The 72,089-nt window shown below is 41.2% G+C and overlaps 1 protein-coding gene and 2 pseudogenes across 2 annotated transcripts; 2 read left to right on the top strand and 1 right to left on the bottom strand.

Moving 5' to 3' along the window:
* The first annotated feature begins 18,523 nt into the window (after positions 1–18,523).
* Positions 18,524–27,610, top strand: LOC146565084 (forkhead box protein N5-like; annotated as a pseudogene).
* A 4,130-nt stretch (positions 27,611–31,740) lies between these two features.
* Positions 31,741–56,865, top strand: LOC146565083 (secretory phospholipase A2 receptor-like; annotated as a pseudogene).
* A 7,754-nt stretch (positions 56,866–64,619) lies between these two features.
* On the bottom strand, positions 64,620–67,521 carry LOC146565082 (uncharacterized). 2 transcript variants are annotated; one of them, XM_085292997.1, is made up of 4 exons: positions 67,120–67,521; positions 66,590–66,640; positions 66,236–66,331; positions 64,620–65,669 (listed from the first exon to the last, which is right to left on the bottom strand). In XM_085292997.1, exons 1-4 carry the CDS (start codon positions 67,246–67,248, stop codon positions 65,352–65,354), a joined length of 594 nt encoding a protein of 197 aa, XP_085149123.1. In that variant the 5' UTR covers positions 67,249–67,521; the 3' UTR covers positions 64,620–65,351. The 2 variants fall into 2 exon arrangements, 1 of the variants encoding a protein (XP_085149123.1); XR_014894502.1 differs by lacking the exon at positions 64,620–65,669 and having other exon boundaries at positions 66,251–66,331; positions 66,586–66,640.
* Positions 67,522–72,089: the final 4,568 nt, after the last annotated feature.

Raw genomic sequence — 72,089 nt, 5'->3', positions numbered from 1 at the left:
GTCTCCGTGGCTGGGGTAGTCGCAGGCGGCCTTCGGGCACTGCCTTCGTCCCCCCAAGTGCAGACATGCAATCAATCGGAGACCTCCACGTCTCCGCGGCTGGGGCATTCGCAGGCGACCTTTGGACACTGCCTTCGTCCCCCCAAGCGCAGACCGCCCGGGGTGGCTCTTGAGTGAAATTCTCAAAGTCACGGACATACGTTAGATTGCCATGAACCCAAATAGGGCCTAATTAACTCTCTAAAAGGCGATTGAACCTGACAGGGCCCGATTGGCCTCTTGGAAACTTTAAAAATTAAAGCCCAGAAAGGCATTACTTAATTACTATTAGGAAACTTTAAAAATTAAAGCCCAGAAAGGCATTAATTAATGACTATTGTCTTATTTAATTGATGACACACTCCAAGGCGTGATCAACCTTGGCAGGGCCTTCCTTGGAGGAGGATGTCTAGTGATAATGGCCGAAACATCCAATGATTCCAGGGTCCACTACTGATGATGTGTCCTAAATATTACTTTAAAATCAAATTAATGAGACTATAAAAAGATAATACAATAAAAAGCCGTGGGGGACCTTGCCGCCTGGGACGGGAGCAGGCATGGCCAGTGCATTGGAGCCCGGCCCCCTTCGGGGACCGGACTCCCAACTTATTTCTCCCCTATCCAGCCCGTGCCGCCTGTCCACCCACCTGGGTAGCGTGAGGTTCCCTGGGGGCTTTCTTCACTGGGCTGGGGGTGTCCCGACCCCCTCCCAATCCTAAACCTAACCACTTACAAAGAAAACCAAAAAAGGAATGTGAGATGGGGGTGCCATTAAAACAAAACAAAAAACAATAAAAACAAAGAAAGCTAGAGTGCTAAGCCAGTGCTAACAAGAAAGCCAAGGTGCTTAGCTGATGCTGGAAAGGAAATATGATGAGGGGGTGCCATTGAAACAATAAAAACAAAGAAAGCTAGAGTGCTAAGCCAGTGCTAACAAGAAAGCCAAGGTGCTTAGCTGATGCTGGAAAGGAAATATGATGAGGGGGTGCCATTAAAACAATAAAAACAAAGAAAACCAAAAAAGGAATGTGAGAAGGGGGTGCCATTAAAACAATAAAAACAAAGAAAACTAAAATGCTAAACTAATGCTAACAAGAAAGCCAAGGTGCTAAGCTAATGCTAACAATTGTATGACAGTGACACATGATAAAGTACAATTTGTACATGGGACTAGTCATCTTTATATTGAGTTTCATGGATGCTAATATGGAAGCTAACATTATGCTATGGCTAAAGCTAATGATGACAGTTCAAGGACACAACAGTGGTTGCCCTGGAGATCGATCAGGTGCATGATGGGAACCAGGAAGTCAGACCAGGCAGAGCACATGGAGCACAGGGAGCAGGTGGCAGACAGACCAGGGAGGAAACCTCATTCGAAGGACAAGGTGCAGGTATGTGAGAATACATGATAACAAATATAGGAAACGACTGAAGGAGAAGCATTTATGAAATGATATTAATACTCTAAACTTGCAGAAGCTAAAAGTCAATAATTATTAGTACTTTAAACCTGCAGAAGCTAAAAGCTAATAATTGTGAGTTGAGCAGGACATATGGATCATGCAATCAATCGGAGACCTCCGCGTCTCCGTGGCTGGGGTAGTCGCAGGCGGCCTTCGGGCACTGCCTTCGTCCCCCCAAGTGCAGACATGCAATCAATCGGAGACCTCCACGTCTCCGCGGCTGGGGCATTCGCAGGCGACCTTTGGACACTGCCTTCGTCCCCCCAAGCGCAGACCGCCCGGGGTGGCTCTTGAGTGAAATTCTCAAAGTCACGGACATACGTTAGATTGCCATGAACCCAAATAGGGCCTAATTAACTCTCTAAAAGGCGATTGAACCTGACAGGGCCCGATTGGCCTCTTGGAAACTTTAAAAATTAAAGCCCAGAAAGGCATTACTTAATTACTATTAGGAAACTTTAAAAATTAAAGCCCAGAAAGGCATTAATTAATGACTATTGTCTTATTTAATTGATGACACACTCCAAGGCGTGATCAACCTTGGCAGGGCCTTCCTTGGAGGAGGATGTCTAGTGATAATGGCCGAAACATCCAATGATTCCAGGGTCCACTACTGATGATGTGTCCTAAATATTACTTTAAAATCAAATTAATGAGACTATAAAAAGATAATACAATAAAAAGCCGTGGGGGACCTTGCCGCCTGGGACGGGAGCAGGCATGGCCAGTGCATTGGAGCCCGGCCCCCTTCGGGGACCGGACTCCCAACTTATTTCTCCCCTATCCAGCCCGTGCCGCCTGTCCACCCACCTGGGTAGCGTGAGGTTCCCTGGGGGCTTTCTTCACTGGGCTGGGGGTGTCCCGACCCCCTCCCAATCCTAAACCTAACCACTTACAAAGAAAACCAAAAAAGGAATGTGAGATGGGGGTGCCATTAAAACAAAACAAAAAACAATAAAAACAAAGAAAGCTAGAGTGCTAAGCCAGTGCTAACAAGAAAGCCAAGGTGCTTAGCTGATGCTGGAAAGGAAATATGATGAGGGGGTGCCATTGAAACAATAAAAACAAAGAAAGCTAGAGTGCTAAGCCAGTGCTAACAAGAAAGCCAAGGTGCTTAGCTGATGCTGGAAAGGAAATATGATGAGGGGGTGCCATTAAAACAATAAAAACAAAGAAAACCAAAAAAGGAATGTGAGAAGGGGGTGCCATTAAAACAATAAAAACAAAGAAAACTAAAATGCTAAACTAATGCTAACAAGAAAGCCAAGGTGCTAAGCTAATGCTAACAATTGTATGACAGTGACACATGATAAAGTACAATTTGTACATGGGACTAGTCATCTTTATATTGAGTTTCATGGATGCTAATATGGAAGCTAACATTATGCTATGGCTAAAGCTAATGATGACAGTTCAAGGACACAACAGTGGTTGCCCTGGAGATCGATCAGGTGCATGATGGGAACCAGGAAGTCAGACCAGGCAGAGCACATGGAGCACAGGGAGCAGGTGGCAGACAGACCAGGGAGGAAACCTCATTCGAAGGACAAGGTGCAGGTATGTGAGAATACATGATAACAAATATAGGAAACGACTGAAGGAGAAGCATTTATGAAATGATATTAATACTCTAAACTTGCAGAAGCTAAAAGTCAATAATTATTAGTACTTTAAACCTGCAGAAGCTAAAAGCTAATAATTGTGAGTTGAGCAGGACATATGGATCATGCAATCAATCGGAGACCTCCGCGTCTCCGTGGCTGGGGTAGTCGCAGGCGGCCTTCGGGCACTGCCTTCGTCCCCCCAAGTGCAGACATGCAATCAATCGGAGACCTCCACGTCTCCGCGGCTGGGGCATTCGCAGGCGACCTTTGGACACTGCCTTCGTCCCCCCAAGCGCAGACCGCCCGGGGTGGCTCTTGAGTGAAATTCTCAAAGTCACGGACATACGTTAGATTGCCATGAACCCAAATAGGGCCTAATTAACTCTCTAAAAGGCGATTGAACCTGACAGGGCCCGATTGGCCTCTTGGAAACTTTAAAAATTAAAGCCCAGAAAGGCATTACTTAATTACTATTAGGAAACTTTAAAAATTAAAGCCCAGAAAGGCATTAATTAATGACTATTGTCTTATTTAATTGATGACACACTCCAAGGCGTGATCAACCTTGGCAGGGCCTTCCTTGGAGGAGGATGTCTAGTGATAATGGCCGAAACATCCAATGATTCCAGGGTCCACTACTGATGATGTGTCCTAAATATTACTTTAAAATCAAATTAATGAGACTATAAAAAGATAATACAATAAAAAGCCGTGGGGGACCTTGCCGCCTGGGACGGGAGCAGGCATGGCCAGTGCATTGGAGCCCGGCCCCCTTCGGGGACCGGACTCCCAACTTATTTCTCCCCTATCCAGCCCGTGCCGCCTGTCCACCCACCTGGGTAGCGTGAGGTTCCCTGGGGGCTTTCTTCACTGGGCTGGGGGTGTCCCGACCCCCTCCCAATCCTAAACCTAACCACTTACAAAGAAAACCAAAAAAGGAATGTGAGATGGGGGTGCCATTAAAACAAAACAAAAAACAATAAAAACAAAGAAAGCTAGAGTGCTAAGCCAGTGCTAACAAGAAAGCCAAGGTGCTTAGCTGATGCTGGAAAGGAAATATGATGAGGGGGTGCCATTGAAACAATAAAAACAAAGAAAGCTAGAGTGCTAAGCCAGTGCTAACAAGAAAGCCAAGGTGCTTAGCTGATGCTGGAAAGGAAATATGATGAGGGGGTGCCATTAAAACAATAAAAACAAAGAAAACCAAAAAAGGAATGTGAGAAGGGGGTGCCATTAAAACAATAAAAACAAAGAAAACTAAAATGCTAAACTAATGCTAACAAGAAAGCCAAGGTGCTAAGCTAATGCTAACAATTGTATGACAGTGACACATGATAAAGTACAATTTGTACATGGGACTAGTCATCTTTATATTGAGTTTCATGGATGCTAATATGGAAGCTAACATTATGCTATGGCTAAAGCTAATGATGACAGTTCAAGGACACAACAGTGGTTGCCCTGGAGATCGATCAGGTGCATGATGGGAACCAGGAAGTCAGACCAGGCAGAGCACATGGAGCACAGGGAGCAGGTGGCAGACAGACCAGGGAGGAAACCTCATTCGAAGGACAAGGTGCAGGTATGTGAGAATACATGATAACAAATATAGGAAACGACTGAAGGAGAAGCATTTATGAAATGATATTAATACTCTAAACTTGCAGAAGCTAAAAGTCAATAATTATTAGTACTTTAAACCTGCAGAAGCTAAAAGCTAATAATTGTGAGTTGAGCAGGACATATGGATCATGCAATCAATCGGAGACCTCCGCGTCTCCGTGGCTGGGGTAGTCGCAGGCGGCCTTCGGGCACTGCCTTCGTCCCCCCAAGTGCAGACATGCAATCAATCGGAGACCTCCACGTCTCCGCGGCTGGGGCATTCGCAGGCGACCTTTGGACACTGCCTTCGTCCCCCCAAGCGCAGACCGCCCGGGGTGGCTCTTGAGTGAAATTCTCAAAGTCACGGACATACGTTAGATTGCCATGAACCCAAATAGGGCCTAATTAACTCTCTAAAAGGCGATTGAACCTGACAGGGCCCGATTGGCCTCTTGGAAACTTTAAAAATTAAAGCCCAGAAAGGCATTACTTAATTACTATTAGGAAACTTTAAAAATTAAAGCCCAGAAAGGCATTAATTAATGACTATTGTCTTATTTAATTGATGACACACTCCAAGGCGTGATCAACCTTGGCAGGGCCTTCCTTGGAGGAGGATGTCTAGTGATAATGGCCGAAACATCCAATGATTCCAGGGTCCACTACTGATGATGTGTCCTAAATATTACTTTAAAATCAAATTAATGAGACTATAAAAAGATAATACAATAAAAAGCCGTGGGGGACCTTGCCGCCTGGGACGGGAGCAGGCATGGCCAGTGCATTGGAGCCCGGCCCCCTTCGGGGACCGGACTCCCAACTTATTTCTCCCCTATCCAGCCCGTGCCGCCTGTCCACCCACCTGGGTAGCGTGAGGTTCCCTGGGGGCTTTCTTCACTGGGCTGGGGGTGTCCCGACCCCCTCCCAATCCTAAACCTAACCACTTACAAAGAAAACCAAAAAAGGAATGTGAGATGGGGGTGCCATTAAAACAAAACAAAAAACAATAAAAACAAAGAAAGCTAGAGTGCTAAGCCAGTGCTAACAAGAAAGCCAAGGTGCTTAGCTGATGCTGGAAAGGAAATATGATGAGGGGGTGCCATTGAAACAATAAAAACAAAGAAAGCTAGAGTGCTAAGCCAGTGCTAACAAGAAAGCCAAGGTGCTTAGCTGATGCTGGAAAGGAAATATGATGAGGGGGTGCCATTAAAACAATAAAAACAAAGAAAACCAAAAAAGGAATGTGAGAAGGGGGTGCCATTAAAACAATAAAAACAAAGAAAACTAAAATGCTAAACTAATGCTAACAAGAAAGCCAAGGTGCTAAGCTAATGCTAACAATTGTATGACAGTGACACATGATAAAGTACAATTTGTACATGGGACTAGTCATCTTTATATTGAGTTTCATGGATGCTAATATGGAAGCTAACATTATGCTATGGCTAAAGCTAATGATGACAGTTCAAGGACACAACAGTGGTTGCCCTGGAGATCGATCAGGTGCATGATGGGAACCAGGAAGTCAGACCAGGCAGAGCACATGGAGCACAGGGAGCAGGTGGCAGACAGACCAGGGAGGAAACCTCATTCGAAGGACAAGGTGCAGGTATGTGAGAATACATGATAACAAATATAGGAAACGACTGAAGGAGAAGCATTTATGAAATGATATTAATACTCTAAACTTGCAGAAGCTAAAAGTCAATAATTATTAGTACTTTAAACCTGCAGAAGCTAAAAGCTAATAATTGTGAGTTGAGCAGGACATATGGATCATGCAATCAATCGGAGACCTCCGCGTCTCCGTGGCTGGGGTAGTCGCAGGCGGCCTTCGGGCACTGCCTTCGTCCCCCCAAGTGCAGACATGCAATCAATCGGAGACCTCCACGTCTCCGCGGCTGGGGCATTCGCAGGCGACCTTTGGACACTGCCTTCGTCCCCCCAAGCGCAGACCGCCCGGGGTGGCTCTTGAGTGAAATTCTCAAAGTCACGGACATACGTTAGATTGCCATGAACCCAAATAGGGCCTAATTAACTCTCTAAAAGGCGATTGAACCTGACAGGGCCCGATTGGCCTCTTGGAAACTTTAAAAATTAAAGCCCAGAAAGGCATTACTTAATTACTATTAGGAAACTTTAAAAATTAAAGCCCAGAAAGGCATTAATTAATGACTATTGTCTTATTTAATTGATGACACACTCCAAGGCGTGATCAACCTTGGCAGGGCCTTCCTTGGAGGAGGATGTCTAGTGATAATGGCCGAAACATCCAATGATTCCAGGGTCCACTACTGATGATGTGTCCTAAATATTACTTTAAAATCAAATTAATGAGACTATAAAAAGATAATACAATAAAAAGCCGTGGGGGACCTTGCCGCCTGGGACGGGAGCAGGCATGGCCAGTGCATTGGAGCCCGGCCCCCTTCGGGGACCGGACTCCCAACTTATTTCTCCCCTATCCAGCCCGTGCCGCCTGTCCACCCACCTGGGTAGCGTGAGGTTCCCTGGGGGCTTTCTTCACTGGGCTGGGGGTGTCCCGACCCCCTCCCAATCCTAAACCTAACCACTTACAAAGAAAACCAAAAAAGGAATGTGAGATGGGGGTGCCATTAAAACAAAACAAAAAACAATAAAAACAAAGAAAGCTAGAGTGCTAAGCCAGTGCTAACAAGAAAGCCAAGGTGCTTAGCTGATGCTGGAAAGGAAATATGATGAGGGGGTGCCATTGAAACAATAAAAACAAAGAAAGCTAGAGTGCTAAGCCAGTGCTAACAAGAAAGCCAAGGTGCTTAGCTGATGCTGGAAAGGAAATATGATGAGGGGGTGCCATTAAAACAATAAAAACAAAGAAAACCAAAAAAGGAATGTGAGAAGGGGGTGCCATTAAAACAATAAAAACAAAGAAAACTAAAATGCTAAACTAATGCTAACAAGAAAGCCAAGGTGCTAAGCTAATGCTAACAATTGTATGACAGTGACACATGATAAAGTACAATTTGTACATGGGACTAGTCATCTTTATATTGAGTTTCATGGATGCTAATATGGAAGCTAACATTATGCTATGGCTAAAGCTAATGATGACAGTTCAAGGACACAACAGTGGTTGCCCTGGAGATCGATCAGGTGCATGATGGGAACCAGGAAGTCAGACCAGGCAGAGCACATGGAGCACAGGGAGCAGGTGGCAGACAGACCAGGGAGGAAACCTCATTCGAAGGACAAGGTGCAGGTATGTGAGAATACATGATAACAAATATAGGAAACGACTGAAGGAGAAGCATTTATGAAATGATATTAATACTCTAAACTTGCAGAAGCTAAAAGTCAATAATTATTAGTACTTTAAACCTGCAGAAGCTAAAAGCTAATAATTGTGAGTTGAGCAGGACATATGGATCATGCAATCAATCGGAGACCTCCGCGTCTCCGTGGCTGGGGTAGTCGCAGGCGGCCTTCGGGCACTGCCTTCGTCCCCCCAAGTGCAGACATGCAATCAATCGGAGACCTCCACGTCTCCGCGGCTGGGGCATTCGCAGGCGACCTTTGGACACTGCCTTCGTCCCCCCAAGCGCAGACCGCCCGGGGTGGCTCTTGAGTGAAATTCTCAAAGTCACGGACATACGTTAGATTGCCATGAACCCAAATAGGGCCTAATTAACTCTCTAAAAGGCGATTGAACCTGACAGGGCCCGATTGGCCTCTTGGAAACTTTAAAAATTAAAGCCCAGAAAGGCATTACTTAATTACTATTAGGAAACTTTAAAAATTAAAGCCCAGAAAGGCATTAATTAATGACTATTGTCTTATTTAATTGATGACACACTCCAAGGCGTGATCAACCTTGGCAGGGCCTTCCTTGGAGGAGGATGTCTAGTGATAATGGCCGAAACATCCAATGATTCCAGGGTCCACTACTGATGATGTGTCCTAAATATTACTTTAAAATCAAATTAATGAGACTATAAAAAGATAATACAATAAAAAGCCGTGGGGGACCTTGCCGCCTGGGACGGGAGCAGGCATGGCCAGTGCATTGGAGCCCGGCCCCCTTCGGGGACCGGACTCCCAACTTATTTCTCCCCTATCCAGCCCGTGCCGCCTGTCCACCCACCTGGGTAGCGTGAGGTTCCCTGGGGGCTTTCTTCACTGGGCTGGGGGTGTCCCGACCCCCTCCCAATCCTAAACCTAACCACTTACAAAGAAAACCAAAAAAGGAATGTGAGATGGGGGTGCCATTAAAACAAAACAAAAAACAATAAAAACAAAGAAAGCTAGAGTGCTAAGCCAGTGCTAACAAGAAAGCCAAGGTGCTTAGCTGATGCTGGAAAGGAAATATGATGAGGGGGTGCCATTGAAACAATAAAAACAAAGAAAGCTAGAGTGCTAAGCCAGTGCTAACAAGAAAGCCAAGGTGCTTAGCTGATGCTGGAAAGGAAATATGATGAGGGGGTGCCATTAAAACAATAAAAACAAAGAAAACCAAAAAAGGAATGTGAGAAGGGGGTGCCATTAAAACAATAAAAACAAAGAAAACTAAAATGCTAAACTAATGCTAACAAGAAAGCCAAGGTGCTAAGCTAATGCTAACAATTGTATGACAGTGACACATGATAAAGTACAATTTGTACATGGGACTAGTCATCTTTATATTGAGTTTCATGGATGCTAATATGGAAGCTAACATTATGCTATGGCTAAAGCTAATGATGACAGTTCAAGGACACAACAGTGGTTGCCCTGGAGATCGATCAGGTGCATGATGGGAACCAGGAAGTCAGACCAGGCAGAGCACATGGAGCACAGGGAGCAGGTGGCAGACAGACCAGGGAGGAAACCTCATTCGAAGGACAAGGTGCAGGTATGTGAGAATACATGATAACAAATATAGGAAACGACTGAAGGAGAAGCATTTATGAAATGATATTAATACTCTAAACTTGCAGAAGCTAAAAGTCAATAATTATTAGTACTTTAAACCTGCAGAAGCTAAAAGCTAATAATTGTGAGTTGAGCAGGACATATGGATCATGCAATCAATCGGAGACCTCCGCGTCTCCGTGGCTGGGGTAGTCGCAGGCGGCCTTCGGGCACTGCCTTCGTCCCCCCAAGTGCAGACATGCAATCAATCGGAGACCTCCACGTCTCCGCGGCTGGGGCATTCGCAGGCGACCTTTGGACACTGCCTTCGTCCCCCCAAGCGCAGACCGCCCGGGGTGGCTCTTGAGTGAAATTCTCAAAGTCACGGACATACGTTAGATTGCCATGAACCCAAATAGGGCCTAATTAACTCTCTAAAAGGCGATTGAACCTGACAGGGCCCGATTGGCCTCTTGGAAACTTTAAAAATTAAAGCCCAGAAAGGCATTACTTAATTACTATTAGGAAACTTTAAAAATTAAAGCCCAGAAAGGCATTAATTAATGACTATTGTCTTATTTAATTGATGACACACTCCAAGGCGTGATCAACCTTGGCAGGGCCTTCCTTGGAGGAGGATGTCTAGTGATAATGGCCGAAACATCCAATGATTCCAGGGTCCACTACTGATGATGTGTCCTAAATATTACTTTAAAATCAAATTAATGAGACTATAAAAAGATAATACAATAAAAAGCCGTGGGGGACCTTGCCGCCTGGGACGGGAGCAGGCATGGCCAGTGCATTGGAGCCCGGCCCCCTTCGGGGACCGGACTCCCAACTTATTTCTCCCCTATCCAGCCCGTGCCGCCTGTCCACCCACCTGGGTAGCGTGAGGTTCCCTGGGGGCTTTCTTCACTGGGCTGGGGGTGTCCCGACCCCCTCCCAATCCTAAACCTAACCACTTACAAAGAAAACCAAAAAAGGAATGTGAGATGGGGGTGCCATTAAAACAAAACAAAAAACAATAAAAACAAAGAAAGCTAGAGTGCTAAGCCAGTGCTAACAAGAAAGCCAAGGTGCTTAGCTGATGCTGGAAAGGAAATATGATGAGGGGGTGCCATTGAAACAATAAAAACAAAGAAAGCTAGAGTGCTAAGCCAGTGCTAACAAGAAAGCCAAGGTGCTTAGCTGATGCTGGAAAGGAAATATGATGAGGGGGTGCCATTAAAACAATAAAAACAAAGAAAACCAAAAAAGGAATGTGAGAAGGGGGTGCCATTAAAACAATAAAAACAAAGAAAACTAAAATGCTAAACTAATGCTAACAAGAAAGCCAAGGTGCTAAGCTAATGCTAACAATTGTATGACAGTGACACATGATAAAGTACAATTTGTACATGGGACTAGTCATCTTTATATTGAGTTTCATGGATGCTAATATGGAAGCTAACATTATGCTATGGCTAAAGCTAATGATGACAGTTCAAGGACACAACAGTGGTTGCCCTGGAGATCGATCAGGTGCATGATGGGAACCAGGAAGTCAGACCAGGCAGAGCACATGGAGCACAGGGAGCAGGTGGCAGACAGACCAGGGAGGAAACCTCATTCGAAGGACAAGGTGCAGGTATGTGAGAATACATGATAACAAATATAGGAAACGACTGAAGGAGAAGCATTTATGAAATGATATTAATACTCTAAACTTGCAGAAGCTAAAAGTCAATAATTATTAGTACTTTAAACCTGCAGAAGCTAAAAGCTAATAATTGTGAGTTGAGCAGGACATATGGATCATGCAATCAATCGGAGACCTCCGCGTCTCCGTGGCTGGGGTAGTCGCAGGCGGCCTTCGGGCACTGCCTTCGTCCCCCCAAGTGCAGACATGCAATCAATCGGAGACCTCCACGTCTCCGCGGCTGGGGCATTCGCAGGCGACCTTTGGACACTGCCTTCGTCCCCCCAAGCGCAGACCGCCCGGGGTGGCTCTTGAGTGAAATTCTCAAAGTCACGGACATACGTTAGATTGCCATGAACCCAAATAGGGCCTAATTAACTCTCTAAAAGGCGATTGAACCTGACAGGGCCCGATTGGCCTCTTGGAAACTTTAAAAATTAAAGCCCAGAAAGGCATTACTTAATTACTATTAGGAAACTTTAAAAATTAAAGCCCAGAAAGGCATTAATTAATGACTATTGTCTTATTTAATTGATGACACACTCCAAGGCGTGATCAACCTTGGCAGGGCCTTCCTTGGAGGAGGATGTCTAGTGATAATGGCCGAAACATCCAATGATTCCAGGGTCCACTACTGATGATGTGTCCTAAATATTACTTTAAAATCAAATTAATGAGACTATAAAAAGATAATACAATAAAAAGCCGTGGGGGACCTTGCCGCCTGGGACGGGAGCAGGCATGGCCAGTGCATTGGAGCCCGGCCCCCTTCGGGGACCGGACTCCCAACTTATTTCTCCCCTATCCAGCCCGTGCCGCCTGTCCACCCACCTGGGTAGCGTGAGGTTCCCTGGGGGCTTTCTTCACTGGGCTGGGGGTGTCCCGACCCCCTCCCAATCCTAAACCTAACCACTTACAAAGAAAACCAAAAAAGGAATGTGAGATGGGGGTGCCATTAAAACAAAACAAAAAACAATAAAAACAAAGAAAGCTAGAGTGCTAAGCCAGTGCTAACAAGAAAGCCAAGGTGCTTAGCTGATGCTGGAAAGGAAATATGATGAGGGGGTGCCATTGAAACAATAAAAACAAAGAAAGCTAGAGTGCTAAGCCAGTGCTAACAAGAAAGCCAAGGTGCTTAGCTGATGCTGGAAAGGAAATATGATGAGGGGGTGCCATTAAAACAATAAAAACAAAGAAAACCAAAAAAGGAATGTGAGAAGGGGGTGCCATTAAAACAATAAAAACAAAGAAAACTAAAATGCTAAACTAATGCTAACAAGAAAGCCAAGGTGCTAAGCTAATGCTAACAATTGTATGACAGTGACACATGATAAAGTACAATTTGTACATGGGACTAGTCATCTTTATATTGAGTTTCATGGATGCTAATATGGAAGCTAACATTATGCTATGGCTAAAGCTAATGATGACAGTTCAAGGACACAACAGTGGTTGCCCTGGAGATCGATCAGGTGCATGATGGGAACCAGGAAGTCAGACCAGGCAGAGCACATGGAGCACAGGGAGCAGGTGGCAGACAGACCAGGGAGGAAACCTCATTCGAAGGACAAGGTGCAGGTATGTGAGAATACATGATAACAAATATAGGAAACGACTGAAGGAGAAGCATTTATGAAATGATATTAATACTCTAAACTTGCAGAAGCTAAAAGTCAATAATTATTAGTACTTTAAACCTGCAGAAGCTAAAAGCTAATAATTGTGAGTTGAGCAGGACATATGGATCATGCAATCAATCGGAGACCTCCGCGTCTCCGTGGCTGGGGTAGTCGCAGGCGGCCTTCGGGCACTGCCTTCGTCCCCCCAAGTGCAGACATGCAATCAATCGGAGACCTCCACGTCTCCGCGGCTGGGGCATTCGCAGGCGACCTTTGGACACTGCCTTCGTCCCCCCAAGCGCAGACCGCCCGGGGTGGCTCTTGAGTGAAATTCTCAAAGTCACGGACATACGTTAGATTGCCATGAACCCAAATAGGGCCTAATTAACTCTCTAAAAGGCGATTGAACCTGACAGGGCCCGATTGGCCTCTTGGAAACTTTAAAAATTAAAGCCCAGAAAGGCATTACTTAATTACTATTAGGAAACTTTAAAAATTAAAGCCCAGAAAGGCATTAATTAATGACTATTGTCTTATTTAATTGATGACACACTCCAAGGCGTGATCAACCTTGGCAGGGCCTTCCTTGGAGGAGGATGTCTAGTGATAATGGCCGAAACATCCAATGATTCCAGGGTCCACTACTGATGATGTGTCCTAAATATTACTTTAAAATCAAATTAATGAGACTATAAAAAGATAATACAATAAAAAGCCGTGGGGGACCTTGCCGCCTGGGACGGGAGCAGGCATGGCCAGTGCATTGGAGCCCGGCCCCCTTCGGGGACCGGACTCCCAACTTATTTCTCCCCTATCCAGCCCGTGCCGCCTGTCCACCCACCTGGGTAGCGTGAGGTTCCCTGGGGGCTTTCTTCACTGGGCTGGGGGTGTCCCGACCCCCTCCCAATCCTAAACCTAACCACTTACAAAGAAAACCAAAAAAGGAATGTGAGATGGGGGTGCCATTAAAACAAAACAAAAAACAATAAAAACAAAGAAAGCTAGAGTGCTAAGCCAGTGCTAACAAGAAAGCCAAGGTGCTTAGCTGATGCTGGAAAGGAAATATGATGAGGGGGTGCCATTGAAACAATAAAAACAAAGAAAGCTAGAGTGCTAAGCCAGTGCTAACAAGAAAGCCAAGGTGCTTAGCTGATGCTGGAAAGGAAATATGATGAGGGGGTGCCATTAAAACAATAAAAACAAAGAAAACCAAAAAAGGAATGTGAGAAGGGGGTGCCATTAAAACAATAAAAACAAAGAAAACTAAAATGCTAAACTAATGCTAACAAGAAAGCCAAGGTGCTAAGCTAATGCTAACAATTGTATGACAGTGACACATGATAAAGTACAATTTGTACATGGGACTAGTCATCTTTATATTGAGTTTCATGGATGCTAATATGGAAGCTAACATTATGCTATGGCTAAAGCTAATGATGACAGTTCAAGGACACAACAGTGGTTGCCCTGGAGATCGATCAGGTGCATGATGGGAACCAGGAAGTCAGACCAGGCAGAGCACATGGAGCACAGGGAGCAGGTGGCAGACAGACCAGGGAGGAAACCTCATTCGAAGGACAAGGTGCAGGTATGTGAGAATACATGATAACAAATATAGGAAACGACTGAAGGAGAAGCATTTATGAAATGATATTAATACTCTAAACTTGCAGAAGCTAAAAGTCAATAATTATTAGTACTTTAAACCTGCAGAAGCTAAAAGCTAATAATTGTGAGTTGAGCAGGACATATGGATCATGCAATCAATCGGAGACCTCCGCGTCTCCGTGGCTGGGGTAGTCGCAGGCGGCCTTCGGGCACTGCCTTCGTCCCCCCAAGTGCAGACATGCAATCAATCGGAGACCTCCACGTCTCCGCGGCTGGGGCATTCGCAGGCGACCTTTGGACACTGCCTTCGTCCCCCCAAGCGCAGACCGCCCGGGGTGGCTCTTGAGTGAAATTCTCAAAGTCACGGACATACGTTAGATTGCCATGAACCCAAATAGGGCCTAATTAACTCTCTAAAAGGCGATTGAACCTGACAGGGCCCGATTGGCCTCTTGGAAACTTTAAAAATTAAAGCCCAGAAAGGCATTACTTAATTACTATTAGGAAACTTTAAAAATTAAAGCCCAGAAAGGCATTAATTAATGACTATTGTCTTATTTAATTGATGACACACTCCAAGGCGTGATCAACCTTGGCAGGGCCTTCCTTGGAGGAGGATGTCTAGTGATAATGGCCGAAACATCCAATGATTCCAGGGTCCACTACTGATGATGTGTCCTAAATATTACTTTAAAATCAAATTAATGAGACTATAAAAAGATAATACAATAAAAAGCCGTGGGGGACCTTGCCGCCTGGGACGGGAGCAGGCATGGCCAGTGCATTGGAGCCCGGCCCCCTTCGGGGACCGGACTCCCAACTTATTTCTCCCCTATCCAGCCCGTGCCGCCTGTCCACCCACCTGGGTAGCGTGAGGTTCCCTGGGGGCTTTCTTCACTGGGCTGGGGGTGTCCCGACCCCCTCCCAATCCTAAACCTAACCACTTACAAAGAAAACCAAAAAAGGAATGTGAGATGGGGGTGCCATTAAAACAAAACAAAAAACAATAAAAACAAAGAAAGCTAGAGTGCTAAGCCAGTGCTAACAAGAAAGCCAAGGTGCTTAGCTGATGCTGGAAAGGAAATATGATGAGGGGGTGCCATTGAAACAATAAAAACAAAGAAAGCTAGAGTGCTAAGCCAGTGCTAACAAGAAAGCCAAGGTGCTTAGCTGATGCTGGAAAGGAAATATGATGAGGGGGTGCCATTAAAACAATAAAAACAAAGAAAACCAAAAAAGGAATGTGAGAAGGGGGTGCCATTAAAACAATAAAAACAAAGAAAACTAAAATGCTAAACTAATGCTAACAAGAAAGCCAAGGTGCTAAGCTAATGCTAACAATTGTATGACAGTGACACATGATAAAGTACAATTTGTACATGGGACTAGTCATCTTTATATTGAGTTTCATGGATGCTAATATGGAAGCTAACATTATGCTATGGCTAAAGCTAATGATGACAGTTCAAGGACACAACAGTGGTTGCCCTGGAGATCGATCAGGTGCATGATGGGAACCAGGAAGTCAGACCAGGCAGAGCACATGGAGCACAGGGAGCAGGTGGCAGACAGACCAGGGAGGAAACCTCATTCGAAGGACAAGGTGCAGGTATGTGAGAATACATGATAACAAATATAGGAAACGACTGAAGGAGAAGCATTTATGAAATGATATTAATACTCTAAACTTGCAGAAGCTAAAAGTCAATAATTATTAGTACTTTAAACCTGCAGAAGCTAAAAGCTAATAATTGTGAGTTGAGCAGGACATATGGATCATGCAATCAATCGGAGACCTCCGCGTCTCCGTGGCTGGGGTAGTCGCAGGCGGCCTTCGGGCACTGCCTTCGTCCCCCCAAGTGCAGACATGCAATCAATCGGAGACCTCCACGTCTCCGCGGCTGGGGCATTCGCAGGCGACCTTTGGACACTGCCTTCGTCCCCCCAAGCGCAGACCGCCCGGGGTGGCTCTTGAGTGAAATTCTCAAAGTCACGGACATACGTTAGATTGCCATGAACCCAAATAGGGCCTAATTAACTCTCTAAAAGGCGATTGAACCTGACAGGGCCCGATTGGCCTCTTGGAAACTTTAAAAATTAAAGCCCAGAAAGGCATTACTTAATTACTATTAGGAAACTTTAAAAATTAAAGCCCAGAAAGGCATTAATTAATGACTATTGTCTTATTTAATTGATGACACACTCCAAGGCGTGATCAACCTTGGCAGGGCCTTCCTTGGAGGAGGATGTCTAGTGATAATGGCCGAAACATCCAATGATTCCAGGGTCCACTACTGATGATGTGTCCTAAATATTACTTTAAAATCAAATTAATGAGACTATAAAAAGATAATACAATAAAAAGCCGTGGGGGACCTTGCCGCCTGGGACGGGAGCAGGCATGGCCAGTGCATTGGAGCCCGGCCCCCTTCGGGGACCGGACTCCCAACTTATTTCTCCCCTAACCCTAGGACTTATGGATCATGCAATCAATCGGAGACCTCCGCGTCTCCGTGGCTGGGGTAGTCGCAGGCGGCCTTCGGGCACTGCCTTCGTCCCCCCAAGTGCAGACATGCAATCAATCGGAGACCTCCACGTCTCCGCGGCTGGGGCATTCGCAGGTGACCTTTGGACACTGCCTTCGTCCCCCCAAGCGCAGACCGCCCGGGGTGGCTCTTGAGTGAAATTCTCAAAGTCACGGACATACGTTAGATTGCCATGAACCCAAATAGGGCCTAATTAACTCTCTAAAAGGCGATTGAACCTGACAGGGCCCGATTGGCCTCTTGGAAACTTTAAAAATTAAAGCCCAGAAAGGCATTACTTAATTACTATTAGGAAACTTTAAAAATTAAAGCCCAGAAAGGCATTAATGAATGACTATTGTCTTATTTAATTGATGACACACTCCAAGGCGTGATCAACCTTGGCAGGGCCTTCCTTGGAGGAGGATGTCTAGTGATAATGGCCGAAACATCCAATGATTCCAGGGTCCACTACTGATGATGTGTCCTAAATATTACTTTAAAATCAAATTAATGAGACTATAAAAAGATAATACAATAAAAAGCCGTGGGGGACCTTGCCGCCTGGGACGGGAGCAGGCATGGCCAGTGCATTGGAGCCCGGCCCCCTTCGGGGACCGGACTCCCAACTTATTTCTCCCCTAACCCTAGTTTCAATTTCCCCTAACCCTAGCCCTAACCCTAAGGGAGCCCTAAAAACCTAAACTAAGAGAAAAAAAAGACAAGAAAGGTCAGAAAAAAGACAAAGTACAAAAGGAAAGGATTTACAGGAAGGGGGTGCCATATAAAGAAAAATACAGAACAGGACGGGATGTCTAAAAAGAAGGGGGTGCCATTTAAAGAAATATGAGAAGGAATAAAGAAAAGAACACAAGAGAAATAAAGTGAAATAATAAAGAACAACAGAGAGAATAAAGAACAACAGAAATATAAAGAGAAAGATAAAGAAACACAGAAAGAATAAAGAACAAGAATAAAGAAAAACAGAAATACAAAGAGAAAGATAAAGAAAAACAGAAAGAACAAAGAACAACAGAAAAAGGGAGAGCTAAAGCAGAAAAAACTGAGAACAAGAAAAAACTAAGAAACAGAAAAAGTTAAGAAAAACAGAAATGAAAAGCAAGAGTATAAAAGGCCCAGAGTGGCGAAATTGAACACAAGAAGCGGGTGGGCCAAGCCTGAAGAAGGCTAAATTAAGCCGAAACGTCGCGAATGGCCCAACCCCAGTGCACTACACCCGCTTAGGGTAATTTTTTTATCAGGGGGCACCAACACCAGTCCCAGCGATGGCCCGTGCACTCAGGTTCCGGCATAGCCGGGCCTGCTCTTTCCCCACACCCTAACCACCTTGAACCCTATATTGGTTTGACCCTTGACCCCAAAAACCCTCTTCTCCTTTCCCCCCCCCCCCCCCCTTTCTCCCTCTCCCTCACCCTTTTCTCTCGCTCTCCCTCCCTCCCTCCTCCCCTCCCTCCCCATCTGGAGGCCTCATGCTCAGGATGCTAAAACAATCCCTTTTCAGGGCACCAAATCGGGGACATGGTTCCTTGAGCCGGGAGCAAGGATGGCCTGTGCATTGGGACCCAATCGGGCCCCCACCTTACCTTCTCCTAACCACTTGATGTTCTGGCCTTAACCCTAATTGATTGGGTTCATAATTCATAATTAAATATTTTTTGATTTGGCCCTAACCCTAATTACTGGATAAAAATTACTTACAATTAATTAAAAATACTCAATTCATGACTTACAAAAAAAATACTACATACACAATAATAAAACAATACAGTAGACATGGTTAAATGTGGTTAAAAAATTGTTTCTACGATTATAAATTATTTACATGGTTAAAAAATTAAAATCTTTCTAAAAATATGTTTTTGCCAGTGAGGAGTGGTTAAAAAATACATTTGTAAAAATTCTATTCGAAAAATTAAAAGCGAAAAGGTAAAAACACTAATTTGGCTTTCTAAAACTAAATTCGAACTGAAAAAAAGTGGGAGGGTATAAATAGAAGGGGAAGGCACTCGCTGCTCATTTCATTCCAAACCATCGGACAGAGCAGACCTCTGAGAGCAAGCCTGTTTCCCATTTATTTTTGTGTGTGCCTAGCCCTGAAGAAGACCTTCACAGGTCGAAACGTTGCCACATAGGCACACAAATTCATATTCATTTGGCCTATTATAATTTGATTTCTTTTTTCTTTAATAACTAAAAGGTTTTTTTCAAAACCAATTCATTTTTTTATTTTATTTCTTTAAAAATTTAAGTTAAAAATTACATATTTAAGTTAAAGCTTTAAAAATTTACTTTAAAAATTTAATTTAAACTTTGGTAGAAAAACCAATTAAAAAAACACTCGCCTCCATCCAACTCACCATGGTTGGATGGACTTCTGACTGGACCCTGGTGCGCCATGGCGGACGCCGTGGACAATCCAAGGTCCAGGCCCCTTACCGAGGGATGGCCCGTGCACCGCCCGCCTCCAATTGGAGGAGGGGCCCAAACACTCATCCTAACCCCCTCGTGCAGGGAGGAGTTTCAATTTCCCCTAACCTAACCCCTAATCACAAAATGAGTGTATTTAAAAGACGATTAGTTTGAAAAGAGCGATACTGGCTGCTTTGGGGGAAAAGGTGACATTGTGTGCAGCGTGTTTTAGAAGTAGCCCCAATAGCATTTATTTTCTAAAGGGCTGAATGTTATTTGCGACCATCTGTTGTGTTAAAAACTACTCTGAAACCATGAAACCCCTTACAGAAGAAATGGCCCGTTTGATCCGTTTTTAAATAAATAAAATGCTTGCATCGCTGCAAGCTGAGACATTGTCAGATTTAGAAAATTAGTGTGATTAAAACACTATTACCAACACTTTTGACTAGAGCACCCCCTCTTTATTAAGGTTTATTAAGGTAAACCTATAAACTCATGTAACCCCTCTGACACCCTGTGGTGTTTCCACACATGAACAAGCATAACCGGTAGCACACCTGAACGCGCATGCCCACACGCACGAAACCGGTCAAACCGGTTGTCAAACCGGTTTGGTTGGCCGCCATATTGGACTAGTGCCATCGTATTACTACTGCCAGTTATATCATGGTGATTGATTTTATTTTTGCCAGTAGTGTTTGCTCTTTATTTTGTCATATGGATGAGCAGTTTTTGACTTGTTCTGAAGCAGTGAATCAATCTGAAGGTAAGACAGTGTGTATTTTCTCATTGTGCATGCGTGTGAATGATCAGTATGTGGTCCAGAAGCCTTTTGTAAGAACCTCGAAAAGAGAAGATACATTTATTTGGTACGATAAAACATCAGGTGAGCCTGCCTTGAATCCCACCCCCATAACTTAGCAGTAAAGGTCTACTTACAATCACTCTCAGTGTTTCTTAGTTTGCCTTTAAAAAGGTGGCATGTGTAGTCTTTTTAAAGAAATGGAAGTTTATACCTCAACAGGCCAGTTTGGGAGGCACATTGTATTGCTTTAGACACTGATGTGTGTGATTTTATTTTATTTAAATCCTTTTCGTTTTCCCTTTTTTCCAGTACAAAAGGATATAGTTCCATCACCATATTGAAATTATTTAGTGAGCTTTGTGTGTTTGCCACTACAGTGCAGTGTGTGTTTGTGCTTGAGTGTTGCATGAATAGCTTTGGAAACCTAGAAGCAAACTACATTAAGTCTAGTTTGCCTTTCTATGCTTTCTATGCAAATATATACATTATCGTGCCAGTGCACAGTAGCAGACAAACAAAATAGATGCCTCCTTGTCAAAACTTTGTACCGCCGCTATGCTTTCTAATATACTTTTTTTTGTATGCAGTCACTGTGAAAGGAGGGAAATTGTTACAAAGAATTTAGTTGTTAATTTCTTTTCTGGAAAAGAAGCAATCACACGACACTTTTGCCTTTGACTTTATTCGTCTGGCTTCATGTGTTGGAGAAATGATTCTAAAGTAATCACTGTAGCAAACTGAATATTTCTGTCCATCAGATACTTTTGTGAAACCAAGCTTGTGGCTGCTGGGGAATCCCAGCATTGTCTGCTCGATCCAGTACAAAGAGATTAAAGCTGACGTGCAGCCTGTGTGTATAAATAAAAAGCTAAACTCTGCTCCTGGAGACCCGATGTCCCCTGACAGCAGAGCTTCATGTGTTTCCCTCCCATGATGCTCCTCTCCAGGAGGAGCTGCTGAAATCAGTTTCCTCTTCCTCTGAGTACACAGTACACACTAACCGCTCACAGCCACACTATTATGTACCACCCATATCTGTTTGCAGCAGCAACCTTTAGGTTACTTTGTTAGAGCATTGGGTGATTGTGCAGAGTCTCAATGAACATTTATTTTCTGGATTTAACATGTGACTTTATCAGATAATATTGTAGGTTTAAACACTTACAACTGGTATTCATGGGATATCCCAAGGCATTCATTAAAGAACAAACCATGTTTGACCAATAAAGATCGTTCACAAGTCAAACACAGGCCCCCAGTCATTCATTGTTTGCTGTAGGTAATCAATAAGTGACTTCAGTCTCTACATAAATCTTTTACACAAAGTCAAATACACATTTTGAATACTGAAGGATTTTTAAAATTTTATAATTTTCTATATGCAATGCTCAGTGTTGGGGAGTAACGGAATACATGTACCGCCGTTAAGTATTTAAAATACAAAATATGAGTAACTGTATTCCGTTACAGTTACCGTTTAAAAAGGTGGTATTTAGAATACAGTTACTTTGCTGAAATAAATGGATTACACGGCAGTACTTTCCTGTTTCATATTGTGGCGGGTCAGGACTGTTTGGGTTTTGTTTGACAGCTACGTTCTGTAGTTCCAGGCGGCAGCGTTGCAGTTGCCATGGTTACAGGGTGACGCTCTCACTCTGCGTGTTTCCTGGGTGAGAGAGCGCCTTTTTGTTGTTGTTGTTGTGCTAAGCTAATAGGCACAATGCAGAATGTAGCATCATGGGCAGTGTAGTCCGTGCTGCAGGGAGAATGGACTGCCATACTCGTTATGGTGGGAGAAAAAGCAGAGTCAAAAGTACGAGTTGTCATCGAGCAAAAACGGGAGCTGGAAGCATGTAAATATAATAATAACCACTGCAGCCAAGAAGAGTGCCTGACGAGCCCAGTTGTAAGTAAGCTATTAAAACTCGACAGTATGCTGTGTTTGTGTTTTCCTCCGAAACAATAAGTTCCGTTGGAGCAGCCTTTCAACGCTTCTCTCTGTCTCTCGCAAGCAGAGTTGACCCAGACAACAAAGTAAAGCTATTTTTCGGCTAAGAGCCCTACACGGAACCCGTATTAGTCAGAGGTCCCTTTACTACGGTTCGGAGCCGCAGACCTTCAGTAATAGTAATAAATCACACAGCAATAGTACATTCACGTAGTTGTAAAATGCATGATAATATGTTAAGTAATCCAAAGTATTCAGAATACGTTACTCTCATTGAGTAACGTAACGGAATATGTTACAGAATACATTTTAGGGCATGTATTCTGTATTCTGTAATGGAATACATTTTAAAAGTAACCTTCCCAACACTGGCAATGCTAGAAGACTAGTTAGTAATGATTGACACAACCTGTATTTGTTGATGTTACTGTCAATAATCTGATCATCACTGACAAGGTCAAGAATGATGTCGTCTCCTGTCAACCCATCAAGAGCAGAAGTAAGGCAAGGACCATAAAGCCCAGGATGGGAACACTAACTTTGGACCCTCTACCATTTTCCTTCACTGGGATGCCTGCATCCCAATGAAGGAAAACTCGCCATTTTGAAAAGTCCTCAAGAACCTTTTTTCCTCAGACAGGCTTTTGTCCAAATGATGAATTAAAATCAGAAAGTGTTTAAAATTTTCAGGACAATAAGCCTCTTAAGCCAGGCTGCTGGCCTCATCCACCAGTGAATTACTGCATCCTCATTGCCTTGGCACTCAAGAGCAGCCATACTGGGAGCCTCAAAGCAGATTTACAATTTCACCAGGTTAGGATTTGATTGTCTAATTGCCCATGAGGTTCCTTCACTACTATCAGGAATGATTAGGTCTTTCAAAATGTAAGATGGGTCCCTTTTCATTCCAAAAAGATGTTTACACTGGATAAAACTGCTGCACTGTTCTGAGGTATTAGCTTTTCTGATGTTTAATACTTTCCCAGAGAGCACTTCCCATTTTTTCAAACGGCTCCAGGTGGCTGGAAGAACACCATCCAACAAACTTGTGCTTCAACAGCAGTTTAAGCAAAACATGCAACCAGCTGTGCAGAGATGGCAAGAGGAAGTCATGTTTTTGGCCACCTTACTTTAGATGGCCAATGGCAGCTTGAGGATGAGAGCCACACGTTGACAGGAGAATCCTTAAAGCAGCTGGAAAAGAGCATGTCCCACCCAGGTAAATGGAATGCAACCTTAATATGAGGAATGAATTGACTCATAACTCCAGTTTACTGTTAGAACTGGTAAGATATTTACAAGGAATTCAATTTGGTACCAAATATTAATTATTTTAAAGAAAATGCTTTGTAATAAAACTCATTTTGAAGTGTAGAATTCAGTTTAATTAACTGAGGTGCTGTTGGTTTGCAACAAATAACTGCGTTTTGTTCCAGATATGAGTCAGTGTTTATTTCCTATGTGATTTCAGTTAAAGGGGGAAATGTGCATTTAAACACTAGCATAATAAAACATATACTATAAAAGATCCATCTGCTGCACTGTTCATTATCTAAATTTATGAATCCATCTTCTTACAAATAATTTGTCTTCACCAAAGCTCATACACACACAAATGGAGAGAGGTTAAACTGCTGACAATCACCCTTGATCAAAGACTGCAGTGTGCAGTAGCCTGCTGAAACAGGCTACTTTAGATGAGTGGTACTTATAAGTGGTACACTGTAAAATCTAAATAGTTCGCACAAGTTAAACAAATCATGCAGACTCATTGCCTCAAAAAAAAAAAAAAAAAAAACTAAGTAAAGCTCACTTATGATAACTAAGTTAGGGTTACTTATTCATTCTGAGTATAATGTCCAAAAGGCTTTAGCAAATCATTGAACTGATGATCCCACTGCTTCCAATGGCTTGTCTTTTTCCCAGATTGGTCTTCTGGATTTTTATTTCACAGGTTCATGTAATGTATTTTTTTTCCTCAAGATCCAATTTTCAGAGAAATGTCTAATCATAATTTTCAACTCAATCCCACAGCTGATGACGCAAAGACTATTTTTAATTTAAATTCAACTTGCCTGTTTTCTTTTGCAAGACGTTTATCTTTATGTAAATCTTTCCTTCATTTGACAACAGTCAAATGCTTTCTGCATATGCACTGACTGAAGGCTGATGTTTGGCAGACATTTACATTTCTGTTAGTCAAATCAGCGTTCTTGTATATGAAATTTAAGCAGTGAAACACTCAGTTGGATGTTGGTAGCTCACCGGGCAGCAGCAGGTATTTCTTCGTAAACACTTGAGCATCACACTCTGCAAAAAAGACAACATGATGCATAAGAGCAGGTATGTGCACCAACTGAACACTAAGATTATTGCTGCTCTTCATATTAACTGCTCATATAGAAAAGAACTATCCCTCTATTTAAGTAAAAGTGTCTTAATGCTCTCGATACAAAAGAATTTGGCTGGCATTGAAGACCATCTTGTGTGGAACCTTCATTCTCCTCATCATCACGACACCATCATCATCAGTGTTGCCAAGAGAATATCTTTACATCCAAGGATATTACACTTGGCAGGATGCCCAGAGATACTGCAGAGGGTAGGCTTTCATTTATAGTGATGCTTTTTAAAGCTCTTAAGCTAATATAACACTTTGTGATACAGCATTGGGAACCATGGAAAATATTTCACTTCATCAGAACAAGAAGAAAGCAATAATGCTTAGTGGAAATGAAACACTAAATGTATAAGGCCTAATTTACACCGTGGAGCCGTGCTCTCAAAAACTGATATAGATGTAACTCTGTGTTGTTGAATTTAGGAAAAAAGTGCTTAAAGTTTTTTAAACCTGTTTAGCGCCATCTTCTGTCAGTACGGAACTTACGGAGTTGGTTAGTTGTTGCGGTCAATACACTTACTTTAGTTTGTGTTACCTAACTAGTAACAGAACCAAAAACTCAGTGGGAAAAAAGGAGACTAAAACTAAGAATGAATCTAAGAGGATCTCTTTTTGTACTGCAAAAATTAGTTTAATGCTAAGAAACCGAGGATGTTCTTTTATCAATTGGATTAGAATTTTGTACAAAGGACCTATGGCCTCTGCAAGGACTAATAATGATGTATCAAACCCTTTTCGATTGCACAGGGGCACGCGACAGGGAGATCCCATTTCTCCTTTTATTTTTGCCCTGGCCCTAGAACCTTTAGCAGCTTGTATACGGCTAAGTTCTGATATACTACCGATTATACATCAGGGTATTCCTCATAAGTTCTCCGCTTATGCTGATGACGTAGTTTTATTCATATCAAAACCTAAGACCTCTATCAGTCCACTATTGCAGCTTATTAATGAATTTGACTCTCTCTCAGGGTATAAGATAAATTGGACGAAAAGTGAACTTATGCCTCTGTCGGATGGGGTGGACATGGCTTATCTGCATAATACTCCATTTAGAATAGCGCTAGATAAGTTTGAATCACAGTCACACGTAAGGTGTCACAACTTTTAAAGCAAAATTGGGATAGAAAAGTTAATCAATTGGAAAAGAATATTGAGTTTGGGATCACATTGCCAATTTCCATGGTGGGGCGGATTAATGCCATCAAAATAGTAGTTTCGCTCAGATTTTTGTACATCTTTCAGTCAATCCCAGTGTGCATTCCCCAGTCATATTTTAAAAAGCTGGAATCTATTGTATCCTCCTATGTGTGGTCGGGTAAGGTTCCTAGAATTTCCAAAAAACATCTTGTTAAACATAAGACTTGTGGTGGCCTTGGACTCCCAAATTTTAGATTATATTATATGGCTGCACACTTAAATATTTTTTCATTTTGGCGAAGGTGTACTCCAGGTGCTGATTTGGAAGGACAACCTTCATGGTTGATGATGGAACACCTGTCTTGTAGACAAACTTGTCTTCCAGCCCTGCTTAATAGCCTGATAAAAGTGAAGAATACACTATATGGCAGAAATCCTGTGATTCAAAATTCAATTAAGGTCTGGAACCAACTATTGGGCACAGTAAAGGCTCCTAAAATGTATTTGGATGCCCCAATATGTAACAATCATGCCTTCAGGCCTGGGCTGGAGGACATCACGTTTGTGACATGGCAGGGAAGAGGGATTCAAAGACTCAAAGATATTTACATTGATGGACATTTTCCATCTTTTCAGCAATTGAGGGTGAAACTTAATCTTCCTAATTCACATTTTTTCAGATTTTTACAGTTAAGACATTTCATCAAAGCATCTATTCCACAATACAATTTGATTCCTCGAAACTCACTGCTTGACAGCTTCATGTCAGTTGAGCCCTATATGGGCAGAAATCTGTGCCATCAGAAACTGAATTTGAATAAGTTCAATTTGAATTTGAATTGCTCAGATTGAATCTGAATTGTAACTTGAATAAATGCTTTTGAAAACTGAATTTGATTTAGTCTAATTTGAAATTGAATTTATGGTTTGAAAATGAATTGATTTGCTTTGAAACTGCATTTTATCCTTTAAAAATTCAGCTCTCGAATAATTTCAGTTTCACTTCTCACCATTCAGTTTCAGTTCTACAATTCAATTTCAGTTCCAAAATTCAGTTTTTTGGAACTTACATCCGGTTCCGGTTCAAGCGCAGATTAATAGAACTACGTTTTACTAGCGGACCGAAAGTGTTACTGACGGGAATCTACAGCGTCTTGAGCTGAATTAAGACTTCAGAAGTCATTCGTCATGTCGAATGAGCGGCGGATGAACTCTCAGGTTGGTAATAAATGTATTACATGTATAAGAACAAGCGTCATGTTAACAAATGATAGCCGTACAGTAACTTTTATGCTTATTGTAGCTGTTAGCTAAAAACGCTAATTTAGCATAGTTTGCCCTGAATTCAGCTTTGACAACAAATATGATCGACTGTTTCTAGTAGAATTCCAAAGTTGTCATCTTGGACCCTCTCAGAGTACCCCTCTGTATGCTTGCAGAGACCCCTACAGTAGGGAAACATGCAAAACGGTGCCCAAACCTTTGTATTTGAGCTTTATTTATGTCTTACACAGCATCCCAACTCTTTAGCTGACTTAATAACTTTAGCTAAAGTGAATAGTTAGTCTAATTCATTAGTGCAGCATTACTGGAGCACCTCTGTTTGAAGTGATATAATATGATATACAACTATCACTGTGTTTAACTACCATAATAATTCTTAGGGTACTGAGTGCATGCTTAATTAGATTTTTATTTTTTTTTAAACACACTGCTCCATTACTATGTTTGACAGGCTGAAGTTGTCGGGTCACCTCCTAAATCGACCATCTTTTACTGGTGTTTTGTGCCAGAAATGGAGTGTCCACTGAAGACTGAAGATACTGAATCTCTACGCCTTGCCATTGATCCCTCTTGTGCCGTCATCTAGACAAGAGACATTAACCACTCTCATATGCTCTGTACCTACATCACCTTCCCTGACAGTCGTAGCTTGGCTCATCTGAGGGTGAAATTATAAGAATGTGTTATTTTGCAAAGTGCTCTCTAGGGTTCCTAAATAAAATATGGCATTGAGGTCATTTCTTTTGAATTAATCCCTCCTTCTGAAATATAAGAACCTCTCCTGGTTTTAATGGCACTTTGGATTTCGTTACTTTCTGTTCCACTTCCAACCCCAAATAGATGCTGACAAGCTGCCACAGTAACATGGAAGAGGGAAAGACGTTGGAAAGGACTACTACAAATAAACCTAATGCCTAACAATGAAAAGTGTAAAATAAGAACAATAATAATAATAATAATAATAAAGATAAAAGATGAAGTAACAAGTTTTTAGTTTCTTGTTTATTCCAAATGATCATCCAGATGTCTGTGACATGTGATGACAAACACCATAATGGAAGGCCTTAGTCATCAAATGCTTAAACTCATCATATATTTTTGCATATGCTGAACAGGCAGTCAGACATGCTGTAACTGTGGGGTAGAAAACAGCATGAACACCATACGGCAGGGGTCTTAAACTCCAGTCCTCAACGGTCAAAGTGTCATGCAACTTTTCCATGCCCTCGAGGACTGGAGTTTGAGACCCCTGTCATATGGAATATGACAGGTGTGGTTGAACTGCATGAAGACTCTGAAGTTTCTCTTCTCTTCTGGCAGGACAGGAATGTGGCCTTGTCCTGTGAGCCACTGTAAGGATGTACTTAGAGCAGAACTGGACTGTCACCGGCCTCAGGCTCTTCACCCTTTTCAAAGACAAAGCAGTCATTTAGATAAAATATTAGATATTGTTTACCTGTAGATGCACAAAGTAAATTTAGAAATGTTATTATTGTCAAGAGTGAACAAGCACTGATAGTGTAATCTACAGCTGTGGCCAAACGTTTAGAGAATGAGAAGTGTTGTTTGCTTATTTACAAAGTTTGCTGTTTCAGTGATAGTTGTATATCACATTATATCACTTCAAACAGAGGTGATCCAGTAATGCTGCACTAATGAATTAGACTAACTATTCACGTTAGCTAAAGAGTTGGGATGCTGTGTAAGACATAAATAAAGCTCAAATACAAAGGTTTGGGCACCGTTTTGCATGTTTCCCTACTGTAGGGGTCTCTGCAAGCATACAGAGGGGGTACTCTGAGAGGGTCCAAGATGACAACTTTGGAATTCTACTAGAAACAGTCGATCATATTTGTTGTCAAAGCTGAATTCAGGGCAAACTACGCTAAATTAGCGTTTTTAGCTAACAGCTACAATAAGCATAAAAGTTACCGTACGGCTATCATTTGTTAACATGACGCTTGTTCTTATACATGTAATACATTTATTACCAACCTGAGAGTTCATCCGCCGCTCATTCGACATGACGAATGACTTCTGAAGTCTTAATTCAGCTCAAGACGCTGTAGATTCCCGTCAGTAACACTTTCGGTCCGCTAGTAAAACGTAGTTCTATTAATCTGCGCTTGAACCGGAACTGGATGTAAGTTCCAAAAAACTGAATTTTGGAACTGAAATTGAATTGTAGAACTGAAACTGAATGGTGAGAAGTGAAACTGAAATTATTCGAGAGCTGAATTTTTAAAGGATAAAATGCAGTTTCAAAGCAAATCAATTCATTTTCAAACCATAAATTCAATTTCAAATTAGACTAATTCAAATTCAGTTTTCAAAAGCATTTATTCAAGTTACAATTCAGATTCAATCTGAGCAATTCAAATTCAAATTGAACTTATTCAAATTCAGTTTCTGATGGCACAGATTTCTGCCCATAGCCCTATACTAGAGGTGCTGTGTCTCGCTTTTACAGGGCCTTACTAGATATATACAGTCCTTCATCTGATATTTTTAGGGAGCAGTGGCAGGAAGAACTGGGTGTGGATGTTACTGATGATCTTTGGCAAGAGTACATTAAGAATATATATTGTAGTTCTATAAATGCTAGACATTGTCTGATCCAATTTAAGGTTGTGTATAGTTTGCATTTTTCTCCCACTAAAGTGAAAAAAATATATAAGAACGTTTCAGCCCTCTGTGTTAAGTGTTCAAGTGGTCGAGGAACTTTATCTCACCTTTTCTTTCAATGCCAAAAACTACAGCTCTTTTGGAATTATTTGTTTGATTTTCTGACCAAAGCCATTGGCAGGGAGGTCCCATGTACCCCCTTTGCAGCATTGTTCGGGGTGTCTGAACCGGGATGGGCAAGGGACAAGACAGAGACGCAGGTTGTGTCAATGTCCACACTTGTGGCTAGAAAGCTGATACTTCTCTGCTGGAAGTCTGATAAACCTCCTACCTTCGAAATGTGGTTGAGAGAATTTGGAAATGTACTCCATCTGGAGAAAATCAGGTTTACCTTGTCTAACCGAGAGAGTGTGTTTTATAAGATTTGGCAACCAGAGATGTTAATCATGAATCAGTAATATATACAATATGAAACAACGACCATGGTGAGGCGGTTATCGCTAAACGAGCACGTTAGCTAGCTTGGCAGGTGGCTACCTAAGGTTAGCATCACCGGTTCGCAGTCATTACATTTAACCAGCAAACTCTTTCATATCACATTAACAATGGCTAACACTGAGCAGTGCTGATTTTCTAACACTGGAAACTCAAAATGTTAGAAATATTCCAGTGTTAGCCATTGTTAATCTTCAAAACTGACTAGGTTACTTTTAAACATATAACACTGTCAAAAGTGTTAATTTAACACTTAACAGTGTTGTATTTAACACTCAGAGGTGTGGACCCATATAGACACTCTCCAGTGTTAATTTAACACTGGAGATTTTGCTGTGTAGTTAACTAACACAAACTAATGTAAGTCAACTGACACCAACCAACACGGTGACGAAACATTCTGTACTGACAGAAGATGGTGCTAAACATGTTTTTAAAACTTTAAGCCCTTATTTCTTAAATCCAGCTTCACAGAGTTACATCTATGGGAGTTATTGAGAGCAGGTTTCCATGGTGTAAATACCCTTTATACATTTGGTGTTTCATTTCCACTTTAAAGCTTTAATCAAAACCTCAATGCGCTAATATTCATTATCACTATCAAAATCCTCAATGTAGACTTTACAATATAAAATGATACCTCTGGTCATTTATATGCTCAATGGCTAAAAACATCACTAATGGTGCGTTTTTTCTTACATTAAACACAAAATACCTTAGCCGAGGGAGGGAAGAGTATTACACTTGTAGTACAACACCAGCTACAGTTAAACTTGAGGTATGCAAAAATTTAGACTTCAGATGGGGGGGGATAAGCAAAGGAATAGGCAATAGAAAATAGTTTTTTCTGAGTGATCACTACAAACTTTCTCTCCCCTCCAACAGACTTGACGGCCAGACTGATTTGGCTACCATCTATACAAAATCCGATGCAGATGCAATGGACTTGAGGGAATATTATTCATGGGTCTGTTGGTCAAACAATAATTTTTGGGACTTCTGGGGTCATAAAAAAAAAAGAACATGTGGTGTTGTTCATTTTGACAGTGGCAGGTATGTGAGATTGTTGTTGATAATTCTTGTTTAAATACGTGTTTAAAAATACTTTTTGCATTTTTAGTAAATATTTACAAATAAGTTACAGCTTTTAGATTTACATTAATGGCTGTATTTGGACAAACTTTGAAAAATCTGTTATATGAAATTGGTGTGTGTGCTAACTTTAAAAGAGACTTTGAGAGAGTCTTCAGTTTTTGTTTTCTAGTAAGAAGTGGGTAATAAACAGAACCACTGGAAATTTTTTGCGTCACTACACGACCAATATAACACAGCTGGACACTTTGATTCATTTTTCTCAACCACTCCCTTTAGCTGAGAGAACCACAATCTGCTGCCAGTTAGCCACATTTCCTGACTTAGGCTGGAGAGCCGCAGTGTCTCCAGATACTTCAGATAACAGTGCGCCTCTTAAGTTTTAAATGCATCAGATTCTTTCATGTTGTATTGATTCTTTCTCTTGAAAGGGTTTATGGAGCTAAAAGCGACAAAGAATTCTTCTTCATGTGTGAAGGTTCAACTGAACTTATAACTCAGCCAATGAAATTTGATGATGCCCATAAATACTGCGAGAAGAAAGGTGGTGTGCTAACTTTGTCAGACTATGACCAACTGAATTCATTATTTCGTGATCAGGACTTTCCCATCTGGATTGGACTCCAGAGAGATGGTAAAGACAAACACTTCTGTTACAGTTTTGTAAACTAAAATGTAGTTCCATAACTCGGTCACACATTTTTTTTACTTTGCCTTTTTTTCACAGTTTAAGTCAATATCAGTAGCTGAAAATATAATAGCTTGCAAAATCTTCATCCTTAAGCATGTCTTACGAGTGAGATTCATGATTGTTTAGTTTATGATAAACTATTAAGTACTATTACTAAGTAATCTGGTAATTAAGCTAAGTAACTTATTCAAATCTGTAGAGTTGGGCATTTTTTCCCTACCCATTTTAGCCTTAAAGCAGGTGGTGGAACAGATTGATTACTTGAGAAACAGTAAACATATATTAACCTTATCTATTGTGGAAAAAATTCATTGTGTTCTGCAGGGCAAACGTGGAAATGGAGTGCAGGCTTGTCAAACTACACAAACTGGGCACCGGATGAGCCAGATAACAGTAAAAACTGTCTCCATCTCGTCTCTCAGCAAAAGCATGACTACCCAAGACTGCTCCTCTCGGTTTCCCTTCCTTTGCTACAGGGCTGGACAGAACAGGACAGGACAGGACAACCTAGTTCTCGTAGAGGAGGATAACCCAGTTCTCGTAGAGGAGGATAACCTAGTTCTCGTAGAGGAGAACAAAACCTGGGAGGAGGCACTGGAACATTGCAGAGCACTCAGTTCACCCACAAGCTGCGACTTGGTCAGCATACAGCCTGAAGACTACGTTTATGTAATGAAAAAGTTGGTGGAGGCCAATGCTGAAGAGGTGGGTTCAAATTCAGTGACTCATGCATGAAATGTTTACATGAGATTTGCTTTCATGTTGTTGGTTAGAATGAGAACATGCAGCCAACATCTAACCACTGAAGAATCAAATCAATCAGAATCAAAAGCGAAATCCATATTCTGGCTATATGTATAAATGATTTACATGGCCATATTTAACCTTATTTGCAGTCTTTTGCCATTTATAACACAGCATATTATGGAAAATGCTTTTTCAGCTGCAAGAGATTTTTATGTTGCATTGTGGCAACATAAAAATCTCGGTGGAATAATTGACTATGAATATATCCATGTATTTTCACTAGCTGCTTTTCCCCCCTAGGTGTGGACAGGTCTGCGTTTCCTGGCTGGTAAATGGCTGTGGGTGAATGGCGCAGATATGTTGTACTCTGACCTGCCCCTCTGCCCCCCAATGGTACAGCGCTGTGGAGTCTTATCCACAAACAGCACAGGCAGTATGGAGAACAGAGACTGTGCAGAAAGAAAATATTTTATGTGCTATAGGAAGTAGGGCCCTCAACATCTCTAAAATCATCACCATTAGGGTGGTCCCAAAAATAATTTACAAAATTTACAAAATTTACAAAAGACAAACCACTTGAATTTCCCAAATGCATACATTTGTGCTCAAGAGTTTACTTTGGCTTATCATGGGCATGAACGTCATGGTGTACTTTCTGTTTTAATGATTCATTTGAATTTTTTTATGGGATCATGGGATTGTACAGCATCCATCTTAGTGACTTTAAAAAAATAAGACATGGGTGCACAAGTTTGAATTTATTTTGGATTCTCTCTGATCTACATATGATCAAAATTATAGATAAATATTTGGTTAAATGACCCTTTAGCAAGCTGCAACTTGACCAGAAGGTTATGATGGTCATCAACAAGCTTCTGGCATAACTCTGGTTTAATATCTTCATATTTTTTTTTTCCAGAAGCTTAATATTATCCTGCTTTATCCCAAAACCCAGTTTTGATGTCTGGGATCATTGTCCCGTTTAAAGGTCCAATTATTTCAAATTTTTAACTGTAGCTGCAGTTTTATCTGTAAGTTGGAGAACTTGGAGATAGTCCTTCATTATTCTAACATCTTTGCAATATATCAGCACCACTGAGATAAGAACGGCATTAGATCATGTTGCCACCATCATGCTCGACAATTGGTATAATGTTCTTAAATTTGAAAGCCTCACTTTTACTCCGCCAAACATACATCTTCTCATTGTGACCAAATAAGCTTTTTTTGATCCAACCATAGAACTTTTTTCCCAAAGGTTTTTTTTCATCCATGTGGGATTTCAGCTGACTTTGAAGGTGTCAATTTTAGAACAGATTCTTCTTTCTCTCTTGGCGCACACTTAGTCCATGGCGGTGTAAAACTAGCTTCACTGTGGACAGTGATGCTGGTATTTCAGCAGTTTCCAGGTAATGGCAGGCTTTGGGGTAGTAACAGTAACATGTTCCGAAAGAAGACCCAAAGTGACTACATGTCTGAATAACTTGTGTGCAGTTGTTTAAACTGCAGCTCAGTGTGTTGTTTTATCCTGCACGCACCTGACATCACCTGATAAAATAAACCCGAAGAAGGATTTGCAAGAACATGAGTTAACCCTATAGGCACTAAGACACAAGAAAAGAAAAACAGCACTGGCTTTAGAATTCAAATTCAAATTCAAATTTTATTTGTCACATACACAGTCATACACAGTACAATATGTAGTGAAATGCTTACACAACTGCTCGTGACCTAAAGAAAAAAGAAAAGGCTATGAATAAGATAGGAAATAAATAGGGGTGCAACGATACACAAAATTCACAGTTCGGTTCAGTTCGATACTTTGGTGTCACGGTTCGATATTTTTTCGATACAAAATAAAATGTTCATGCCTTTTTAATTTGTCATTTATTAAAATTATAAATATATATTTTAACTCAAAAGTAGAGTTTTTAAATTTAACCCTAACCCTTGTGCGTGTTTTTTATTTTGACAGCGAATGCGCACCTGCGGACCACTTATGTGCAGCCCTGGTTATATAGCTCATCATATCGCAGCCACAGAAATTCTTTTGTCCATGAAACCATAAAGCTGCACTTTCTTTTTGCCTTATATTCTGATTTGTCATAACTTTTCCGTTTTGCGGTAAGCTTTTCTTTGGCTGTCACTTCTTCACCCTGACCTGTCTTATTTGGCTCAGCAGAACTAAAATATATATCCTGCTGCTTTTACACACGCACTCACATAAGCTCAGCGATTCTCTGCGCGATCAACCTCTCACATGTTTAAGCTTGCTGCGGGAGATTTCACTTGTCATGTTTGCGTAGTAAGCTAACGATTAATAAGACAATGTCAGAGGAATTGGTGCACAAATTATCATCACTCACCAATCAGTGCTGTCGCTCTCTATACACAGTTCACGCGATTGCAAAGTGAAAGCAAAAAACAAGCGCAAATTCAAACGCGATTTCAATATGTCACATATTGACAGTGGCTCACCGATGCCAATGACATAATTACCCAGCTACATTTCCGAAAGAATGCAAAAGCATTGACATATATTTTTCCTTCCTACAATAGCCGGACGGGCAGGGCAGAGATAGATTTTGGTAGCCCGACTGGAAAAATCTCTAGCCCAGGACGTCGGGCTAGCGATTTTGCGAGCCCTGTATCTGATTGAGGAATCACTCATCTTTGGAAAAGAGAGTTTATTACAGAGAAATGTCTCTTTCCAAAATAAAAGCTATACTATCCGCTTCTTCTGGGCTATATTCTCAGCAGCATATTAATCATATCAGGTCCCCATAAGGAGAATCATGTGCTAACGGCTGTCTAAATGACTCGGGTAAAGTTTGTAGCATGCATGCTTGTTGTTTTTGTCTTTGCACTAGGATGATGTCGGCGTAAATGTGCAGTCATATTCGTTGTGTTCCCACTAGTGCTTTCAGGTTAACCTCGTTAAAATGACCTTAACGCCACAACACGGCAAATCTCCGTTAACGAGCTACCCCTGATAGCCCCGTGCATGGGGCTAGACAGCCAACACGTTAACGAGCTAACTGCGCTAACACACTAGCTCCCACCCATGTAATTGAGCATTGCGTGGCACATCCAACATACTGTTTTACTTTAGTCCATGACGCGCTTACCTTCAGAGTCATACGTCACATGAAAACCAAAATAATTCCAAACGCCAGATCTGAATGAGGGTGGGGGAGGTTCAATTTGCCATGTTGCAAGGAGAGCTTAACTTCTGTCTCGCTAGCTTGCCCTGCGCTCTTCCTTCTGACGATGCTGTCTGTGTGGAGCGCTCAGTGGATCTGCGCTCGACAGTGCAGCCTAGGCGGAGTAGTCGAACGCAGATTCACTGAGCGCTCCACACAGACAGCATCGTCAGAAGGAAAGTTGATAAAATAAATTACAAATGTTGTATTGTTCGATACATATGCGTACCGAACCGAAAGCACTGTATCGAACGGTTCAATATCGATACGAATATCGTTGCACCCCTAGAAATAAATATAAAAATTAAAAAGGGTAAATTTAACTAGGAAGGAATAAAATAAAATATATAAATTAAAGTTGAAAATAAAATAAAATAACTGTACAACAAAATATACAATACACAGTATAGAAATACATAAGAATGTATGAAGAAATATAAATATATATACACTGAACAAAAATATAAACGCAACACCTTTGTTACTGCTCCCATTCCCCATGGGATGGACGTAGAGACCTAAAATTCATTCCAGATACACAGTATAACCATCCCTCCCAAACAGTGGTCACAAATCAGTCCAAATGTGTGGTAGTGGGCACATCTGCCATATTGAGATAATCCATCCCACCTCACAGGTGTGCCACATCAGGATGCTGATCTGACATCATGAGTAGTGCACAGGTGTACCTCAGACTGCCCACAACAAAAGGCCACCCTGGAATGTGCAGTTTTGTCTCACAGCAAAATGCCACAGATGCCACAAGCAATGAGGGAGCGTGCAACTGGCATGCTGACAGCAGGAATGTCAACCAGATCTGTCGCCCGTGCATTGAATGTTCATTTCTCAACCATAAGCCATCTCCACAAGATATCCAGCTCAGATTTGAAAACATCCGTATGTGCTAATCAGAAGGGGTTTTCCATAACCTGTTATTTATTTATGTTTTTTGTGGTAGGACGACACATTTAGTAATTTATGTTAAAGTGAGATCTGTAATACTGGTCTAGTCTCATGGTTATAAGGTTGAATAAAATGTAAAAAATATGATGGCTAAATATAAAACTCTGCCCTTGCAATCTCTAATTCTGCAAAGAAAGTGGGCTGAGCCAATATTTTGGGGGTTTATTGAAAATTTTCAAAGACACTGTGGAGCAGGGAAATTATTTTACTGCTATTGTTAAAGAATCATCATCATTACCATTGCATTAATAATATAATCTGTAGTATGATCATTGCTTTAACAATGTAACAGATAGCTTTAAGATGGCCTTAAGATGTTTATGCATACGGTTATCATATTAACCTTGTATTCCAGATGCAGTTATAACTATTTTATACATATTGCATATCGGTGCTTATTTTGAGTTAATGTTCGGTTCATTAAGGGTCTTAAGCTTCACTGGCGTGACTGTCCAGGTGATACATGCTGAGGGAAACTAGAACATAGAAGGAATTGCAATACATGCTTACAAAACACTTATATCAGGTCATTTTTATATTAAGCTTTTAGTAGAGGTTCTTGATCAAAACATTTATTTAGTAGATGACCTATACATAGTTTCAGTTAGGTTGTTACACATAAGGATGAGCCTCTGTTCTGGTGAAAGGTCAGAAGTGCAACAGGTGAATTGAGAGAGAGCATTTAAGGACGAGACACAGACAGTTAGTAGGCGAGAGGTAACATAGAGGCTGAGTGAGGTCAACACATACACACACACTAGTTAGATTTATTTATAGGTGAGAGGTTAGTCATGTCTGGTTGTAACTGTGAAAGTGTCTCTGTAAACGAGGAACCGTTCCTTGTTGTCTCGGCAAGAAAGAGGAACAATTCACTTCAAGACAAGAACTGAAAGGTTGACCGGAAATACCGGCCATGAAAATAGAAGATGATGTTCTTTTGAACTGTGTTAAAAGTCATTGTGGTTTTGATCTGATCTATGTATAAAATGTATCTGTGACGTACGAAGGGGCGTCATTAATTCAAACCCTGATGCTATAAAAATCTGTGTATGCTTTGATCAAGTCGAAGATCAATCCCTGTCTGCGTACAGAGTGGTCTTCCCATGCGTGTATTCATTAAAATCAATTGTTTGACCAAGATCTTCTGGACCATGGTTGTTTGTACTCTCCTTCCTCAATATTTGAACCTTAACAACATATATATAATAATTACATTATGGGGTTGATTCCTCATGCTTTTGTATTCTAAATGATCCAAAATTTGCAAACATGGCAATAGCAGCTGTAGCCTAAAATAAAGGGTCAGCTTTCCTTTGGTGTGGCTGACATGTATAAATATTTTTTTTAAAGAGCACACTGATTAACTGAAGATTATGGAGTAAATATTTGCAATTATGTCTTCACACATGTCAAACAAAATGGCTTGAATGTCAAAATAATGATGATTATAAACAAAATATTTCAAACAGAAATATTAACCAATGGTTATTGTAAATATACTTGGAAAACAAGAGTTTATCAGCAGTAAAGACAGCCTGCACAGAACTATTTCTATAAATTGCAGAACAATTTCAGAATTAAGGTCCTCAGTGTAAAATTGCAAAGATTTTGAATGAGGATTTTTTTTTGTCTTTCCTATGCCTGAAAGGTTGGAGTGTGTGTGACTGTCTGATCACAATCTTAAAACAATAAAATAGAGTGTTTCATTTAAAAAAAAAAAAAAGTATATTTACTCTCATTTTTTAAACAAAGGCTAGGTGTGATCTTAAAGGAATTTGCTAAACTTTTTAACAGCTTACCTTATGATTAGTGGATGACCTGCTCTACCTCCTGAGCCACAGCAACAGACAAAAACTAGCTCTAAAGCTCTAAAGCTCTAAATCTGTGCTTGGACCACATGGATATTAATGATACTTTTGCAGAGTATAAAGTAAAAAATGCAAACCCTTAGAAAACAGAGTTGTCACAGTGAAACATTTTTCCTAAACAGATTGCTTGCTTGATAGGGCACTGTCAGGTAGATTCTTTTGTAAAGCAGAAATTGTGAGCATGAAGTTTTTGAAGTATTGCATTTTATAATTACCAATGTTCAGTGCAACAGCCTATCATAAACATGGTTGACACTCATTTCAATTACTGTAATCTATTGCTAATGCTAATTATACATAATTTTTTGTTTTAAACATTGTTACCTCCCCCCCAAAAAAGTCCAGGGAGGTAGCCAATCAGGTCAGCTATTTGCATTGATTAGGGCTATTGCCCTGTTGTAAAAGCTGTCCTTGAGTCTGTTTGTCCGGGACCTCAGCAGTCTCAACCTCCTGCCAGACGGCAGCAGCTTAAACACCCGATGTCCTGGGTGTGTACAGTCCCGTAGGATGCTGTGTGCCCTCTTGAGACAGCGAGTGCTGTACAGGTCCTTCAGGGAGGGAAGAGGATGTCCAATGATTTTTTTGGCCATATTAATGACTGTTAAGGGTTCAAATATTAAGGAGGGATACAGGAGGTAATCCAATAACAACACTGATCCGGCCGGGTGGAGTCAAACGATGATTTTAATGAAATACACGCGTGGAGAGACCACTGTGCGCAGACAGCGTTGATCTCTAACTAACAATACACAAGCAGATGTTTTATACCATTAGGGCTTAAATTTAATGACGCCCCTTCAACGTCAAACAGATACAATACATATATAGGTTTCAAAACCACAAACGTTTCATTAACGATTTTAACAAAGTTCAAAAGAGCATCTTCTTCGCCTCCGCGCCAGGTGTCTTCCGGTGGCTGTCTCCCCTCGCTTCTCCAAAACCTCGAACCCTGCTCTGCAACACACTAGCAATTCTGCATGCACAAAAATGCAGTGACCAGCAGATATCTGAACTCTCACCTAGAACATAGCCTACCTACAGTGTATGCAGGTGTGTGTGTGTGTATGTGTGCCCTGACCTCAATTGACACTCTGTGTTACCTCTCACCTCACCCACTAACGCTCACAGTCAAACAGAGGTCACTCTCAAATGTGTTAGCAGTCTACTAAAACTATATATATAATATATGGAATAAATGCTGTAAATGAATGCCACTACTTCAAAGCTTACTGAAAAGATATAAATGAACAAAAGAATACAATGAATCATCTGGAATAAAAGGTTAATATGATAACAGTATGCATAAACATTTTAAGGCCATCGTAAAGCTATCTGTTACATTGTTAAAGCAATGATTATACCGCAGATTATATTGTACTGATAAAATACTTTTATTCAATCCCACATGACCCTCTGGAGTGCCTTTCTGTGTGCTGTGGTGCAGCACAGTCATGTGTGTACAGAGTGTACAGTAGGGGACTCAGTACACAGCCTTGTGGAGAGTCAGTGTTGAGGCTGAGGGCTGAGGAAAGATGAGGCCCCACTCTAACTCTCTGTACACGGTCTGAGAGGAAGTCTCTGATCCAGCGAAAGGTGGTAGAAGGAAGTCCGATTTCCAGCAGTTTAACTATAGTCTGTCCGGGAGTATCGTGTTGAAAGCAGAGCTAAATGGCCTGTATTTGTATAGCGCTTTACTAGTCCCTAAGGACCCCAAAGGGCTTTACACATCCAGTCATCCACCCATTCACACACTGGTGATGGCAAGCTACATTGCAGCCACAGCCACCCTGGGGCGCACTGACAGAGCTAAAGTCAACAAAGAGCAGCCTGGCGTAACGGCCCTGCACTTCCAGGTGAGAGATGGTGGTGTGGAGCGTTATAGCAATGGCATCTTCAGTTAATGTTGTGTGTTCTCACTCACTACAATAATACAATATGTTTCAGTGTGATGTTTTCTTTGTACGTTAGAAGTCTGATGACAGTGATGAAGACCTGCTCGGTTGGAACCTTCCTTCTCCTCCTTCTCAGCTGTACTTTATCCGGACTGGGATCAGTGGTGTCAAGAAATTACTCGTACATTCAAATACATTATACCTGGCGGGAGGCCGAAAACTTCTGCAGGAATTGAGGCTTCTTTTTTCTTCTAGTTATTCATGCCCAATAGTATGTAACATAGCAATGTATGCAGTCATAAAAACTGAGAAAATTTACCATTTTTAGAAAATATTAGTTCATTTTCAATTTGATGGCAGCGACACATCCAAAAAGTTAAGGCAGGACATCAGCATCGGGCAGGACATAAAAGAGGTCCATCAACATCTAGGAACTGAGAAGACAAGTTATTGGACTTTTATAAGAGGAATGTTGTCCCATTCCCATCCGACATTCTAGCTACTCAATAGACCTGGATCTTTTTTTGTCATATTCTTGGTTTCGTAATACACCTTATGTTTTCATCTGAAGAAATATCTGGCAAGCAGGCAGCACTGCTATTATGATAGATGCAGTATGAAATTTAGCATTGCCTTGCTGAACTATGCAGGGCTTAACCTAAAAAGGGCGTTATCACTAAAACAAAACTTAAGTAATGAGCCAAAACTCCATTAGTTGTATTTTGTCAGATGAAAGTGAAAATAAAAGAATTTGAATGAATGCCAACTTATGGCATTGGATTTAAATTGTTATTTGTGAAAAGTTAAAACAGTTATGGTAAGACTAACACTGTTATCTGTAATTGCCCTTGTCTTACGAGTTTGATGTGGGCAATGTTGGGCTGGAAAATAAAGTCCCATTTAATTCCACTCACCAAACAGGAACTGATCGTGTTTAACTCAAAACCTTTTGAAAGCTGATAAGGGGTTTTTGTTTTTTTATTTTATTTTTGTTTTTTCTAATTTCCAATATCACTGGCAGTCAGATTTGTTAAAATCAATGCCCAGTTGTCAAATTAATGGATTTTGTGTGTTTTTATTGACTTTATTTTCTTTTTGTCTATGAATTGGTTAGTGTGCAGCCTGAAGACTACAATGATGTGAGGAGCAAGGTGATGAACGCTAACACTGAGGAAGTGGGTTTATAATGCTATACATCTAAGAAATGTTTACTTTAGATTAATTATAATAATTATTATCATTATTATTAATTTTTATATGTGGTGTTTGTAAAGGTGGAATATGCTGACAGGCAAACCATTAGTAAACCAACGCTCTGTTGACAACTGGGGAACTTTTAAAGAAGTTCTGAATTGCTTCATGGCGCAAAAGCTGAAACAGAATGCTATTTTTTCCTTTTTAGTGAGCAAAAAAAAAAAAAAAATCAGCTTGTCATTGTGTCTGGTTGAGTAAAATTTCTTTACTGTCCCCTAATGTGTATGTGTGAAAAATAAAGTCATGCAACATTGATGTTGCATAATTCTAAATGATGCAGAATTATGAACTCAGGGAGGGCTAACTTATTTAAGAAGTAAAAACTCACAGTACAGCTATCAGTACTGCCTAGTTGACCTCATAGACTTAATAGACTTATAATGGAGCTGTAGCAAGTTTGTAAAATCATAATTTTTTTAAATAGCAAAAACCCACCTTATGAAAGTGTTAAAGTGGAATATGCTGAAATTCATTTGCATGTTATTGAATGAAATAAGAATTTGTCCCTTAAGCAAGACATGACTTTTGGTACTCTCCAAATCCATGGACTTCTTGGTTTCTTGGTTGCTGCTTGGCAACTTGAAGCTTCAGCCCCCTCAGCAGATAAATTGGCTAGGCCATGACCTTAATGTGCTTCTTCTTTAGCCACCCTTTTGTTGCCTTGGAAGTATGGTTTGGGTCATTGTCATGCTGGAAGACCCATCCTCAATCCATCTTTTTTTTTTTTTTTTTTTTTAAGATGGCGCCGGTGAGGTCGGCTGCCGTCACGACTGCTCCGACCACTTTTTCTTTGTCTTTGTTTTTTAAGTTAGTTTTCAGCGTTTCTAAATCGGCAAAATCATCACCATTGGGTACATTAGGTATGACAGTGACACTCTTGTTTCTATTGGTATACAATGTACTCACAATTCGAAGTTTTTAACTCCGGATCCGAGCTGGCCGAGTGAGATCTCGAGGGAGAACAAAGGGAAGCGGCGGCGGCCTAGAGGGAAGCGAGCCGGCGTCAGGAACAGGCTGAGAGCTCGTGCACACCGCACACCTCTGCCTAGCATCCTGCTCGCCAACGTCCAGTCACTGGAGAACAAGCTTGACGACCTCAGGGCCAGGATAAAGTTCCAGAGAGACATTCGGGACTGCAATCTCCTCTGCTTCACCGAGACATGGCTGAACCCAGCGGTGCCGGACCACACCATCCAGCCGGCCGAGTTCTTCTCGGTTCACCGCATGGACAGGACACGGGACTCGGGGAAGTCAAGGGGAGGCGGCATGTGTTTAATGGTGAACAACAACTGGTGCAACAGTGCGAACGTTGTTCCTCTCACACGCTCCTGCACACCAAATCTGGAACTACTGTCCATCATGTGTCGTCCTTTTTATCTACCTCGGGAATTTACATCGGTCATTGTAAGTGCCGTTTATATTCCACCACAAGCGGACACGGTCACCGCCTTATGCGAGCTGCATGAGGCACTCACACAGCACCAGACACAACACCGGGACGCTGCGCTTATTGTGACGGGGGACTTTAATAGCGCCAACCTCAAACGCGCAGCGCCGAACTTTTATCAACACATCACCTGCCCCACCAGGGGTGAAAGGACACTGGACCACTGCTACACTACGGTCAAGGACGGCTACAAGGCACAATCCCGCCCTCCATTTGGCAAATCTGATCACGCCGCCATCTTCCTCATGCCAAAATACAAACAAAGGCTGAAACAGGAAGTTCCGGTTCAGAGGAAGGTCGCGCGCTGGACGGATCAATCGGTGGCCGCGTTACAGGACGCACTCGATGACGCAGACTGGGGCATGTTCAGAAACAGCTCCGACGATGACGTCAACGTGTTTACGGAAGCGGTTGTGGGATTCATCGGGAAACTAGCGGATGATACCGTGGAGACAAAGACTATCACAACGTTTCCCAACCAGAAGCCGTGGGTGGATAAAACCATCCGCGACGCTCTGAGATCCCGCACCGCTGCCTACAACACGGGACTCATGACGGGGGACATGGACCCGTACAAAGCCGCGTCATATAACGTGCGGAGGGCGGTGAAAGAGGCGAAGCAGCGCTACGGGAGGAAACTAGAGTCACAACTCCAACAGAGTGACTCTAGGAGCCTGTGGCGGGGACTAAGGACAATAACGGACTATAAAACACCAACAACCGGTATGACGAACGCGGCCGTGACTTTGGCAGACGAGCTGAACACTTTCTATGCTCGCTTCGAGGCTGCAACTAAGGTCTCCAACAATGCTAGTGTTAGCGGCGCTAACGGCTGCAGACAGGAAGATACTGCCAGCACCGGAAACGTGCTCGTCATCTCCGAGCATGAAGTAAGGAGAGCCTTCAAAAGAGTGAACACCAGGAAAGCAGCAGGACCAGACGGCATCCCAGGTCGTATCCTAAGAGACTGCGCATACCAGCTAGCTCCTGTGTTCACTGAGATATTCAACATCTCTTTATCTCAGTCGGTGATCCCCACATGCTTCAAAGAGTCCATCATTGTTCCTGTCCCGAAGAAACCCCACCCTGCTTCTCTCAATGACTATCGCCCTGTAGCCCTCACCTTCATCATTTCTTCACTACCAGACACACTGGACCCACTACAGTTCGCTTACCGTCCAAATCGTTCCACAGACGATGCCATCTCTCATCTCCTCCACACATCACTCACTCACTTGGACACTAGAAGGGGGAATTATGTTAAAATGCTCTTCATAGACTACAGCTCTGCATTTAACACCATAATTCCCTCCACACTCACCACCAAGCTGGAGCATCTGGGACTCAGCTCATCTATGTGTCAGTGGATCTCCAACTTGCTAACTGGCAGACCACAGGCAGTAAGGATGGGCGGACATGTCTCAGCCTCCACCACTCTCAGCACTGGAGCCCCCCAGGGGTGTGTTCTGAGCCCCCTGCTGTACTCTTTGTACACATATGACTGTGTGGCCACTACCAGCTCCACCACCATCATCAAGTTTGCTGACGACACCGTCGTGGTGGGCCTGATCTCTGACAACAACGAGACGGCCTACGTGAAGGAGATTAGGAATCTGGAGAACTGGTGCCAGAGGAACAACCTCCTTCTAAACGTCAGTAAGTCAAAGGAGCTGATAGTGGACTTCAGCACTAAGCAGGAGAGGAACTACCAGACCCCCGTCATCAACGAGTGCCCAGTGGAGAGAGTGGACAGCTTCAAATACCTCGGAGTTCACATCACGCAGGACCTGTCATGGTCCTGTCACATCAACACCGTGGTGAAAAAGGCCCGACAGCGTCTCTACCACCTCAGACGCTTGAGAGACTTCCAACTGCCCTCCAAGGTGCTCAGGAACTTTTACTCGTGCACCATAGAGAGCATCCTGGCGGGAAACATCTTAACCTGGTTCGGGAACAGCACCATGCAGGACAGACGAGCTCTACAGAGGGTTGTGCGGTCAGCTGAGCGCACCATCCGCTCCGAGCTCCCTGACCTGCACTCAATCTACAGCAGGCGGTGCTGGACCAAGGCCAGGAAGATCGTGAAGGACCTCAGCCATCCCAACAACAGACTGTTCTCTCTGTTGAGGTCAGGAAAGCGATTCCGCTCCCTGAAGACCAACACAGAGAGACTGAGGAGGAGCTTCTTCCCGCAGGCGATACGGTCTCTCAATCACACCACCACACAGTACTGACCCACACATATGGTTCTTACACACACACACTGGACTTTCTGGACATTGTTTTTGCACAACACTGGTCACTATATTCTTCATTTCCAGTTAATACTTGTACAGCTGCTGTTATTGTGTATATATTTATTTATATTTAGATTTCTTCATACATTCTTATATAGTTCTATATTGTGTATTTTGTTGTACAGTTATTTTATTTTCAACTTTAATTTATATATTTTATCTTATTCTTCCCAGTTAAATTTACCCTTCATTCTAATTTGTGTTGTACAGTTATTTCATTTTTAACCTTAATTTATATTTTATTCCTTCCTAGTTAAATTTACCCTTTTTAATTTTTCATATTTATTTCCTATCTTATTCATAGCCTTTCCTTTTTTGTTTTCTTTAGGTCACGAGCAGTTGTCCAAGCATTTCACTACATATCGTACTGTGTATGACTGTGTACGTGACAAATAAAATTTGAATTTGAATTTGAATTTGATCTTCAGTGTACTAGCCCTCTGAGTCTGATCAAAATCACCACCCTTTCAGCTTGTTCGTGGCCAAAAGTGGCCACCTACAGATTAGGTCTGTATTTTTATTATTTTTGTTTTTTTGCCATTTTTTCTGCATAAAGCTTTTAAGTAACTTCAGTTCTTTCCATAAATATAAAATAATTATTACTTTTTTATTTTTTAACCCTTTAAACACCAGTTTGTTTGTCCACTGCACCAGCTGGACGACAACCTCAAATCTTGCAATTTTATATAATTGCATTGCTACTGAAATTTCTTGTATTATTAATAGTAGAGTCTGGGGCATATAATTGATTCACATCAACATTGATTATAATGCATTGTTATTTTAGTGCAGAGAGAACAGAAACATAAAAACTCCCTCTCAGACTGTTTGTGGACAAAAATGGCCACCCCTTGTTTACATTTACAAAATGCTATAAAATTCATATATATTAAGAAAAATGTCCAGTTTTTTTTACATGGTTTTTTAGATTAGCATCAGGGCTGTTCATGAAAATCAAAATTTCATGAAAATTCTGAAATTTAACCCTTTAAATACCAGTTAGAGCACATAATCATAACAACTAATAGATAGAGAAAATCATAAAATCCCAGTTTTTTTTCTAAATAATACATGCCATCTGATTTATTTGCTAACCATGATGAAGGTTAGATGCATAGCAATAATTAACAGCATCAATGGCATTTATGCAACATTGTTTTTTTCTGCAGTGGCAGAAAAACAAAAAAACTCCCTCTCAGACTGTTCGTGGCCAAAAATGGCCACCCCTTGTTTACATTTACAGAATACTATAAAATTATTATATATTAAAACATTTTTCTACTTAGACCAACTTCATTTTTTAAATGAAAACCAGTCCTAGTCATGAAAACCAAAATATAATTCAAAATTAGAAATTATACCCTTTGAATACCAGTCAAATTATATGTTACTACTATGTTTTTTGGGGGGAAATAGCAATAAAGTTCAAATTTTTTCAGCAGTTGAATGACGAAACCTTTTTTTTTTTTAAATCATTGCAGGTCAGTGCCAGTAACAAAAATAATAATTATTAATATTAATATTTTGTATTATTCCTGTGAGTAATGACCCCAATAAAAGAAACTCCCACTTCATTAGTCATGCCAAAAACGGCCTTTTATTGCTTGTTTGTACAAAATGTGTGTGTGTGTGTGCACGCACTCAGGGAAGGCAGGACACGCAAACCACAGCAGAGTGATCTTTGCAGACACTCTTTCCACAGCTGGAGCAAGTGGTTGCCGTTCTTCTTCTGTTTATACACAGTTCGCACCTTTTCCTCATTTTGTTGATGGGTCATGCTCTGATTCTGATTCTGACTGCTGTATCTCAGCAACAATAGCAGCGACTGCTTTTGAGCGTGGGGCACAAGGCCGTCTTGCAATTTCTGGAGTCACCAGCATGTGGCCCAGCTCCTCCAGGAACACCCTTCGTTTGTGGGTCTTGGTGGACTCCCACTCAGGATTCACTGCTTTCCACAGGACAAAGGCATTGTATGCTGAGATGTCCAGAAGATTGTAGAACAGAGCCAGTGGCCAGTGACCGGTTTTCCTCCGACAACTGTAGGTGCCAACAACCTTGTCTAGGTTATCCACTCCACTTTTACACCTATTGTAATCAAGGATTACTGCTGGCTTCTTCTTTTCCCCATCACTGACTTCTGGTTCCCTATGCTTTGTGCTCAAAAGAAGCACATTCTTCCCTCGCTTGGGCATGTAGGAGACTGCCATGGTTGTTTTGGTGAAGGCAAAGAGAGATGAAAGAATCTTCCTCTGTCGCAGCTGAACAAGCTGGGGAGGGAGCTCTGGTTTGTTTCTCCTGATTGTGCCAACCAGAGCTAGTTTTCTTCTGAGCAGCTCCTCTGCCAAGCTGAATGAAGTAAAGAAGTTGCCACAAGTGACAGTGTGTCCCTGGAGCCCCTCTGTCAGTTGTAGCACAACTCTCATTCCCTGATTAACTTCCCAGGAACTTCCAGGTGATTTTCCTGTGTAAATTTCCATCTTCCAGGCATAGGAGGTTGCCACATCACAGGTCACCCAGATTTTAATGCCATATTTTGCAGGCTTGCTGGGCATATACTGCCGAAATCCACATCGACCTTTGAATCCAACCAGCTGCTCATCGACACAGACGTCAACTCCTGGATTGAACAGCAGGGGGAGATGAGCAACCCACTTTTCCAACAGAGGAATCGGGCACTGGATGGTAATCCTCATCACTGGTAGTGATGCTGTCATTCTCTGAGGAGACTGAAGAAGAAGCCTCTTCTTCAGATGCAGCGGATTCCTCGTCATCTTCGCTTTCTGATCGCATCACATAATCAAGTGCTTGAAGCAGTGAATATGACTGTCTTGCCATCTTGCCAGAGCAAAAATGATCTTGAAGCTGCTGGGTTTATTTATAGCTTTACAAATGACTGCACCTGTATAAACCCCAGGACAGAATTACAAACAGTCCCAGTTTGTTGTTGTTTATGCTACAGCTACAGCTTTGAACTTTGCAGAGTGTCCTGTGAGTTCTTTCTCTGGTTTTTTTTGTTGGGAGAGTAGATATTTTGGTGTGCATTTTTTTAATGAAAAGAACAAAGTTAGAGGTGCTTTCATTATGAACATCAAAGTTAAAATTCCCCAGGAAGCTCAAAGCTCAATAGCTTGCATCAAGAGACATTCACATGAACTTGGACGTATGGCAACATAATTTATTTTTCTCTCTTGCAAATGCAAAGTTGTGCTGCAATTTCACACTGGCACTTTTTTTTTCATGCACAAACACAAACCTTTGTCTAACATCTTTAAGATCAAACCTGAATCAAAATTGTGTCATTTTTTTGGTCCATTGGAGTGCAGTAAGCCATCAAACACCCCTATAGAAAACTCAGAATATTACATGAAATTGCTTGCTTGGCCAAAAATGGGTAAATGATGTAATTTGGTAAAAAACATTAAAAACTAAAATTTTCATGTGTTGAGTTTAGAATGAAAGCAATTTTACCTAAATCGCATGACATAGTACTGTCAGTAACAAGGAATCAAAAAAGGTGGTTATAATGGGTTTCAATTGGCCACAAATGGCCACGATAGAACCAAGAGGAACAATTTAGTGTATAGTGAATATTATTGACATTATTAAGGAGCTGATGTTGAAAATTAAAAAATCTGAAAGAAATACACACCTTTGGGAAGTTTCATTCCATTTGCATTAACAGAACAAAAATGGTTGAAAAGCGAAAAGCAAAGTGGCCACAAATGGATAGCTGAGGAAAGGAAGTTCTCGTCCAAGATTTTTAAATATTCTAATTTTTAAACAGTTCAGTCAACAACTTCATGGAGTTTTATTTATTTTATTCAGCTTATTTAGCTGAATTATCAATAACTGCTAAAACATGCTAGGTGCACTTCTCAAAGTAAAGCCCAATAGCTCAAACCACGAATGATCGTGCATATAAATCACAAATTTTAAACCTTTATTGTTTAAAAAGGAATAGTAATTGTCGTTTTTGTCAATTTTTTTGCAGTTGGGTGTGCCCTGTCATCTTGTCATTGAATTCAATTTCAATTCAATTCAATTCAATTTTATTTATATGGCGCCAAATCACAACAAAAGTCGCCTCAAGGCGCTTCATAGATACAGAGAAAAACCCAACAATCATATGACCCCCTATGAGCAAGCACTTTGGCGACAGTGGGAAGGAAAAACTCCCTTTTAACAGGAAGAAACCTCCGGCAGAACCAGGCTCAGGGAGGGGCGGCCATCTGCTGCGACCGGTTGGGGTGAGAGAAGGAAGACAGGATAAAAGACATGCTGTGGAAGAGAGACAGAGGTTAATAACAGATATGATTCAATGCAGAGAGGTCTATTAACACATAGTGAGTGAGAAAGGTGGCTGGAAAGGAAAAACTCAATGCATCATGGGAATCCCCCGGCAGCCTACGTCTATTGTAGCATAACTAAGGGAGGATTCAGGGTCACCTGGTCCAGCCCTAACTATATGCTTTAGCAAAAAGGAAAGTTTTAAGCCTAATCTTGAAAGTAGAGATAGTGTCTGTCTCCTGAATCCAAACTGGAAGCTGGTTCCACAGAAGAGGGGCCTGAAAACTGAAGGCTCTCCCTCCCATTCTACTTTTAAATACTCTAGGAACAACAAGTAGGCCTGCAGAGCGAGAGCGAAGTGCTCTAATAGGGTGATATGGTACTACAAGGTCATTAAGATATGATGGGGCCTGATTATTTAAGACCTTGTATGTGAGGAGCAGGATTTTGAATTCAATTCTGGATTTAACAGGAAGCCAATGAAGGGAAGCCAAAACAGGAGAAATATGCTCTCTCTTTCTAGTCCCTGTCAGCACTCTTGCTGCAGCATTTTGGATTAGCTGAAGGCTTTTCAGTGAGTTTTTTGGACATCCTGATAATAATGAATTACAGTCGTCCAGCCTGGAAGTAATAAATGCATGAACTAGTTTTTCAGCGTCACTCTGAGACAGGATATTTCTAATTTTAGAGATGTTGCACAAATGGAAGAAAGCAGTCTTACATATTTGTTTAATATGTGCATTTGTTAGGGAAAATGTTCTAAAACACTTCTTCAGTAAAGACTCAGAGAAGAGAAACATTGACATTCCCTCCTGTTGTCAGAAAAAACTTTTAAAGTGAGATATCAGTTTGTAACATCTTGTCGTACATTTTCTGTCACATCGTCATTAATCACACAAAGTCTTCATGTTCCAACAGGCCAAAGTTATCATCATCATTTGTAACAGCTGTATATGCAGCAACAGTAGAAAATATTATGCGGTTAATCATGAGTCTTAAGCATGGCAATATACACGTTACAAAGACACAAAATAAAAGTAAAAATATCCCAACTCCGATGAGTAGTCTTTTTAGCACCTGTAACCAGGAGCCAGTGTATAGCCAAGAGAACCAGTCACTTGTATCACTTACATAGTCCTGATTTCGAGCCTGCTGGATCTGTCTCAAAACATTCAGGGCGTCAGTCATGTTTGATGAATGTACGTCGTCTGGTATGTAAGTGCAGCATGTGGTATTAAAAAGGACGCAAAGTCCCCCTTTCTCTGCTAATAACATGTCCAGAGCTACTTGATGTTGCATCGCTGTAATCCGTAATGCATCAATTTCCTGGTTCTGCTGTTCGTTGATCTTACATGAAGCGTTCAGGAAAAGTCCAAACCGGTAATCCAGAGTTTCAATTCTCAGCATGTTTTTTCCAGCTCCCACCCAGGGGAACAATGAATGGAGTACTTTCTGTCCAGTAGTCCATAACTTGAATTCCTTGGGCACGTCGCCTCCCCATATCGGGTCATGTGCTTGAAGTTTAGGAATCGCTAATCTTCTTTTCCGGCGTAGTGTAGAAGTGGTGTTCACTGCAGTCATCCTGAAGGTGTGGTCTGACAGGAATATAGGAGCACATGTTCCTGTCCATTCTGGGGGCAATATGAAATATGCCCGTTGTCCACATAGCCAGGCCATTCCATGCACCCAGTATGTGCCGTTAGAGGGTCCACTCATGTTCACAGGTGCGCCCTCTCCGTGGCTTGCAGTTTGGACACAATTTGTGGTGTCTCCAAGGGGTCTGTTATCCTTCTCTTGCTGGTAACACATGGAGTGGTTCTTTCCGGGCACTTGGTCCAGGAACACTGGGAAATGGATAGAGATATTCCGATTTGCCACATTGAAGTCGATCCAAAAGAGCTGATCACATGTTTCATTACTAAGTCCAACAGCGTGTGAGATTTTATCGTCGATGGTGATTCGGCTGTGTTGGAATCCAATGCCAGCAAAGCTAGCTGCACACTTTGCTTGAGTGTTGTTCATATATTCGCCATATAATGTGGGGTGTGTCGACGTGCTGGGCATATGAGAACAGACATAACAGTCTGTATTTGCCGATTCTGCCTTTGTTCTGTCGTGGATATAACGGTACCAGGCATTATTCATCCACGGATGAATGTGATCTTGCGTCATGTCCCTTAGGTGAGAGTTGTCGTGTGGTCATCTCTTCTGCCTGCCTCCTGGTTCAGCTGCTGTTGAGGTCAGCTGAAGTCCTGTAAGGGTGAGCATCGTAGTCAAGGTAACCAGGAGGGTCCACCTCCCCATGGTTGCACACAGATCTGTCACACCTCACACTTGGTTGCCCTAGAGTTGATCAGTGGCTGGAGGTTGAAGTGCGAGCTTACCCTACGGGGGCTCAATCAGCACTCCCCCCTCACCACTGAAGCAACCAAGCGTGAGATTTCTCTACTGTGCTGTCTTGGGGGTGTCGGGGTTTCCTGGGACCTCAACCTTTTTGCAGTGGCTCTGATGTATCCAGGAGGGTCTCTCCGCTATTTTGCAGGCAGTTGGAGTGGTCAGAAGCACTTGAAATGGCCCCTCCCACCGTGGCGAGCTCCAATTTTTCCTTTGGAGTACTCGAACAAGGATCCAATCACCTGGCTTCAACCTGCAAGAAATAGGTGAAAGAGAGTCTTGCGGCAGTTTATTATTCAACACAACTTATCTGTTTGTCAACAATTGAGTCATCCATTCTGCCAGAGTGGTTTCACGAATCGATTTATCTAGTGGCTCGCTAGTAACTGGTAGCGGAAAAGGTCTCCCATGTATAATCTCAAATGGGGACAGCTTGTTACTTCCTTGTGTTATTCTCATCCACATCTTGACCAGGCCCAAACATTCTGGCCATGGTCTGCCAGTTTCTTCCATTATTTTCCTGAGCCTTTGTTTTATAGTGCCATTCGTTCTCTCCACTAATCCTGCACTCTGTGGATGATAGGCACAAGGAAGTAACAAGCTGTCCCCATTTGAGATTATACATGGGAGACCTTTTCCGCTACCGCTCACCCTTACAGGACTTCAGCTGACCTCAACAGCAGCTGAACCAGGAGGCAGGCAGAAGAGATGGACACACGACAACTCTCACCTAAGGGACATGACGCAAGATCACATTCATCCGTGGATGAATAATGCCTGGTACCGTTATATCCACGACAGAACAAAAGCAGAATCGGAAAATAATGGAAGAAACTGGCAGACCATGGCCAGAATGTTTGGGCCTGGTCAAGATGTGGATGAGAATAACACAAGGAAGTAACAAGCTGTCCCCATTTGAGATTATACATGGGAGACCTTTTCCGCTACCAGTTACTAGCGAGCCACTAGATAAATCGATTCGTGAAACCACTCTGGCAGAATGGATGACTCAATTGTTGACAAACAGAGAAGTTGTGTTGAATAATAAACTGCCGCAAGACTCTCTTTCACCTATTTCTTGCAGGTTGAAGCCAGGTGATTGGATCCTTGTTCGAGTACTCCAAAGGAAAAATTGGAGCTCGCCACGGTGGGAGGGGCCATTTCAAGTGCTTCTGACCACTCCAACTAATGGACACGCTAATGTAGATGATGGTGGTGGTGGGTCTGGGTGTGAACCACGACTGTTGCACCCTTTTTCAGAGCCATGATCAGATCTTCCTGGATGAAAATCTATTTCATGCTCAGCTAACAGCGTTTGTGCGTCCCTGTATGCATTGTCAAGTTTAATTTTCCTATGTCTTAGCCACATGGGAGATCATTCAAAATGAGGTTTTGATGTAATGCTGGCTGTTTCTCCTATAGTTGGTGCGGAAAAGTTAACGGAGGGGTCTAAAAGAGAGTTATGTGGGTCTGTTAATGGAGGTCTTTGTTCAGTACATGCTTGTTTTGTAGTTTCATCATCAGGGGTTATTAAAGCTGCTGCTAGTTGTTTTTTCTTTTCCTCTTTTTTTATTTTATTTTCAGTTCTCCTTTCAGTTTCACTTTTCCATGCTTGGAAAAACCTATACTCTTCCTTACGTTTTAATTTCTTTTTTGGGTCTTTCGTTAATGTAATCTCTTGTTTTAGGACAGCTCCCAGCTGGGTAACAGCTGAGGGGCTGCATTTCCCTTTCCAGTTACAGCTTTTTGTTTTTCGTGGATTTCTCCACCTATTTGCGCTTATCTGTCCGGCGCTTGGACATGTCTTTTCTAGCCACTGCTCGTCAGCAGTGAGTTTAATGGGCTGATTCCCCATTTTCACAGAACTGCAAAGCTTTCTCTGGCACGCTCGACTCAGGAATGGTTTACTGATACGGCCTTCGACTTCACCCTAACGGTGAAGCGGTATCAGTTTTATGAGATGAAACTCAACCTTTTTCCTTTGTCACCATGACATGGGCTCTTGCAGGATACACAAAAATGGAAGTAGTTCAGCAATTTATTGTGCTGTAAAATCAACTTACTTCCAGACACACACACATATATGGACATTTGCGCGCTTTTACAATTTGTCACGAAGTAATTTCAGCTACTTCTAAAACTGGTCAAAACACAGTTCCTTTTGGCGAACTTAAACCTAATTTGTCACGAGATAATTTCAGCTACCTCTAAAACTGGTCGAAACACAGTTCTTTTTGGCGAACTTAAACCTAATTTGTCACGAGATAATTTCAGCTACCTCTAAAACTGGTCGAAACACAGTTCTTTTTGGTGAACTTAAACCTAATTTGTCACGTTACTTTAAATCTTTGCGGCCGTCTTTAAATACCAAATAGTGTTTCTCACCCCCGATGTCCCACTGACGGTTCGGATCACCAGACTGAATCCCAGCGCCGTGGACCTGGTCACCGGCTCAGACTCGAATTCACGCTCTGGGACTCTCTCCTCGTCTAAGAGGGCTGTGCACAGACTTCGGTGCCGGCTCCCCACGGCGTCAGGAATCAGTGCTGGATCCTGGAACAGAGTCACAGATAACAGTTCTGATATATTCTGAACCGGCTCGAAGGACCAAGTAAATGTTAGGGAAAATGTTCTAAAACACTTCTTCAGTAAAGACTCAGAGAAGAGAAACACACAGAACTTCTTGCTAGCAAGGGCAGCCTCCACTCTAAGAGACTCCAGTGAGAGAACTGCCCCGGTCTTTATTTTATACTCCATTGAGCGTATGTGTGTGTATGTGTGTGCGTGTGTGTGTGTGGGTGTGTGTGGGGTCAGAGTGTGGCCCCATAAACAACTTCCCTTAACCTGCTGGTCTGGAAAGTCCAACAGTTCATCTATATGTAAAGAAGCACTTAAACTAAAACAGACATAGCTACGTTAATCCTACCGTAAAGCAATAAGACAAGGTACGAGCTCTCATGCTCCCAGGACGTGGGGGTGCATTCCTGGGGTGCACACATCCTGTCACTACACAATTAATTATATGCTTCTAAGTATACATGGTTAAACATTTCCTAATACAAATAACTACAAACAGCATCCTACCATAAGCAAACTTATATCACTAAAAGATTATACTGACTACTAAATACAATTTTCCATTGACAGCATTGAAGGACATATCCTGGTCAAAAATGACTCCAAGGTTCCTCACAGCGTTACTGGAGGCCAAGGTAATGCCATCCAGAGTAATAATCTGGTTAGATACCATATTTCTAAGCTTTTCAGGGCCGAGTACAATAACCTCAGTTTTATCTGAATTAAGAAGCAAAAAGTTAGCGGCCATCCAGGTCTTTATGTCTTTAAGACATTCCTGCAGTTTAACTCATTGGTGTGTGTTATCTGGCTTCATGGACAGATAGAACTGGGTGTCATCTGCATAGCAGTGAAAATGTATGCTATGTCTTCTAATGATGCTGCCTAAGGGAAGCATGTATAATGTAAACAGAATTGGTCCTAGCACTGAACCCTGTGGAACTCCATAATTAACCTCAGTGTGTGAAGAGGACTCTCCATTTACATGCACAAATTGGAGTCTATTAGATAGATATGATACTGCAGTGCAGTACCTGTAATACCTACAGCATGTTCTAATCGCTGAACGAGATCGCGGATACAAGTGGCAGAAATGAGCTTCCTCCGAAGGGTGGCTGGCCTCTCCCTTAGAGATAGGGTGAGAAGTTCGGCCATCCGGGAGGGGCTCAGAGTAGAGCAGCTGCTGCTCCACATCGAAAGGAGCCAGCTGAGGTGGTTCGGGCATCTGACAAGGATGCCCCCTGGGCGCCTCCTGGGTGAGGTGTTCCAGGCATGTCCCACCGGGAGGAGGCCCCGGGGCAGACCCAGGACACGCTGGAGAGATTATATCTCTCGGCTGGCCTGGGAATGCCTTGGTATTCCCCCGGATAAGCTGGAGGAGGTGGCTGGGGAGAGGGAGGTCTGGGCCTCTTTGCTTATGCTGCTGCCCCCGCGACCCGGCCTCGGATAAAGCGGATGAAGATGGATGGATGGATGTTCTAATCGCTCTAATAGGATATTATGGTCAACAGTATCGAACGCTGCGCTAAGGTCTAGCAGGACAAGCACAGAGATGAGTTCACTGTCAGAGGCCATAAGAAGATCATTTGTAACCTTCACTAAAGCTGTTTCTGTGCTGTGATGAACTCTGAAACCTGACTGAAATTCTTCAAATAAACCATTCCTCTGCAGATGATCTGTTAGCTGTTTGACAACTACTCTTTCAAGGATTTTTGATGTTTTCATTGTAATAATTTGACCACTGGGACAAACTGACTCTCACCTTGAATTAAAGCTCTTAAAGATCCATGGAGGTTCACTGGCTGCTTCTACCCCCTAGGTAGGGGGGACAGGCCTGCCTTTCCTGAAGTTAAGCCCCTCTGTGGGTGAACGAGGCAGATATGATGTACTCTGACCTGCCGGTCTGCCCCACCATGGTAAACCACTGTGGAACTTTATCCAAGCATGGCACAGGCAGTATGGAAACCAGAGACTGTACAGAGAGAAGAAACTTTCTCTGTTATTGGATGTAACCTTAATGACAGAGAGTAGATTTTTAACAGCTAATCAAATGCCAATGTATCATCATTGGTGTCCAGGCCAGGCTCCCATCCACCACCTCTGTTTATAATCACATCCCAGAAGGGTTTTGTTTCTTTAGGTACTAGATATAAACTATGTTATAATCTGAAAAATTATCTTTCACAGAAGTTAATTATCAAAGAAGTTGATAGGTTTGTAGCTTGAACCTATTCGCTGAAACGTTAAAGACAATATAATTACACAGCAAAGCAAGACACGAAGTAGGCAAAGTTCTTCATGTTACTCGTGCACGGGAGAGACCGGACAAACGCCGTTCCTTCGCTTGACCCCAGTTGCTCTCGTCCGTTCTCCCGTACCACTGTTCTTTTATTGAGGTTACATGAATATGCATAGGTTCATTAACATATGACGTCTACATACATACAAAGAGTACATTGCCTGTGTGTGTGTGTGTGTGTGTGTGTGTGTGTGTGTGTGTGTGTGTGTGTGTGAGATCAAGATGTGACCCTGTGAAGACTCCCCAAAGCTGGTGCCAGGCGTCTAGGAGATCTATCTAAACAAAAGTCTCTTATACTTAAAGAGATATACGTGTGTTTGCTAAACCATATATCAACAAAGAGAAGATAGGATCTCTCTTATGCTCCTAGGCTGTGGGTGTGCATTTCTAGTGTGGAATACACACACCAAGCCTTTGTGTCCTGCTAAAGATCACAGTCCTATCACTACACAATTAATTATACACCTCTAAGAATATATGGTTAAATGTTTCTAAGCATAAATGACAATCAACAATACAAAACCTAACAGAAGTCTCCTCTATTTATTTTTTTCATCATTTTCATTAGCATATCTGCTTCATACATGTTGTAGAAAACTTTGCAATCCCTCTGCTTCACTGTAAATCATGTCATTTACTGTATGTAACTGAAACACTTGAAATAAAAAAAACCCACTATAAAGCACTAATACTAACACATCAACTTGATGCATTTGCATCAGTGTTGATACACTGACATTCACAAAGCATTAGTGATCTGAGGAAATGCTGTCTGGATTTCATGAGTGTAAAATGACGTCGTTAGTTCTAATTTTGGAAACATTTAATATTCTTAAAACAAGCTAAATGAGATCTGTGTTTAAACTGGATGAAGTTTGTTGGATTTTATGAGTAGATTTTTAACAGCTAATCAAATGCCATTTTTTCATGAAGCCAACTGCTTTTCAGTCATGTTTTACAGGTGTGACATGATGACTGTGACTTATCAATGTATCTTAATGATATTAAGTGTGAAAATGACAATAGGGCTTTGGAGTTGATGTCATGCCACAATGCATTGTAGGAGCACGGCACCATTTTAGCAGGCCACGAATCAAAACAAACACCCTGTGTTGGAAGGAAGATTGCTACGAACCACACTTAAAAGCAGTTCAAAGGGAAAAGGACGTTATAGAGACAGACTGCGTCCAGATCATAGCTGGACTGGCCATCGGGCATACTGGGCATTTGCCCGGTGGGCCGATGTGATTTTTCGTTGTTATGGGCCAATCTTTTTTTGTTTTCTGTTTTTCCGTAATGGTATAAACACTGGAAGGTGGTGGATTGGCCAGATGCTGGGAGATGTGTAAAAATAACTCAGTTGTTTGGTGGTGGCTATCGCTGAGCTTCCACAGATTCAGTAACATTAGCAAGTGGTGGAGGCCAGCAGGGGAGGCAGGAGGAGGAGAGACTCGAGGCGGCTGCTGGTCCGAGCGTCAGGTGAACTGAACTTCAGGTAAGAAGTTATGACCTGCAGTCTATCTGGGTCAGATATAAACCAAGTTTAGGTGTAATTTATTTTCGTTATGCTGACTTTTTACAGTCAGTTACAATAACTCGTACTAGCTAGCATGATGGAGTTTCTATACAGCTGGGTGGGTGCTATGATGTTACCGATAGTGAACTTTATTTAATTCATAAAGTTGCCAACCGTCCCGGAATCGTCTCGTATTCAGAGAAAATATTATGCGTTTCGTATTGAGGTGAAAAGGAACACAGTTTGTCCGGTACTTCAGCTACAATGAAAAATACACAAAGCTGGATTTATTCTGTGTCTTTATGCTGCACAGCTGTTTCTTCTTCTCTCATTCTCTCCCCCCGGTTGTTATTTCAATCATGAAACTGATCAATGATCAGCTGATCGCTTTTCTCTCGTTTGTTTATCGCCAATCCAATCCATCCAATGCACCAAGGATTGGGTACAAGATTTGGCTATTTTTAAGCCTCCACGTCGTGAATTCGCCGTCATTCAAACAAAGGTAAGTCAGCTTGAGTACTGCCAGTAAAATGCGTTTGATTTCTCTCCGAACATTCAGATTAGTGCAAGCATAAATTCATTCATGTGGGGAAATTACAGTGAGAACATGTGGAGGCTCCGTTAGATGGATAACATAGTGAGTTCAGTGCATTGATGTGACATTGTCCTGAAGCATTTAGTTACTCTCTATGGTTAAAGAAATTGCACTAATGAATTCATATTTATTATAAATAATCCTAATTATACATATTGCTTCCATGTTTATGTCCTGTGTCACTAAAAATACATTCTATTTTGGTTTTATACATTGATTAATGACCTGCAGAATCTCCTTATCATATTAAGTGATTCATAATTGTCACTTAAAGTCAAACTTTATGCTTTCTCCCTCTTGAAAGTGATTACATCCTTGCATTACATACTTTAGGTTAATTTTTTGCTGGTAGATTTTAAAAACAAAATAATAATAATGGATTGGATTTATATAGCACTTTTCAAGGCACCCAAAGCGCTTTACAATGCCACTATTCATTCACTCTCGCATTCATACACTGGTGGAGGCAAGCTACGGTTGTAGCCACAGCTGCCCTGGGGCAGACTGACAGAAGCGAGGCTGCTATATCGCGCCATCGGCCCCTCTGGCCAACACCAGTAGGCGGTAGGGTAAAGTGTCTTGTCCAAGGATACAACGACCAGGACAGAGAGCCCGGGGATCGAACCGGTGACCTTCCGGTTACAGATACCAACCCAAAAAAACAGGCAGATTTAGAATATAACATGCAGCATTCTATAGATGGATACATAAAAAGATTTTTTTTTAAATTACATGTTTGTGCTAACTTTCTAAACACTTTGTTACATTTATGATAAATGGATTTGAAAGTAGATAAAACACATTTGTGTCAGCCTTCCCTCATTAAAATTTTTGTCTTTAAATTAACTGTGTGTGTTTCAGGTACTCAAAGACTGAATGAACCAGCATTGCAGCCATGGGTCATTGTGAGCATCACAAAGAAGGTTGAAGCCGCCCACTGCACCCTCCAAAAAGGCTCTCAATCAAAACATAAACAGACCATCTGTAGTAGTGACAGGTAAAAGAAGGCGTCCTCAGAAAAGAAAAATTCCAACTGCTACTGCAGAGGAGTTGTCCATCCATCCATCCATCTTCATCCGCTTTATCCGAGGCTGGGTCGCGGGGGCAGCAGCCTAAGCAAAGAGGCCCAGACCTCCCTCTCTCCAGCCACCTCCTCCAGCTTATCCGGGGTAACACCAAGGCGTTCCCAGGCCAGCTGAGAGATATAATCTCTCCAGCGTGTCCTGGGTCTGCCCCGGGGCCTCCTCCCGGTGGAGAGGAGTTGTCTGAACTAAAAAAGTTCTGAAAATATTTCTCCAAGCATAGTTCTTTTCTGAATAACCCATAATGTTGTATTTAGGGGGTCTACATTTATGCATGAAGGTGAATTTAATGAATGATACTGATACTGCATTTACTGAATGATAACACAGTTTAACAGGCTTAAAATTGTATTTTTGTACCAACAAGGTGATTTCCAAAGAGCTTTTGGTTGAAAACTTGGCATTTCTCAACATACTGAGCAGTATGGTGGATGATAAAAGTATCATGGATGATAAAAGTAGCATCCACTTTTGGACAAGTGGAGGACAAAAGAAGAAGTGGAAGGCCTAAAAAACTATCTACAGTAAAGAAAAGTCATGTCCTTAAGAAATAGAAAAAAAAAATCTATCAATGACCCGACACAGGACCTGAGGGATACATGTACTGTTCACTGAAGCATCTGGTTGGCAACAGCTTCATTTTTTTCACAGTGACATCATCCCAAACACACTGCCATTGGATTACTCCAATGGCAGTGTGTTTACCTGGATAGAAAGTCACACAATGGAACACTATCAGTCATGGAATGATCGTCCCAACCCCCCTGCACCTAGGGATGGGTATTGATAAGATTTTCACGATTCCGATTCCATTTTCGATTCTGTTTAACGATTCGATTCTTTATCGATTCTCTTATCGATTCTTTTTAAAAAAGGAGAACATTAAGTTCGATTAGCTTAGAACTTTGTTTTATATCTTCTCTTTGAACAAGATAGAAATTTAGGACTAACATGGCCTTACAAACCCAACAGTGACATCTTAAGAGATCCAGCCTATGGCTCTTCAATGTGGTGTCACAGGGTCCCCAGGAAAATAAATTGTAAATGTAAAATAATAAAATAAATATTCTTCTGTAGCAATAACAAAGTATAACATAAATTATTCTGTAGCAATTACACAAGAATATCCAGTAATGTCCCTGCCTACAATTAAACACATTCACTTACCGAAAATCGGGGGCATCTGCTGTGGCAAATGGGTTCAAGCCTTTTACCACAAACTTAGTCACTGCTCGGTGACATTCGTCTATCCTGGCCTGAAAGGAGACCTACCGGTAGACTGCAGCGAGAACTGCCAGCATCTGAGCCAGCCAGACTCTGTCTGTCTGTCTCATCATGGTCACCTAAATGCACGGTAATGGCAGGTTTTGTAACAAGTCAGATCGCGCTAACATAATATGCACTGTTAGTTGATTATTTAACTGCCGCATTAACGGGAGAGGACGTACAAACATTACCGCTGCTGCTGGGTTGAGATTCACGAGTCCGGAGCGGAATTAAAAACACGACATTCATTTAAGGTTATCGCGTGTTTTGTGAGCAAATGCTTTTGCATATTCGTAGTGTTTCCTCCCTTAAATGAAGTATCTACTTTGCAAGTATTGCAAGTTGCCCTGTTGTCATCCGTTCTCGTAAAGTATAACCAAACTTTTGAGCATTTGAGCCGCTTAGTCGCCGTGTTTCCTGCCAGGTAAATGACGCTCCGCAACGTGGTGACGTCATTCGGGGCGACTGGAATCGATAAGGGAATCGTTTGCAAAAATGGAAAACAATTCCAAGGAATTGAAACAGTGGGAACCGGTTCTCAACAAGAACCGGTTTTCGATACCCATCCCTACCTGCACCTCAACATTATTGAAGCAGTGTGGGGTCATTTTGACATAGAATTGAACAAAAGGCAGCCAACTTCCAAAGAAGAGCTCTGAATGTCCTTCAAGAAACTTGGACAATGGACTACTTGCACAATCACTTCCGCGTTCTATGTAGTCCTGCCCCAGTGCTTCCGGTGTGGTTAAACCATGGCGACGTTCTACACTCCTGCCTACAAGAGCTCCCAAAATTGAACATCACTGATGATCATCGGATTTGCAGAGTGACGACTACCCCCACCAGCAAATTAGATAAAGGATTTAAGTTATATGCTGCATCATATATACACAACTACGAAGGTAAGAAAACGTAAATTAACCGACAAAGAAACGGTAGCTAACGTCAAATCCAAACACTACGTTACTCCGCTATGTCCTTCATTTGATGTCAATTCTCTATATTACATGTTTTCTTAAACGGTATTTTATGTTGTCCGAAAGTATAGTTGAGGTTTTCTTAACTAATGTCACTTTTGTTGTTGGACACTGTTATAATAGAGATAGGTAGTTGGCTAACTAAGGAGGTAGTTAACTACCTAATGCTACTCTTGCTAAGTGTAAAGTATATATGTTTAAGACGTGCTGACATGAGTAATACAGAAATAATGCTAATGGTACTTGTATCTTTATTCAGTGTCCAATAAAGACAGGTTGTCAGGGGAGGTCTGTGTGAGAGCCCTGTGCTACAGGTCAATGAGGAAGAGTGAGGCACCACACAGACTAAGTGTAGGCAGGAAGCTGTGTAAAGTTGTTAATCCCCGTTCAGTGGGGTTCAGTTCATTTAAGCATTAGTTAAGTTCATTCCTAAAGGCCCATCAACTTGAAAGTTTTCCTTGTCTCCCTGCTTTATCACTCCTAATTTGACTAGTCAGATAGTTAAATCATGTGTTTGGGTGATCAGAAACATTTGACACCAAGTTAATACTTCAAATATACACAGTTATTACAGTTATCAAGGATGGTTAAGTTGTTTTAATAGGGAGAGAAGGAAACACTAAGCATTCATGAGGGTAAGCCTGTAGGGGTCAGTAACCATAACACTGAACTATGTTCCTGTTCAGCTCTTCCATGAAGATGTTACATTTTTAAATTTTTGTTCTTTTCTTCTTAGATTAAGCTTCTGGATTCATCGCTGGTGATACTGACACATAGTCAGTGCTCCTGTGTGGCAGGTGCTGTTATGTGCAATCACACAGTGGCACTGCTCTTCCAAACAGCACACTACTCACAACTCAGAGTGCCGGTTGTCCCCCCTGTGCATAGCTGCACGGAATCTGAACAGCAATGGCACAAGCCACGGACAGTGGTAATTTAAATGAGGTTAAAGTTTTTAAATTAGTCCATGTTTACATATGAACAGCAACACCATCCATAGTAAATGTGTCTTCTGTTAGGGTGTGAAGCCAGGACCCATCAACTCCATGATCTTCACTAAGCCGGTACCAAATAGGATGGCCCAGACTGGAGTACGGTAATTACATTTGTAAAATTTGGTTTCATGTTGCTATTTGTTCATACATACATGTGTCAGAATAGGTATTAATTTACATACAACATTACACTTTCTGAAGACGGCTAACTCAGTCATGTACATATATATCCCAGTCTCTAACTTATGCACCACTGTTTTACACCTTTTAGTTTTTAGTTTAGTTGTTGTTCAACTGCTCATCAGTGGGATGTAGTGGTGTGACTTTGTTGTGTGGGCACAAGAGGACTACCTAGTGCAAAGAATATACATGGATACAGATGTGCACAATGCAACCAGAGGAAAGGCAGACTATTTCTTTTTTTACATATATATGCCAAGATACCTGTGTTTGGAAAAATGAACAGTGAAAACATAGCAAAAAGAAAAACAGATCCTTCAGGCTTGCTGGAACAAAATAACTGATGTTTTATTTGCAATGTATTTCATGAATTATTTTGTTGTTACATGTTACTTTTATGTGAAATCAATAAACTGTTATTTAAGCAATGGCATCAATTTCATTTTTTAAAAACACACAAAACATTGAATTTGTGTAGAACTTATTTACATGGTATTTAAAACTCCATGCCTAGCATACTGATATACATTTAGACAATAACACAACTGAATGAAGAAAGTGACAAATGGTATTTTTGATGTTACAAAAGCACAATGTCACTTGTGATTTTAAAACGATTTAGTGATTTACTTTATAATTTTGATAAACAATTTTGTTGAATCTGAATAGTAATATACACTGTAAAACCTAATAAGTTCACAGAACTCAAAAATTGTTGTGTAACAGATTACACAACAATTTTTTAGTGATGTTTTTAAAAGTTTTAAGTTTAACTAAAATAAAAATTATAGTTGCAGTTGCCTTAAATTACCTCAATGTTAACTCATAAATGTTGATATTCCTCAACTTATAATTAGGGAGTAATAAACTCAAAATGTTCAATATTTTTCAACTTAATTAAGGTGGGAAATACACTCAAAATATTTTACATATTGCAACTCATACGATGTGGGAAATAAACTCAAACTTTTTCATATTTTCTAACTTATAATATGGGAAATAACACTTAAAATCTTCAATATTTTTAAAATACTGTGGGAAATACACTTACAAATAATTCTAAACTGTTTGCCCAGTAAATTATAATCAGCTAAAAGTGTTAGAAAACATGAAAGTAACAACACTAACAATTTAACAACTTTTTATTAAACACAATGTGCTTTTAAAAAGGCACAAACAACAGAGCTCACTCATAAAAAAGTGCTTCATAAATAAAACAAGAGAAAAAGACTCCAAGGGTCTCCATCTCAATTCTAAAATTCAATAACATTTTCAGTATTAACAGCAATTGCAGCTATTAGAACATTGAGGCATTTAACACTTACTGTACCTTGACAGCTGCAGCTCACTTTCTTTTTTAAAAATACATAAAAAAAACAGTACTGTTTCCACTGCTGTACTTATAGGGAACAAACATCAAGGCAGTGCATTTACGTATTAGGCAACAGAACATTAAACATGAATAGTGCATGAACTGAACAGTCATTCATCTTAAATGTGAGGTAGGAGAGGCAAATGATTAGGAAAAAAACAAACAAAAAAAAGCTTCCTCAATACTCAGCTCAACAAGTAGTCCATTCTGAGTGATTCACTCATTGAACAAATCATTCTTCAGCATCAGTAGACGCCCTTTCAGTGGTTTGTTGTCCTCAAGGCACATCACAACCTTCTGGATAAATGTGAATGTAAGCTCAAGTTTCTTTGGGTATTGTAGGTCTAGTGCATAGATGTACCCAAAGAGCAGGAGAAATGACTCAGCCAGATTTGTGGGACCATTCACAAGTATTTCATCCTCAACGACAATGCAGATGCTTTCGGGACTGAAGAGGGCCGAATCAGTAGTGTCATCCGTGACAACTGTCAGCAGAGCCACAGGAGTGTCAGTAGGGTCTGGACCATCTGCTGACTGCAAAACAAAAATAATACAAGAATGAGTTCAGCCCCACAAGGACACAAATCATGCTACTGATTAGAGGTGTGAATCTTCATAAGTCACACGTTTCTTTTAGGATTATAATGTCAACGATTTAATTTGATATTGCGATACATCATGATGCATTACAATAATCTTAATTTGGGTTTGGTTTCAAAACATATGTTTAAATAAATGTTTTCAATAATAAATATATGCCAAGATATTTGTTTTTGTTATTTACCAAACATTTCTCTGACCACAACATGGCACCTCCAAAAAAATAGAACACTTGAATTTTAAAAGGGAGAGTTTTTATCTGTGGATTTGTTTTTGTTTAATAATCTTTCAACTATTTTCATGTTTTCTGGTTTATGCGTAACAATCTTCTTGCAATCTTATTCAACAATAGTTGATATATGGGAGAAAACAAGTCAGATGAGGACTGTGTTGAACCTCCTTCCTGATATACACCCTGGTTCTCCTTGAGTTCTGAGTGATGTCATATGTTTGACTGAACAGCTAGGCAAAGGGGTTGATGCTGAGGCCAGTACACTTACATCACAAGTCCTGAATAACGTGGAGGCATCTTCACGCAGGTACACAGGAAGTGCACGAAGGACGAGGGCCCGTCTTGTATTTACATCATGCTGTTCCTAGATGAACATACAATATCTATTAGAATAGTATTTACACAAATGCAGAGTAAAAACAAAGTGTTGGATAGCCATGTTCTGATTGTCATTGTTATAGATCAGGGGTGTCCAAACTTTTTGTGTAACGGGCTAAACTTGTCAATCTAGAAGGGTAACCCAAAAAAATCTAAAAATTTTGAATAATTCAGGGCAAAATTCTCTAGTTTCTTTGTATTTATTTTTTTATTTAAATTAGGACAAATTATAAAACTCACCCACTGACAACTGGTGAAATGTTGACTCTCTGTAGTACTCTTTGCAGTCTGATATCTGTAAACAATATGTGCACAAAGATGACTTATTAATATTCAAAAACATTTTTTGCACAGCACACACACACGTAGTCAGCTGATCTCATCTGATGCAGATCTGCTCCTTGATCAAGTGACATTTGTGTGACGTCGAATCAGCACCGCAGCTGGATGGCCCGATTTACATACCCAGCGCAGCTGATACTCACCACAATAATTTACTAAGATTATATGCACTCCTGTTATTAAGTCCAGTTCAGTCTGTTAATGTTAACCGTTTCAAACTAATGTTGATAGGTGTGTTGCTAAGCTTAATAACTTAAATAACAAACTTGAAATAATAATAATGATAACACACTCATGTTGTTTATTATTGTTCGCTTCATGCTAGCGCGCACACACACACACACACACACACACACACACACACACACACAGCTCAACAGCGTAAACTACTGACTGTGTAACACGGACAATTATTGAAATAAGTATACTCACAATACGCACGTGCATTACCGGCGAATACGACAACCGGTAGAAACGGACAGTAGAAAGTTTTAGTAGAAAGTTCAAACGCATGGAGCTAGAACTGCCACCGTCAACCTCCCGGGCAAGAATACAATGCATTATGGGAAATGTTGTCCCCCACGGAAAACCGCCAAAACGTTACACCATTCTAATTTGAAATAACATTACGTATTTGTCACATTCGAAAACTTCTAAAATTACAATTACCTGGATTCGAATTCATTTATAATAAATATTCACTGTGCACAAAGTACGAATATATTTCCAGTAAAAAATAAAAAAAGAATGTTTATCGAAATTAAATTTAAACAAAACAAAAACACGTTAGACTTACCAAATTTAGGGCAGTTGATGAAAAAAAATAAGGTGGTGGTCGTGGAGGGTTGAAGTTGGGGACTCTTAATCCACAGGGCTGGCCAAATCTTCCCTGCATCAAGGTAAATTCAAGAGGGCTGACTCAGCTTTCCTGAGGGAGCAACAAGACTCCACCCACCAGAACGTCACTAATATATGCTTCTTAAACTTTTTGAGCATTCCAAAAAAATTAGCTAAAAAATATTGAGCCCTATTCAATTAAAGCTGCATAAAAGCCAACAGAGCTCAATACTTTATAGTTTGCTCAACTACAAAACGACATTTGAGTGTTATGAGCTTATTAGTTATGAGCTAGGACAACTGTTAGGGATTACAGTGTAGAAGTATAATTAAACAGTATTATTAACATTCAACATTTGCAATGAATTTGAATTATCAATAACTTAAACTCAACTATCAGCACTCAAGTACCAGTTCTGTAATCAAGTATTGTCAGCTGAGAAGGAAGAAATGCAACTGTAGTGGCCTCAGCTGCAGGTCATTTTCCATAAGTTACTGGCACTGGTGTCTTGGGAAAAATCCATCTTGTCTCACTTAACCCATTTTTTAACTAATGCTGTGTTCTGGTAATTTGACAGCATACATGCTACTGCAAACAGTTGGTTGATATTGTAAACATGTGACATGGTAATGATGCTATCAAAAAGTTTGTTCTGTTTGATCCTCCAAATGACTCGCTCCACATGCACCCTGAGTCTGGCTATGGCCTGCGTCTCCTTAACCTGGTATGTTGGCATCTGCTTCTGCTTAGATAGAAAAGGTGGGCAGTACACTTTGCAATTTACAAGAATCGGTGATTAGGAAGCCCTTATCTACCATCACTGCCATGTCTTCAGTCAACTTCTCAGCAATGCCTGATTGTTTGAATAGTTCCTTGTCACTAACCGAACCAGCATACAGATTAGAGATGAATGTCACTGGACCATGTGGAGCTATGCCAACCAGGGCTTTCATCGTACAGTGGGATTTGTACGAAGAGTACATTTCACTTTGGAGAAGTGGTGAGGATGGTGTCTGACACCTCAGCTCTGTACAGTCAAGGATCATCTGGGTGTCTGAGAAATCTTTGAATTCCTCAGGGAGGTAAGCTTGCACTTCTTCACGTGTAAGCCAAATGCATTGAGACCCCAGTGCAGTGGCAAGAAAATTTGTCCATGTTGCAATAATGCGGCTCACTGTGGACTGGTGTATGTTAAATCGGTGTGCCAGGTCCCTCACCTTCAAACCAACTGACAGGAAAACCAGAAAAAGAAAAAACTCGTCAATTGGCTGTAGCAGCTGCCTCTGGAAGGTGAAAACAAAAGGGAAAATGTTACTCCTTAAGCTATGAACTAGTAAAATTATGCTTTTCTTGGCTAAATATTTTGTAATGGTTATGCATACCATACTGTACCATGGGGTAAACAATGAGGTGCTGTAGTACACAGGTGTATGTATGTAGGATACTGAGTCTAGCATGCATACACCTGTGTATGTATGCTATTGTACATGTAATGTTATATTAAATGAAAAGTGTATTCATGCTCTTGAATGAAATGGCATTTTATTTGCTAACTATTAAGAATGCTGGATTACTTCATTGTTTTATGTGCTCTTTAATATTAATGATGAAAGATAATCTCAACTAAACATTTTTTAAAATTGTTTCCAATGAAGGAAATAGGAAGTATTCATAAACTTACTATAATGGCAGATGAAAGTGCAATTAAAACTTGTTTTTTTCCAGTAGTTTAGGTGGAGACTTGGCCACTATCTATAGACAGTCAGATATAGAAAATGAGGACTTAACTCAATTGCATGGATTGATCTGAGAATCCAGGATCAGAGGCCTTGGCACTGGTATTGGCCCAATGGACAAGAACTCCACTTCTGGGATCTCTGGGACTACAAAGAGCAAGACTACAGTGAAGGCTGTGCTTTCATATACCACAACAGCAAAAAGTAAAGTGTGACTGTAGACTATTTAAAGATATTGAACAGTTCATGTTAAACTAATTAAAATTAATATGACACTAAACTGCTTAACATTTTTGCTAAGCTTGCCTCAGGGTTTTGAGTTTAATATTACAAATTACTCAGAAGTCAAGTACTCTTTTGTACATCATAGATGAATTGAAATCTAATTTTTAGAACTGCAACATGAAGGACCTCAAAGTTGTTTTTTCTATTGTTTGTTTGTTTTTGTTGAACAGCCATAGTTAGAATGACACAGTGATTGATGAGTTTTCTTTTAATTTTTGCTTGTAATAGTCGAGTTGACTTTGTGACACTTGGTGGATTGTTTTCTGATATTCCAAGGCTAATGATGATAATTTCTAATGCAGATAATTTCAATTCAATCAATTTATTCTCAAACATCCCTGATGAAGAGCACACTACCTCAGTTTTTGTCACTAAGTCATTTAGATTTGACATTTTAACCCCTAGTGTATCATATTTGATGCATGAGTTTTTATGAGTCTTTAAGACTCAGTGTGTTTGATAAAAATCTACATTTTTATCAAATAAAATTTTAAGCAATAAAAAGTGATATATTTGATACAAATTAAAACAAATGAATATTTAATTAATTTTAAAAATTGACCGAAGATTCAGTAAACAGAATTAGTCTCGATGCATTCTCAATCATCCTGGTAAGTAAATCTCCAAAAGTTGATTCTGTTCATCTGGATGTAGCGTTTTCAGTGGGAGAAATGTTTCGTCACTCATCCAAGTGACTTCTTCAGTTTCAGCTGACTGCAGGTTTCTCCAATCTTATAAACAGCACATTTGCATAATGACTGAAACCAGCCCACTGAAGGAACAATGGGCTGGGAGGTCAGTTCCTTAATCTTAATTAGAATAGAATAGAATAGAATAGAATAGAATAGAATAATCCTTTAATTGTCCCACAAGGGTTGTAACAGCAGCCAAAAAGACACATTAAAAAAACACACAGTACACAGAACAGAAACATACACAAATTTTTCTTACATATTTACATTAAGGACAATGGTTACTTCAATATCCCCGTACTGTCTTGACGAAATAAAGCGTTTTTGTACAACTTCATATAAATAGCTGTAACTTTTGATAGACGACGCAGACTCACATATTTATGGCTTTATCTTATAGACTTCAATATCCCCGTGCTGGGCAAACAGGTTTTGCAGCTGTTTGAGCTAAGATTTTCAAGTTATTCACATAATGAAAACTTATACTTTGTTTGAGGCGAGTTCCCCATTCAAATGCATGTAACAGTCAGAAACGCACTGTCTTGACGAAATAAAGCGTTTTTGTACAGCTTCATTTAAATAGCTCTAACTTTTGATAGACGACTCAGACTCACATATTTATGGCTTTATCTTTTAGACTTCAATATCCCCGTGCTGGGCAAACAGGTTTTGCAGCTGTTTGAGCTAAGATTTTCAAGTTATTCACATAATGAAAACCTATACTTTGTTTCGGGCGAGTCCCCCATTCAAATGAATTGAAATCGCAAGAAACGCACTGTCTCGGAGAAATAAAGCGTTTTTGTACAACTTCATATAAATAGCTGTAACTTTTGATAGACGACGCAGACTCACATATTTATGGCTTTATCTTATAGACTTCAATATCCCCGTGCTGTGCAAACAGGTTTTGCAGCTGTTTGAGCTAAGATTTTCAAGTTATTCACATAATGAAAACCTATACTTTGTTTCGGGCGAGTTCCCCATTCAAATGCATGTAATAGTCAGAAACGCACTGTCTTGACGAAATAAAGCGTTTTTGTACAACTTCATATAAATAGCTGTAACTTTTGATAGACGACTCAGACTCACATATTTATGGCTTTATCTTTTAGACTTCAATATCCCCGTGCTGGGCAAACAGGTTTTGCAGCTGTGGGAGCTAAGATTTTCAAGTTATTCACATAATGAAAACCTATACTTTGTTTCGGGCGAGTTCCCCATTCAAATGCATGTAATAGTCAGAAACACACTGTCTTGGCGAAATAAAGCGTTTTTGTACAACTTCATTTAAATCGCTCTAACTTTTGATAGACGACTCAGACTCACATATTTATGGCTTTATCTTTTAGACTTCAATATCCCCGTGCTGGGCAAACAGGTTTTGCAGCTGTGTGAGCTAAGATTTTCAAGTTATTCACATAATGAAAACTTGTACTTTGTTTCGGGCGAGTCCCCCATTCAAATGCATGTAATAGTCAGAAACGCACATGCATCCAGACCGGGGCCCAGTGCAGCAGCGCCTCCCGGCCCCACAGAGCCCGGGACAGTCCACCCAACCCCACCACAGAGAAAACTGCACCCACCCCACCATCCACTCATCTTCCAGTCTACATAAGACAATAGACGCCCAGGCTGAGATCTTCCTCCACCTCTCCTATATCTTATATTGAATTCTATAAGATAAAGCCATAAATATGTGAGTCTGAGTCGTCTATCAAAAGTTACAGCTATTTACGCACTGTGGCTAAGCCACCTGAGACACTGCATTGAATGATTGTTCCTGTCTTAATGATTTCAGCTGACTGGTTTCAGCTCAGATGTTCTGCTTTTTCCTTTCAGTAGATCAAAGCA

Source organism: Mchenga conophoros, linkage group LG11, assembly GCF_057382185.1.
Source record: "Mchenga conophoros isolate Kocher_MC1m ecotype Shallow Benthic linkage group LG11, M_conophoros_male_GT1.1, whole genome shotgun sequence".
Classification (NCBI taxonomy): domain Eukaryota; kingdom Metazoa; phylum Chordata; class Actinopteri; order Cichliformes; family Cichlidae; genus Mchenga; species Mchenga conophoros.
Note: the sequence above shows the minus strand (reverse complement) of the source record. Positions and strands in the feature narration are given on the sequence as shown.

What these genes read in the sequence shown, in the direction of transcription:
- LOC146565082 (XM_085292997.1), bottom strand. Translation starts at nt 67,248, where the DNA reads ATGCATTGTATTCTTGCCCGGGAGGTTGACGGTGGCAGTTCTAGCTCC. An exon ending in CGGTAATGCACGTGCGTATT is followed by an intron (nt 66,641 to 67,119) that starts GTGAGTATACTT and finishes TATTGTTTACAG; the next exon opens with ATATCAGACTGCAAAGAGTA. An exon ending in CAACATTTCACCAGTTGTCA is followed by an intron (nt 66,332 to 66,589) that starts GTGGGTGAGTTT and finishes ATGTTCATCTAG; the next exon opens with GAACAGCATGATGTAAATAC.